Raw genomic sequence first — 72089 nt, forward strand, 5'->3', positions numbered from 1 at the left:
GGGTATTTTTAGTAGAGACAGGGTTTCATCATGTTGGCCAGGCTGGTCTTGAACTCCTGACCTCAAGTGATCTGCCTACCTCGGCCTCCCAAAGTGCTGGGATTACAGGCATTAGCCACCCCATTCAGCCTTTCATATTTTTATAGTCACAGTTTTATTTATTTATGCTCTGATCTTTATTATTTATTTATTTTTACTAATTTTGGCATTGGCTTGTTCCTGCTTTTCTATTTCCTTGTGGCACATCATTAGGTTGTTTATTTGGAGTCTTTCTATTTTTTTAAATGTAGGCATTTGTGGCTATTAGTGTCTCTCTTAGTATTGCTTTTGCTGTATTCCATATGTTTTGGAAATTAAGTTGCTTTATTATATTGTGCCTCCATTTTCATTTGTTCCAAAAGATTAAAATGTTTTTTTCTTAGTTTATTAATTGACCCATTGGTTGTTTAGAAGCATGTCTTCTAATTTCCATGTATTTGTACAGTTTCCAGTGTTCCTCTGGTTATTGATTTCTAGTTTTGGCCTTCATGGTCGTAAAAGATACTTGATATGATTTCACCATGTTTGAATTTGTTGAGATTTGTTTTGTGTCCTAACATATGGTCTATCCTGGAGAATGTGCCATGTGTTGATGAGAAAAATGTGTATTTTTCAGCAGTTCACGAAATGTTCTGTAAATATTTGTTAGGTCCATTTGATTTAGAGTATAGTTTAACTCCAATGTTTCTTTGTTAGTTTTCAGTCTGGATGGTCTGTCCATTGCTCAAAGTGCAATGTTGATATCTCCTACTATCATTGTATTGCAATCTCTCTCTCCCTTTAGATCTATTAATGTTTGCTTTATATATTTGGGTACTCTAGTGTTGGGTGTATAGATATAATTGTTGTATTCTCTTGATGAATTGATTTCTTTGTTACTGTATAATGACCATATTTGTCTCTTTTTACAGTTTTTATTAAAGTGTATTGTGTCTGATATAAGTATAGCTACTTTTGTTCTTTTTTGGTTTTCATTGGCATGGAATTTCTTTTTACATTTGTTTACTTTCAGGCTATGTGCGTCTTTATAGATAAAGTGAATTTCTTGTAGGTAGCATACAGTTTTTTTTAAAATATGTTCTGCCCTTCTATGTTTTTAATTGGAGAATTTAGTTCATTTACGTTCAATTATTGATAGGCAATGCCTTACTCTTGCCATTTTGTTATTTGTTTTCTAGCCATTGTGTAACCCCTCTCTTCCTTTTTTTTCATCCTTTGTGGTTATGTGATTTTTCTCTGGTGGTATGTTTTAATTCATTGCTTTTTATGTTTAGTGTATCTATTATAAATTTTTGCTATGTGGTTACCATGAGGTTTACAAAAAACATCCTACAGTTATAACAAGTATTTAAAAGTGACCAACTTATTTTAATCATAGAAATATAAAAGAAAAAAGAAATTTCCCTCAAATTCATTGCTTTTTATATTTAGTGTACCTGTTATAAATTTTTGGTATGTGGTTACCATGAAGCTTACAAAACACATCCTAACATTGTAGCAAGTATTTAAAAATGACCAACTTGTTTTGATCATAGAAGTGAGAAAGAAACAAACCCCCCAAAAGCATTAACTCCCTTCTTCTCACACATTTTGAATTTTTGATGTCACAATTTATATTTTCATATTGCCTGTTAGCAAATTTTCTTAGTTATTATTTCTAACATTTTGTCTTTTAGTCTTCTTACTAATGATGTAAGTCAATTAGACACTGTAATTACACTATAAATACAACAATCACATTTGTGTTATTTTCTTCTAGTTGGAAATACTTCCTTTAGCATTTCTTGTAGAACAGGTCGATAGTGATAAACTCCCCCAGCTTTTATTTGTATGGAGAAGTCTTAATCTCTCCTTCCTTTCTGAAGGATAGCTGTTTTGGGTACAGAGTTATGGGTTGCAACTTTTTTTAACCTTTAGAGTTCTGAATGTATTATCCCACTGCTTCCCGACTTCTAATGTTTCTGCTGAGAAGTTTGCTGCCTGGCATTTTGGATTTCCTTTATATGTTACTTGGTTCTTTCCTCTCAATACTTGCAAGATCTTTCTTTTGTCTTTGACCTTTGAGAGTTTGATTACAATACAGCTTTAGGTATTCTTTTATGGGTTGAATCAGTTTGGTGACCTTTGACCTTCCTATACCTGGATATTTGTATCTTTCTCCACATTTGAAAAGTTTTATTACTATTTCTTTGAGTAAATTTTCTACCCTTTTGTCTTTTTCACTTTCCTTTTTAACTCTAATAGCCTGCATATTTGCTCTTTTGTTGTTGTTCCATAGATCCCATAAGCTTTGTTCACTTTTTCATTCTTTTTTATCCTCTGATATTGTATTTTCAAATAATCTGTTTTCAAGATGACTGATTCATTTTTCTGTTTGATCAATTCTGCTGTTGATGATGCTCATTTCACTTTTCATTTTATTCATTGTATTTTTTAGCTCCAGAATTTCTATCTGATTTTTAAATTGTCTTAATCTGTTAATTTTCTTTGATCAATTTGTAAACTGCTTCTCTGTGTTTTCCTGGAATTCACTGATCATCCTTAAAACAACTGTTTTGAATTTATTGTCTGAGAGATCACACGTCTCCATCACTGTAGGTCAGTCTCTGGTACTTTATTTTGTTTTTTTGGTGAGGGGAATATGACCTCACCAAATGATGCTTAAGGAAGTGTGACAATGTCTGCTTACTGAGGGATTAGGTATTTATTTCAGTCTTCACAGTCTGGCTTTGTTTGTGCCTGTTCTTCAGAGGTCCTTCCAGGGATTCTAAGCTAACTGACTGTTGTATTCCTTGAGCTTGTGACCATTGCACCTACCTCAGCACTAGAGGAGACTTCAAGTGTTCAAACTCCTGCAAGTCTCACTAGGCCTCTGAGATTGATGCAGGTTTTTAGCCCAGATAGGCCTGGGGAAGACCCAAGGAAGGTACTGAAGGTGTGTGGGAACACTAGCTGGGGTCCCGAGTCCAGAAGACTATCTTGGTGACACTCGTGAGCATGCCTCCCAGAGCCTGGGTTCTGGAGTTGAGAATGGGTTCTGTCTGGATCTGCTATGGATTAGAGACTAGAATGTCCATCTCATTGGCCCAAACAGATATGCATGTCCCAGCATGTCTTTGCACAAATAGGGTAGTTCTTTATCTGCAGTGAGAAGGGCCAGAGCTAAGACTGTCTCCACTTGGGATATGCTGTTGGGTGAAGCCTGGAGAGCTCATTCATCTCTTTTGCACAGACTGTTAAACATCTGCCAGCAGGTTTCTGCACAGATGTAATAGTGCCAAATTCCAGCAATAGGGGTCAGAGCTGAGACTGGGCCCCTACAGGATCTTCTGTGGGATGAAGGTTGGTGAGCCCAAATGGGAAGCTTAGCCTCTCGAGCTGGGAGATATGGGGAAGATTTCCCTCTGAATCCTCATGTGAGCAGTTCTGAGCTGAGACCTCAGCAGAGAAAAGCTGGAGCAGCACCACAGGGCAATTTTCAGGTCCACTGCCAAGACCAATGTCAGTGGGCAGAGAGTCTTTCTAACAATGCACTAGTGTGTGCTATTTCTTCTGGACCCCTTGGCAGCTGGTTTTGGTTGTAGGCTCATGGCCAAATGGGACTGTAGCCAAACCCCTTGAGGGACTGAGCTGTTTCTGGGCTTGCACCCAAAAGCAAGCTCAGTAGAGCAGATCAGCCACTTGGGTGTTACCTAGGTCTTTGACTCCACTGGGGTTTCACAAATTCCTACCTGAATCCTGAGGCTCCTGCAGAAAGAGTTTGACTGTAGTTGGGTGCAGAATTATTGTTGTGGTAGAGGGATATGAGTGCATGACCTTCTATTCTGCCATCTTGGTGACATAAAAGTTTAAATCTAAGAAATCCAAGTCCGAGAATCTTAAAGGACATCACTCTCTGGGACATAGTGCAAGTGTGTCTTCTTTACACATTAGGCACTTTGGTATTTTAGTTTTCCTTAGGAGAAAAGAGAAAAGACAATCAACTTATTTTCTTTTTTCACATAACTTTCCCACAAATCTGGCTTTGGGAAACTGAACAATGGATGCAGCTCTGATTACAGGAGCCATCACCTCGGAGCATTCTGGGTCTATAGAGGAAATACAGAGTAATTCAGGCATTCTTTCTAGGCCATTTTGGCTTCTGGCTTTCAGGACATGTCATCAGGATGACTGAGAAATAAAATTTTTTTGCCTGTAATCCCAGCGCTTTGGGAGGCGGATCACGAGGTCAGGAGATTGAGACCATCCTGGCTAACACGGTGAAACCCTGTCTCTACTAAAAACCCAAAAAAAATTAGCCAGGTGTAGTTGGGGGCGCCTGTAGTCTCAGCTGCTTGGGAGGCTGAGGCAGGAGAATGGCATGAAACTGGGAGGCGGAGCTTGCAGTGAGCTGAGATTGCGCCGCTGCACTCCAGCCTGGGCAACTAAGTGAGACTCTGTCTCCAAAAAAAAAAACAAAAAAAAACCTTTTTTGAAGAAATAATTTCCATCCAGATATTCACTAAGAGAACGAATGGTTTATTGATTATTTTAAATGAACTGACATTTCCATGTATACTTTCCTATATACATATTTTATATATATAAAATATATACACAAGTATATAAATATAAATATAAAAATTATATATAAATATAAAAATTATATATGTATATATGTATGCATATATAATATATATGTATAAATAATGTGTATAAGTATATAAAGCTGAAATGATGTGTGTGTGGGTATGACACGCATTTTCTTTCTGGTTTTTCTCTGTTCTTTTAGCTTCGGTGCAAATGGAGAAAGCATAAGTAAAAAATAAAAATTATTGAGAGAGACAGGAATTATTGACTTCTTTCTTACCCTTAGTGTTGACAAAATGTATACAGTTTTAGACAGGTCAAAATATTTATAACAGAGTATTTAGTTTGGGAATCTTTTATGCCAATTCAAAATCTGGGTGATTTCTATTCAATAGACGACAATGTATTTTTGGATCTAGCTACCAATTCAGATTGTACAGTAAGCTTTGCCAAAGAAGGCCTTCTCCTTAGTTCCATCTTCTCAAGAGCTATGGTAGTATAATTTCAAGAATAAAGGACCATTTTGGAAGAATTTATGTTGCATGACATGGAAAATTATCAGAAGATCCTCTGGGGAAGGCTGGCAGTTTTATTCTTCAGCCTTTTCTTATTGTCATTATTGACATTAAACTTTTCTGAGTACAGGTACATGCCCATATGTACTCATGCATACACATTTGTATCAGCATAGGAACTTCTGCAAAGAAACTTGAAACAATAAGGAACATTATTAAGACTAAACTATTACTTAAGAAGGATTAAATTCTAGAGAAAATGAAAGTTTTCAAAAGGAGGGACAGGTACAAGTTAGGAATGCCAGATTTATCAAATAAAAATATAGGTTTCTCAGTTAAATTTGAATTACAGATAAATAAATATATAAAAAATATTGCATGGGATATACTTATGCTTAAAAGTTATTCATTGTGTATCTGAAACTCACATTTAATGGGAAACTTGAATTTTATCTGGAAATTGTTGTACAAGTAGTCATGCTTCCTGGATCATTTTGTCTTGAGGGGCAAAGTACAACTGGCCACTCTGAGAAGTCAGATTCTGGATCCAGAAATCATGTGACAGTCTCAGTTGAAGTCAAGAAAATCCTACCTCCAGCGTGGGGAGGTTTGTGGGTAAGGCCCAGTATCCTGGGGTTTTTTAGTGTGAAGAAATTACTCTGGATTGTTTTGAGAGGCAAATAAGTCAGTAGGTTAGGAGAAGAAAAATAGAAACTGGTTCTTGGAAATGACAATTTTACAAGGGAAAGAAAAAAACAACAACAATAAATACTAGAGAATTTTGAGTGATAACCTGAAGTGAAAGAATGAAGCAGAAATAGTGAAAATGCCCAGGCTAGTTTTTACTCAATCTTCTTCTCTACCTTCCATCCTATTTGATCTCCAGGAGAATCAAAGGGGGAGATCGGGTAAGACTAAATTTCTTAAAACTTTGCAATAAGAGTGTCTGTGAGACAGTCAAGAGTCTCTTTTTAAAAAAAATTTCTTGATTTATTTTATTTTCAATCATATATATTTCTACTTAATACCTATGCATGCTCACAAAGTGATACGTGGTATAAATTTGGCTTTTAGCTTGGTGACTTAAGATGGTAATAACTAAATATTAGTGAAAAATATAATATGCATTTTAAAGGGAATATAGGCCAATACCTTGACCATTTTTATTTTTCAGTGCATTTCCTTGTTCTCTTACTCTGGACCCTGAAAACATAATCCTTAGCATTTAATGTAAATTTTCTTTTGATGTTGATCTTCATCAACTCTTAGTTTAAATGCCAGACAATTCATACACCACAGAATCTTGTTGTAATCCATGAGGGTAATCAGCATTTCATATTCTCCTTCATGTGGTTGCTGTTAGTAAACCTCCAAATTCTGTTCTCAATTACCACAAATATGCTAAATGCATGCATAGCAGAAACTTGCTAATTTGTAACTTAAAAGACTGGAAAACAATGAGCTTAAATTAATTAAGTGTCTGGTATTTTTAAAAATTACAAAACAACCAAACATTAACTAGGCTGAGAAAGAGCAATTATTGTACTCTATATGAACAGATTATATGAAGGGATAACGGCTTACATGAGACTTCTGAGTTAGCTCACAACTATATGTGTTTATGGAGCTATGTATTTAAATGCCAGTTGCAACATGCCAAGGCCAATTTGCAGAAAATTAATTTACCTAAGAACCAATTTACTGAATGACCAGTTCACTGCATTACAGAAGCATTTCTTAGAGTTGTAGTTTTTCCTGTGTCCCTGCTCTTGCCTTTGCCTTTACCACATTATCTGCACGTGGATCTTTTCCTTTAAATACAGTTTGCTCAATTCTCTATTTATGGGGCTTATGTTCATTCTTGCCTTTGGTAGCAAAATGGTTGAAGTGAACTTTTAGGTTAAATTATTAATTTGAGCCTTTGAGAAACTGAGAAATGCTAAACAGAGAACTAGAAAAGAACACTGGACTGAGAAGGAGGCCTAGAATCTGGCTTTTTAATTAGGGAGCTGTGTGATCTTGAATAAGCAACTTATCTTCTATAGGCTTAGGTTTCCTCATCTAAACATGTTATCGAATATCTCAATTGAAATGCATCTCTGGGAAAGGAAGGAGTTAAAGTGCATGGTGCATGTAACTGAGCAGAGCTCGTGGTCCCCTTTACCGATGGAGAAGTGTGCTAGGCCACCTCAACTGTTACTCACGTAAATATTGCCTATTGTGTGTATCCTGATGGACAGAGGGTTAGGAAAATGGTCCTCAGGTCCCCTTCAGCCCTGATATTCTATGATTTCATAATCTTTTAACATACGAGAACTACCATTTCTGGGGGTAGGGTTTCTGTGTTTATGATTTGAGTGAGTTTCCACTCCATAGTTCTCCAGGAGACTTACAGCACAGATTTAGATAAGGTGCTTCAGCTAAATGGGATATAAAAGTAAGATACTTATAACACCTTTAGTAATAAACTCTTTGATGCCAAAATAAAATTATTTAACGTATATGTGTATACTCCTAATACATTCATCCATTCATTCATTTATTTATCAAATATTTATTGCATACCTACTATATACTTACATAGTAGATCTGGAGCTTGAGGGATAACATTTTTCACAAAATGCTCACAGACTTTTAAAAAGATAGTCATGCGATCATGTAAGCAAATATAATACAGTGTGAGAATTTTTTTGTCAGTTATACACAATGAAATTTTTATTTGGTATGCCAAATCTCGGAATGCTGACACCTGATAGTCCCTTTATGGCATTTGTTAACCATAGATCACCATGCTGCTGCCCAGTGGAATTGCTCTGGCCACAGCTAGCTTGATCTGCCAATGCATAGCATAGCTACAAGTCAGTGTTCTGTGGGGTGTGGTGGTAGGAAAGAACACCTCAATAGAGATTCATGGTACCTCATTGCCTTGGTAAAATCTCTTCTAAATGGTTTGAATTCAACATATAGAGGAAGTCAGACAGTTGATAATTGGAACAGAAGCTGGAAGATATTGTGGGATAGCAATGACAGGACCTGAGAAAAGGGCTTTATATATTCTCTTTTCTGAGGAGAATAGTGAGATAAACCATGAAAGCTGCCTGGGGTCCTGAATGCTATTCTATTTCCTGAACCATGCTCCATTTTCCTGGTGCCTGGCTGGGGGTGTACTCTGATATTTGTCTGGGGCCCCTCTTCCTCACTTATTCTTCTATCCTTACAACATACGCCCACTTACCTGTAACCTGAGTGAGTTTCTGATTTTGGCAATGTGAAGTGCTGAACACAGAGGTACTATGAGATGATGAAAGAGGGAGTCCTGACTGCATCGTAGAGAACATGGTTCACCTGAGACTTGAAGGGCACATAGCGTGGGCCACGGAGAGAACAGAGAACCAGTTGTGCAAGTGCAGGGGAGCAAGAGAGAATAAGCCAAGTTCAGGGAAGAATCAGTACTGCACAGAGGAGCTATGTGTAGGGATAAGATATGATCAGATCATGAAGATTTTGCATTTTGTACCACAGATAGGCAGGAGCAACTGTAAGAATTCTCAAACAAGTACCTTGGCAGCAATATGAAAGGTTTATTAGATAAGATTACATTTGGAGGTAAAAGATAAGTGAGTGAGTCTTTAGGGCCTTAACTAGGTGTAGGTGAGCTCTAAGGGCCTTAACTAGGGTAGAAGCAGTGTGCATGTGTAAATTACAAAAGAGATTGTAAGGCAGTAGGATGAACAAGGTTTGGCAACTGATTGCGTGTGAGCAAAGACTCAGGGATGATTCCCAGAGTTTCTGGTGTGGATGAAGGAGCAGATGAAGGTAACAGTTCTTGAGTGAGAGAACATGGGAAAGAAACAAATTTGAAGATAGTTCCTTTGGAATTGTGGCACAAAGATGTGTGACTGCGTTTTTATTATGAGGTTTAAACTAATAATGGAAGAACCTGTATGAAGCAAGGTAATATAGAAATTATTCTAGGTTCTGAATGAATCTGACATTGCTCTACTTTTCCTTAATTACAATTCTCTAATTTTTGGGCTCTCACAGCTTAAATTTACAGTAGCTGAGAATTCCTTGACAGATGCCTCCTTAAGTTATGTTATTTGCCTTCAGGGTTACTCTAGGAGACAGCCGGTTGGGGCACACCCATTTTAAGCTATATCTCCCTAATGAATGTCATCAGACACTGTGCAAGGATGGACAATGGTTGGGGGTTGGGGGCAGGGGAGCTCTCAAACCAAAATGCCAGAATACAAAAACCTCTTTTTGTTTTTTATTTCCTCTGGTTGCTTTTTCACTGCCTCTAAAGGTAAGAATGGCCTTTGTTTTACATCTTGTGTGGAGTCTATCTCAGGGGAAGTTGAGCTGGATTCTGAAGCAAAGGGTGGCTTACACAGGATAACTTTTAGGCTTCCAGTCTTGTCCTCTCAGCTTCCTTTGATCCCTCAGTAGTTTCAAGGTTCCCTTAGTGTTTCTTTTACTATACAATGGTGAAGTTGTTTACCACTAGAAGGAGTTCATCGGGTGAAATTTACCCAGGGCTCCCTTAAAACTGATGCTGCATGCATGCATGAATTGCTTCCAGGGTTACTCACTCCTTTAGCTTTTGCTAAGGAATCTGTCAGTCAAATGAGTTGCTGCTGACAGCAACTTTTTAAGACTCTTTTCTCTTAACCATAACACATTAAACACTTTGAAAACAGATAAGCAAACGTTTTCTCACAGTCTGTTATGTATTTTTCCTTGCTGCCCACTTCAATATAATGAAATTCATGTTTTACAAAAAGAATTCCGGTAAAATGGATCAGATTTCATTCTTCACCATTTTGTCCATATGTGTTTGGATTCCCATAACTCAATGACATATAGGGTTAGTGTGATAGTAAGTTTCCATTTTAAAGATTCAAAGTCCTATGATCCACTGCTCAACTTAAGTTTCCCTGGTAAAAATGTGATGTTTCTGTTTGCATCTATTCTCTTTTGTTTTGGTCATCTTCTCCATTAGCATGAGTCTAGCATTTTGAAACCAAGATAGCCATTAGTAATGTTTTTTAGGGGAGTACCCTCACTGTGATTGCAATACCCAACAAGCTATGTGGAAATGGGCTTTATGATGATGAATTACTGTTGCAAAAAGAACTCAGTGGCACTGATAAATATTAAAGAGCTACTCTTGCCCCCATGGAAATCATTTTATTTATTTGCTTCTAAAACCTATTCTCTGTACATCTCTTCCCTTTTATTTCTGTGCTGATTTACATGACAACAAAGTCTCTGGTCCTCAGGAGCTTGTCTGCTCCTGCTGCTATTCTCTCCTTGGAGTCCTCACCCTCTCTTTGCTGAGGAGATGAGTGACAATGAAGTGAGGAGTAAATGGCTACTGGAGCAGATGAACTCTGAGAAACAAAGATCCCCTTCTCATGCAAATTTCCATAGTGATTTAACATCAAGGAAGAAAAGAAACCAGGGCACAAGGTATCAAGAGAACTGGATGGTATTTGAGGTTGTTCCATGAAGCCTTGACATCTTTTTAAGAGTGCCATCTATCAAAGCATCTCCTTCCCTTTCATATACAGTGAAAACACATTTCCAATTTGAAGAGAAACATGGAGGCACATAAAATCTAACCCCAGTCCCAGGGCCTGGGTGTGCACTCACACCGCCAGGCCCTTCAATGTCTCATTTAACTGGGTCGCTCATTCCTAACCGATGAGAATGTCTCCCTGCATGCTTACTTATTGCCTAAACTATCCACTCTGCCTGGGAGGCCTCCTCCTTTTCTTTTCTGACTTAAACTTTCTCTATCTTTCAAAGATTAATTCAAGCCCCTTCTATTATCCTTAGAGTCTTTCCCTACAGATCTTTCTTCAGAATTTCCATTGTACCAGTTCCTGCCTATAAGCTGAGTTTTCTCCAAAATTTGTTGAGAAAAGTAATCATGTATTATACTGCATTTCTTTTTATCTATACCTTTTGATATAATAGCAGACATATAATACATATTTGTTAGATAGACTAGCTGTAATTTAAGAATTATGAAACTTAGAAGGGTAAGTTTATTTTAGATATGCATCTATCCATGATTGTTTTTCCTTTAAATTAAAAACCCATGGCAGCTTGCCTTAAAGATAAAGCAAGCTACATGGCCTGCTTTTGATTAATTGACTCTTCAGGGATGCCATCAACCACAGAAAGGTCAATTAATGCATTTCAGATAAAATAATTTTTAACTCAGAGGCTTGATACTTACATTTGGTGAGAATATTATTGATAATAATAATATTTTAAATAGTAAATACTTAGTGCTTACCTCATTACGAGTCCAAACATTTTAAGTATGTGTACTCTCATTTAATCCTCACAAACAACCATATGAAGTAGGTAATATTGTTATGACCATTTTATACATAAGGAACCTGAGTGTTAAGTAACCTGCCTGCAGTTGTAGAATTTGGACCTCGGCAGTCTGGCTCTCGGGATCTGTTCTCTGAGCTATGATTATTCTGCCTGTTATACTGCCATTGGGTTCTCACTCTGCCTTCCTACCTTTTGTTGTATAGAGTGTCCTTCACTTTCCAAACTTCAGCACTAGACATTCTGAGAATTTTTCTGGCAAGCCTTTTAAGTGAGATCTTACTACTGACTATGCAAAACTCAGAAGAAGATTTAATTTGGATAGAGAGGTTCACTCTAAGTGAATATTGTAATATATTATAGTCAAAGTTAGAACTAAGATTGCTGGAACATTTTAAAACAAGTGTAAGTGTGGTGCTTGTGAAAACATGAATGAAGGCCAGTAGGTCAGGTAGTTGTTTAGAATTCCTTTTAATCACGGTTTCTATTAGTTATTTGTTAAAATTAAATTGTTAAATGGATGAATGAAGATAAAATAATGCACGTGTTCTAAAGTTAAAAGAAGGAATATATATAAAACTGCCAGGAAAATATATAATATAAAGAAAACGATCCCTGGACTTCTTGACTGGGCGCGGTGGCTCAAGCCTGTAATCCCAGCACTTGGGGAGGCCGAGACGGGAGGATCATGAGGTCAGGAGATGGAGACCATCCTGGCTATCACGGTGAAACCCCGTCTCTACTAAAAATACAAAAAATTAGCCGGGCGCGGTGGCGGGCGCCTGTAGTCCCAGCTACTCGGGAGGCTGAGGTAGGAGAATGGCGTGAACCCGGGAGGCGGAGCTTGCAGTGAGCTGAGATCCAGCCACTGCACTCCAGCCTGGGCGGCAGAGCGAGACTCCGTCTCAAAAAAAAAAAAAAAAGAAAATATATAATATAAAGAAAAGAAAACGATCCCTGGACTTCTTTTCTTGCTATAAGGAACAGGATTCCCATCAGAAAGGGAAAAGACTCCTTGTCACTGTGAGACTAATTTATGAAGCCAAACTTGTGTTCTGGGACTGAATTGCTATTGATGTTGGTTACTCTTTAAATAACTCAAAGGGCAAGTATGTGGGGTGTGTGTGTGTGTGTGTGTGTGTGTGTGTGTGTGTGTTCATGCTTCTTTGGGAAGGATATTAGGACCACTGAGACAAGAGATGTATTTTCTGAGGTAATATATCGTGAAGTTAAGGTTACAAATCCCTCCCATCATCAAGAGGAATGGTAAGAATTAGAAGTGAGAGAAAAATTTGATTCTGTGCAAAAAAGTGATTCCAAGAGCACTCCTTGCAAGGTTGGGGCATGGGGGGTGAATTTCAGAGGTTTCTTCCAGCTGTGCAGCAGAGACGTGAACCTGGTCACTCACAAATCAACCCTTGTTGGAGCAGAAATAGAAGAAAATGAAGTTTTATATATCAATAAATAACGTCATCCTCATAAAGTAAGAAACTTGTTTTCCTAAATCACAGTAAGAGAAAAAGAAACAAAGAACAACCAACACAAGCCTGGAGATTATTCATCTGTCACCCATCTACTGGGAATCTGTTGTCTGCCAGGTGTTGTACTAATCATCAGTGATAGAAAAAGAAAAATTTCACTGTCTGTCCTTCAAAACCTCATAATCTGGGGGTGGAGGGGGCAGGATTAGAGAAAAATTAAAAATTAGTTTTAGAAATTACAATGCAACATAAAAAGTGGTATGTCTATGTTGCCCAAGGATTAAAGAGCAGTGGTGAAGAATGGTTTTTCCACAGCAGGTAACACAGGGAAGACAGGACCTGTCTGAGCAGAAGCATGAAGAGGAACACTCCCCCAGTGGGAATGGGACGCAGAAAGGCATGACAGCGTGACAGAGCAGGGTTTTGTTGGGGAACTGCAAATGGGGACACACAGAATGTGGTAAGGCTGTCTCATTTTGTTATGGCCTATATTTAGAATGTTTGGTGCTTTAGATTACTTAATCTTTAAAACTTCCCTCTGAGAATGTGCTCTCAACTGCTATGGATGACAGATTGGCTTTGGTGAAAGGTAGGTGTGGGCATTTCCAGGATCCATGCCAAATGCAGGGGTGCCTGTGGTCTGCTTGTCTATGTTGTGGACTCTATGGCATGAATGAGAATGCATGTGGCTGCTCCAACAGCGATAGCCTTTTGGAGGAGCTGATGTGCTGTTCCTCAGTTGTTTATTGCTCTTTCACCTTTCTGTGAACTCACTTCATATGCCTTCTTCCCTTTCTCTACATGAGAAAGTCTTATTTATAAACATTAAAGACTACTATGTGGAAAAGTTTCTCACCTGGTCTGTGCATATCCACTTTGCTTGTGCATGCTGGAGAAACACATATAAAAGCTTTTTCTTTTTCCCCTTTATAGTGTAAAGTGGTTGTCTGGATTTATTTCAGTTATTTGAATTAGTCATGAGTCAAGACAACATCTGACTTGCAGAAACCATACTCATCATGGTTGGTAATGATTGCATCAGTATGAAGTGTATGTGTGTGTGTGTGTGTGTATGTTGAAGGAGCACATAAGAGAGTGAACTTTCTGCTCACAAGTAGAAAATGACCCAAAGGAAAACATTCTGAAATTTAAATCTGCAGTTTTTCTCCCCCTGAAAGCAGCTGTGTTCCCTCAAAGCATTATCCTGTACAGAATGCTCCACAGGGTGCGTGGTACCCTGCTGTTAGTACAGTAACCGCAGACACATTGTCTGTAGTGTTAAGAGGGAAATAATATGGTCATAGCCACTGATTTAATCTTTCTATTGGCATCTGAATATAGGCAGTTGTTTTAAGATAGTAATTAGCTGAACCCTGGGGGAATTTCTTTTCAAAATACATGCTAGTTCTTACGTGTCTCATTATTTTGCTTAGGTAGGCTGTCTTGTTCAACTAAATAAAGACACATGGAAGTGAACTGGTTTCTTTAGGATTCCTACTTTAATTTGGTAGAAATAGAGACTGCTGGTAATGCCTACAGTCTGTACCAAAGTCAAAGATATGATGTAACACTATAGGGATATTTATTTGGCTTCTGGGGTTTATTTTTTCATATAGAAAACTAGAGATTTTGACAGATTTTTATATTATGATGTGCTCACACCTGAGGGGCTGGACTCCAGGGATATATTTGCTTGCTGGCAAAAGCAGAAAGGACTGATATGAGGATTTTGAAGTCAGTGACTTCCAATTTTGATCCTACAGCAAAATATATATTGAATTGATTTGTTCATTGCACAGTGTCTGTAATGAGATGAGGTTTCAGCCTTAAGATTCCCATTGCACTCTCAGATAGACAGCCAAAATATTCTGTTGGGGTTGTTATGCCATCTCTTCAAAGAGCATGGAGATGGGGCTAGGCCTAGAACTCTGTGGAAATAGCAAAACTCAGCCTTAACTCTAGTTTCTTCTTACTATGAAAACTTAGTACAAACATAACTAATTGGATCAATCATGAAAATTATGTACATTTCTTTGTGAATACAATATATATCTCTAAGTGTCCTGAACTTTCTCACTTTTTTGAATCATAATGGTTTTCTACCTTAATATATGCTTTATACTTTTCAATTAACTTATAAGGAAAAGAATTAAGGAAAATAAAAAGGTAAAAGATACAGTAAATTGGAAACACTCTTTGTTCACACAGTTTGTGGTGAGATTCATATCGTAATGAGATAGGCTATCCTTGGGCTACTTAGGAGTTTGCCTCACACACTGTGGACACACTTTACTGGTGAACTAGATTACCACATGGATGATGTTACTCATTGAATAAGAGGTTCAAATTAATTGATTATATTATTTGGCCTTTGTATTCATGTGAAACTGCCAATCCTCGGCTTCCCTACCCCAAATAAATTGTAAACGGAAACCTTTGCCACCTAGGCTCAACTTCCTTCAGTGCTGGAGATAATATTGACCAAGTCTGGCAAGAGATCTCTTCACTGATCTCCTAACTGAACTGTCAATTAATCAGTGTTGTCTGTAAAACATATTGATGATGGTCCAGAGAACATGCAAGCTTCCTGCAAGCTGACTCTTCTTTGATACTATTGTGCATCTTTTCCCTGTAAATTTTTATGTTATGTACTTATTTTTTAAAAAATCAGTTGTTTTAGTCACAGTTAAAGTCCTTGGGGAGCAGATTCATTTATCTTTTGTATTTTGTTTGTTTGTTTCTGATCTTGGTTATTTCCTTTCTTCTGCTTGATTTGGGTTTGGTTTGTTCTTGTTTCTCCAGTTCCTTGAGGTGTGACCTTATATTGTCTACTTGTGTTCTTCATCCAAATACAAGAAGCACCAAGAACAACTTGGAAATTCCCTGCAAAAACATCTTCGCCTGGGCACGTTGTCATCAAGTTATCCAAAATTAAGACAGGGAAAGAATTTTAAGAGCTGTGAGACAGAAGTAACAGGTAACCTATAAAAGAAAACCTAAGGTCAGTTTTTCTAAGAAAAGTAACTATATTGTGTTATAAAGACTACAAAATCAAGGTGTCAAGAATTAAATTAGATGCAAGGTATAAAAAAATTACTCTTTTGTAGGTCCAAATGAACTTTATGACATTCCCATCTTTCAAAATCATGAGTGGCTGAAATTTGGCAATTTTATATGGAACTCACTATTATATATGGGAATATAATAAGTGATGTATGCTCAGAGGAAATCCTTTGACACTGTATCAAAGATCTGGTCATGAGATGCATATTTAGCCATTGCAAGTTATAATAAAATGTTGAAAACATGTCTCATATTTATGGATCACCAATTTATTTTATTTTTTTCTTATTAACCAACCAATTGCGATTTATAATCTTGTTGATAAAAAGAGGGCTTCTACAGTGCAAAGTCTCTGGTGGGGTTTAGAATTTATATTCCTACCCTAAAATTGGGATATCTTTTGCTGGGATGACTTAGGTGCCTTTATACAACAGCATTCAGCCACCTCTATGTGTTGAAAGACAGTCTGAGAACTAGAAAGGAATCCTAGTTCCTGAGTCACACACTCCAGCTTTCTATCATTGTAAGAATCAGTCATTGGCTAAAATCTGGTAACTCCCACCTTTTTTGTTGACTACTTCTTTGTGGTGCTTGTGACTTTTTTTGTTCCTTCCAAGTTGCTGGTTGTTGCTCAATTTATTTTTAAAAATAATTTCACATTTTATTACAGAAATGTGCAATATACCTGAGTATATTGCATGATGCTGAGGTTTGGGGTATGATTGATCTCATCACCTAGATACTGAGAATAGTACCCGACAGTTTTCAACTCTTTCCTCTCACCCTTCTCTTTCCCCTGATAGTCCCCATTGTCTACTTTTGCCATCTTTATGTCTTTGAGTACCCATTGTCTGCTTCCACTTATAAGTGAGAACATGTGATATTTGGTTTTCTGTTCCTGTGTTAATTCACTTAGGATAATGGGTTCCAGCTGAATTCATGCTGCTTCAAAGAAAGATTTCGTTCTTTTTTAATGGCTGCATAGTATTCCATGGTGTATAGGCACAAAATTTTTTAAAAATCCAGTCCACAACTGATGGTCACCTAGGTTGATTCCGTATCCTTGCTTTAGTGAATAGTGCTGTGATGAACATACAAGTGCATATGCCTTTTTGGTAGAATAATTTATTTTCTTTTGGATATATGTATAGTAATAGGATTACTGTGTTGAATGGTAGTTCTGTTTTAAGTTTTTTGAGGAATCTCCCAACTGTATTCTGCAGTGGTTGAACTAATTTACACGCCCACCAACAGTGTGTAAGCATTCCCTTTTCTCTGCATTCTCACCAGCATTTGTTTGTTTGTTTTTACTTTTCAATAATAGCTATTCTGACTGATATGAGATACTATCACATTTTGGTTTTGATTCACATTTCTCTGATGATTAATGATGTTAAATATTTTTTCATATGTTTCTTGGCCACTTGTAGGTCTTTTGAGAAGACTTTGTTTATGTCTTTTGTCTATTTTTTTAAATGGGTTTTTAATTGTTCAATTATTTAAGGTCCTTATATATTCTGAATATTAGATCTTTATCAGATGCATAGGTTGATAATATTTTCTTCTATTCCATAGGTTGTCTTTTACTCTGTTGAGAGTTTCTTTTGCTGTGCAAAAATTCTTTAGTCTAATCAGGTCCCACTTACCAATTTTTGTTTTTGTTGCAATTGCTTTTGAGGACTTAGTCATAAACTTTTTTCCTAGGCCAATGACCAGGATGGTATTTCCTAGGTTTTCTTCAATGACTCTCATATTTTGAGGTCTTACATTTAAATCTTTAATTCGTCTTGAGCTAATTTTTGTATACGATGAAAGACAGGGGTCTAGTTTCATTCTTCTACATATAGTTAGGTAGCTATCTCGGCACTATTTACTGAATAGGGAATCCTTTCCTCATGGCTTGGTTTTGTTGACTGTGTCAAATATCAGATGGCCATAGGTGTGTGGCTTTATTTCTGAGTTCTCTATTCTGTTCCATTGGTCGATGCATCTGTTTTTCTACCAGTACCATGCTGTTTTGGTTACTGTAGCCTTACAGTATGATTTGAAGCTGGATAATGTGATGTTTCTGGCTTTGCTGTTTTTGTTTAGGATTGCTTTGTCTAGTCAGGCTCTTTTTTGGTTGCATATAAATTTTAGAATTTTTTTTCTAGTGAAAAATGGCATTAGTGGCTTAATAGGAATAGTGTTGAATCTATAGATTGCTTTGGGCAGTATGGCCATGATTTTTCCAACCCATGAGCAAGGAATATTTTTCCACTTGTTTGTGTCATTTATGATTTCTTTCAGCAGTGTTCTGTATTTCTCCTTGTAGAGATCTTTCACCTTCATGGTTAGCTGTATTTCTAGGAATTTTATTGTGGCTATTGTAAGTGGGATTGTGTTCTTGATTTGACTTTCAGCTTGAACATTATTGGTGTATAGAACTGCTGTTAATTTTTATACATTGTTTTTGTATTCTGAAACTTTAGTGAAGTTGTATAACAGTTCTGTGAGCCTTTTGGTGGAATTTTTAGGATTTTCTAGGTATAGAATCATATCACCAGTAAAGAGAGATACTTTGAATTCTTCTTTTCCTATTCATATACATTTTATTTCTTTCTCCATTGAGTGCTCTGGTAAGGACTTTTCAGTGTTATGTCAAATGGGAGTGTTGAGAATGAACTTCCTTGTCTTGTTCCAGATCTCAAGGGGAATGCTTCCACTTTTTGCCCATTCAGTTTAATGTTGGGCTGTAGTTTTGTCATAAGTAGATCTTATTATTTTGAGATATGCTCCTTTTATGCCTAGTTTCTTGAGGATTTTTATCATGAAGGGATGTTGAATCTTATCAAAAGCTTTTCCTGCATCTGTTGAGATGATTATATGGTTTTTGTTTTTAATTCTTTTTCTGTGGTGAATCACATTTATTGATTTGCAAATGTTGAACCAATCTTGCATCCCAGGAATGAAGTCTACCTGACTATTGTGAATTAACTTTTTGATGTGCTGCTGGATTCACTTTGCTGGTATTTTGTTGAAGATTTTTGTGTCTATGTTCATCAGGGATATTGGCTGGTAGTTTTTTTGATCATCCCATCTTTGCCAGGTTTTGGTGTGTGAGTGATGTTGGTTTTGTGGATTGAGTTAGGGAGAAGTCCCTCTTCCTTGATTTTCTTGAATAGTCTCAATAAAACTTGTACCAACTCTTCTTTATATGTCTCATATAATTTAGCTGTGACTCCATCTCGTTCATGGCTTTTTTGGTTGGTAGATTTTTTATTTAATTTAATTAATTTATTTATTTATTTTGAGATAGAGTCTAGCTCTGTAGCCCAGGCTGGAGTTCAGTGGCATGATCTTGGCTCACTGGCAACCTCTGCCTCCAGGGTCCCGGTTCAAGCAATTCTCCTGCCTCCGCCTCCCGAGAGGCTGAGATTAAAGGCATGTGCCACCATGCCCAGCTAATTTTTTATATTTTTAGTAGAGATGGAGTCTCACCATGTTGGCCAGGCTGGTCTTGAACTCCTGACCTTGTGATCTGCCCACCTCGGCCTCCCAAAATGCTGGGATTACAGGCGTGAGCCACCATACTCGGCCAGTAGATTTTTTATTACTGATTCAGTTTGAAACTTGATATTAATCTGTTTAGGGCTTCAAGTTATTCCTGATTGAATGTTAGGAGATGGAGATTGTGTGTTCCAAGGAATTTATTCATTTTTCTGTCGATTGTTTACTTTGTGTGCATAGAAGTTTTAAAAATTATCTCTGAGTATTTTTATATTTCTGTGGGATTGGTTTTAATGTCACCTTTGTCATTTCTGATTGTGCTTATTTGGATCTTCCCTTTTCTTCTTTGTAATCTTACCTGGGAGTCTATTAATCTTGTTAATTCTTTAACAAAATAAACTCTTGTTTTTTAAAATTATTTGTATTAATTTTTGCATTTCAATTAACCAGTTCTCATCTACTTTTAGTTATTTTTTTCTTCTACTAGCTTTGGGATTAGTTTGTTCTTGCTTTTCTAGTTCCTATAGGTGTGATATTAGATTATTAATTTGAAATCTTTCTGACTTTTTGAGCTATATGTTCGGTGGGATAAACATTCCTCTTAACGCTGCTTTTGCTATCTTTTACAGATTCTGGTATGTTGTGTCTCTCTTTTATTGCTTTCAAATAATTTTTGATTTCTGTGTTACTTTTGTTGTTTACCCAAAACAACAAAAGTTGTTGATGAGTCATTCAGGAGACAGTTGTTTAATTTCCATGTAATTGTATGGTCTTGATAGATCTTCTTGGTATTGATTTCTATTTTTATTCCTTTGTGGTCTGGGATTATGGTTGATATGATTTTGATTTTTTTGAAGTTATTGAGACTTGCCTGGTGGTTGAGCTAGTGGTCAGTCTTGGAGTATGTTCTGTGTACAGATGAGAAAAATGTATATTCTGTGATTAAAAGGTAGAGTATTCTGTGGATGTCTGTTAGATCCAATCAGTCAAGTGCTAAATTTAAATCCAAAATGTCTTTGTTGGTTTTATGCCTCTGTGATCTGTCTAATGTTGTCAGTGAAATATTGAAATTTCCCAGTAGTATTATGAGGCTAAGCCTTTTCATAGGTCTAGAAGAAATTATTTTATGAATTTCAGTGCTCCACTGTTGGGTGTGTATATATTTGGGATAGTTAAGTCTTCTTGTTGAATTGAACCATTTATCATTATGTAATGTTCTCCTTTGTCCTTTTTCATTCTTGTTGGTTTAAAGTCTGTTTTGTCTTTTATAAGAATAGTGACTCCTGATGTTTTTTAGGCTTCCATTTATGTGATAAATCTTTCTCCAACCCTTTACTTTGAGCCTATGGGTGTCGTGATGTGTGAGATGAGTTTATGAAAGACAGCAGTTGAATGGATCTTGTTTTCTTAATTCAACTTGCCACTCTGTGCCTTTTCAGCGGGGTGTTTAGATAATTTATATTCAAGGTTAATATTGATAAGTGAAGTCTTAATCCTATCATGAAGTTGTTTTCCGGTTGCTTTGTAGTTCCTATTGTCTGGTTACGTTATAGGGTCCGTGGACTAGCATGTTTTGGTGGTAGTAAGTATTGTTCTGTTGTGTCTGTGTTTAGAATTCCCATAGGGATCTCTTGTAAGGTGGTCTGGTGGTCTAGTGGTTGGTCTAGTGGTTACCCCAAGAGTGGTAACTATTTCCCTTAGCACTTGTTTCCCTGAAAAAGATTTTGTTTCTCCTTCACTTATGGAGCTTAGTTTGGTGGCATATAAAATTCTTGGTTGGAATTTCTTACCTTTAAGAATACTGAAAATATGCCTCCAATCTCTCTTGGATTGTAAGGTTTCTGCTGAGAAGTCTTCCTGCTAGCCTGATGAGGTTCCCTTTGTATGTGATCTGACTTTTTCTCTAGGTTCCTTTAAGATTTTTTTTCTTTAGCATTGAGTCTGAACAGTTCTGGTGAATCTACATCTTGGTGATGTTGGTTTTGAATAATATTTTCCAGGTATCCTCTACATTTCTTATATCTGGATGCCTACCTCTCTAGTAAGATAAGGAAAATGTTCTTGAATTATTCTCTCAAATATGTCCTCTAGGTTGTTTTCTTTTTCTCTTCTCTCTCAGGAATGCCAGTATTTCATAATTTTGGTTGCTTTACATAATCCTGTATTTCTTGAAGACTTTGGACATGTCTTAAATTCCTTTTTGAAAAGATTTTGTCTGTTGTGGTTAATTCAAAAGACTGGTCTTGAAGCTCTGAAATTCTTTCTTCTGCTTGGTCTAATCTATTGATAAAACTTTCCTTTGTATTTTAAAATTTCTTAGGTGATTTTTTTCCATTCCAAAATCTCTGATTTATTTTGAAGATGTTTATTTCTTCCTTCATTTCCTGGATTGCCTTAGAAGTTTCTTTATGTTAATTTTCAACCTTATCTTGGATCTCACTGAGCTTCCTTGCATCCATGATTTGAATTCTTTATCTGTCATTTCGGAGTTTCCATCTTGGTTAGGGACCAGTGCTGGAGAGCTACCGTGGTCCTTTGCAGTATCACGTCATCAGTATTTTTCATGGTACTAGAATTCTTGCCCAGGTTCCTTCTCACCTGAAGACACTGCTACTTTTTAATTTTTGAATTATTCTCCTTTGGGTAGGATTATTTTTTTCTTTGTTTCCCTATAATTATTTGTTATTATTTATTTTTATATTTATTATTATTATCAATATTATCATTATTATTATTATTTTTCTTTTCCCCCTTTCCCTTTCCCCCACTCTTTAGAGGATATGACTGTAGACTTCTGCTGGCAGGTTTTATATTGGACTGTGCAATTTGACCTACAATCAATAGATAGTGCTATGGGTGAGAGCTGACTGTGGCTAAACACATGGCTGGGTATATACTTAATGCTTGTGTACTGGGAGAAGCTCTCTGTTGCCTCAGGCAATAGGCTTATTTGTGGAGTTCACAGTGGTCTGAGCTCCCTGCTTAGCCCCAGTGGGATAAGGGGGAAGATGTGTAGAGTTGGACTATACAGGTCCACCTACAGGGCCCTGGTTGCAGGTACAAACACCAGGCCTGAGGACGAATCCAATGGGCAGCCACCAAGAGCCCAGAATTGTTCCTTGGCATGGAGCTGGAAAACCTCTTTGGCCCCAAGTTCTCTGCATGAGGAACAGGGGGTGGCCTAAATGACGAATCCAGGTGAGTGGGTACTCCAAATGCTTGAAGATCTACCTGACTGTGGAGTAAAGAGGGTCTTATTGCACCACAATCTATACCCAGGTAGTGGGGGTTAGCTCAGGCTGTTGAACCAGGTGAGCACATGCTTCTAATTCCTGGAGATCTGTCTGGGTATAGAGTGCCCCCTATGCAGAGGATCTCTGCACAGGATGGGTAGGGTGACTCAGGCTGCTAGTCTATGTGAATGGGTGCTCTGAATGCCTGAAGATCTGTCTGGGAGTGGAGCAAAGAGGGCCCCATTGCACCAAAATCTATGTCCATGAAGGGTTAGTTAGCTCAAGCTGCTGTTCCAGGCAAGTGGGTGCTCCAAATGCCTGAGGTTCTGCCTGGGGTGGAGCAGAGAGGATTTCTCTATACCACGATCTCAGGGGAGCAGGCTGAGGCACTCAACAATGACACATGCAAACCAGTTCCAGGTTGCTAACCTGGCCCTGGCTGCCAGTCGTGTCATCCAGAAGAGACTGTAGTTGTAGTAGCTCTCTTCCTGCCCCAGACCTGTGATGGAGGAGAATACAATTCCACTGCCTATTGCTGAGCCACTTTCCACAGTTCTGGATGTGGAGATCTCTAATCTGCTTCAGAGCAGGTGCTCCAGTCTCCCGCCCAAGACTGAAATGCCTGTGTAGCCACGGTGCGGGGTTGACTTTATTTGCACCTGGATTATAAATGGTGTCCTTCTCTTGGTCCTGGTCTAGGCAAATGTCTGCAGCTTTTCCTAGTGTCTTCACCTCACAGCATCTTCAAGCCTCTCCCCAGGTAAGCTCCAGGGCTTGGGAGAAACAAAGTGCTTTCCCTCAGCCTGGATTGCTTGGATCCTCAGTGGAAAGGTGAGTCACAGAGGAGAACTCTCTGCCTCTCTGATGTACTGGGGCTTCACTCACCTCTATCAGTCACACACTGTAATTGGGTCTCTTTTCCCATGTTCTCCTTCCCAGGATCTGGGTGTCCTTCCTGATTCCAGTGTATTCCTATTTTTCTTCTTGACATAAAGCTCATAGAGTTGGTCTTTATGCACTGTCTTGCTATTTCCAAGGGGTTGAAGCATGCTAAAAGCCTCTAATCTGCCGTCTTGAAACAAGAAGAAACAACAGAAAAACTGACGTTCAATTTCAAAATGGGAGCGGTTCTAGATTCTGTGGAGGCTAAAGCTTATACAGTTTAGATATATGTCCTTCCCCCTCAAACCCCTTTCCTCTAAGTTATATATTTAAAAGTTAGGAATAAAGTAATTATTTAGAATAAAAAAGAAACTACAAAAATTACTAACTTATAAAAACTGACAAATCACCGTAATCATCACAAATGCATGAATATGACATAATATTTTATTAATTATCTGACATACATACACACACACACACACACACACACACACACACACTGTTTCTTACATTTTTTGGCCTGCATATGCTTCAAATGAAAATAACTTTTGTTATGTTTGCAACAGAAAGAATGAAAGGATAACTCAATACTTCCTCTAGCATGGCTGATTATATATATGAAAAGTACATATATGTGTTTTTTTTATATATGTGTGTGTGTATATATATATCTGAAAGAGGTTTTTCTAAACTACCAATAATGTTTATTGATAGTTTAGAAAATATGTGTGTTACCAAAAGATTTGAAAAAATTGTTTTATCTAAACAATTCATTATTTGTTATTTGTCATCAGTTTTCAAGATCACTGTAAAACTGGGAGAAATACTGTCATAGGTTTGTGCATACAAAAAAATGGAGAATTTTTAAAAGATAAATTTAGAGATGACAAAAAAGTACTCTTGGCTAGGCATAGTGGCTCATGCCTGTGATTCTAGCACTTTGGGAAGCCGAGATGGGAGATTTGCTTGAGTCTAGGAGTTCAAGACCAGCCTGGACATCACAGTGCGGCCCAATTTCTGCAACAACAACAAAAGCCTGGCATGATATGGCATCTGCCTGTGGTCCCAGCTTCTTAGGAGGCCTAGGTGAGAGAATTGGTTGAGCCTGGGAGGTCAAGGCTGCAGTGAGTCCTGACTACAGCAGTGCACTGCAGCCTGAGTGTGGTCCTTTATTATTTTTATTAAATAAATAAATACAAGAAAGCACTCTTCATACCAGGAGTCTTTTTTTCCTCACTTGATTTAATCAGACATTCCTAATCTAAGGGTCTTTCCAAGTTTCTTCTGATGTCATAATAATTTTACTTTATATTGATAAAAATTCCAGAGACCTATGATCACAGGAACATATTGTTAGGCTTCCTGCTATATCTTAAGAAGGGACCTGTGCAGGTGAGGGGTCCCTGGATGTCATAAGATTCAAGGTAAACCCTAACAAACCTACTTCTGGATCTTTGTCACTTTTCTGTGATTTCCATGTAAGAAATCACTGTAAATTTGCTCTTCCCCTCCTGACTGACATCTTCCGCAAAACATTTTGGGCCTACAATGGCCTTAGAGACTCTCTAAATGCTGGACCTTGTTCACTCTGTGGGCTTAACCAAAAATTTCAGACTCTTCATCTAAAATTGGTCTTTGATGTCCAGTTTTCATGTTGAGTATACACGCAGACACATTATGGATTTGACCCATTAACCCTGCTTTTTGTTGCAGAGACCATTGTAGATTTGGTCTCTTCCCCTACATTTCCTGAGCAACAGCCCTCCCTTCCAGTTTTCCCTAACCAACTGTAGTCAGTGTAAAAGCCTGGGTTACCCTCATGCAACAGTGTCCATTGGCCAGCGAAGGCCAGTTTGAGCTTAGCTTACAAAACTACGTACATTTTGATTTGAGCTGTTGGCCAAGTTAACTGGGGTTAGCATTAAAGCAGGGTTTATCTCTTACACGTGGCTCTGTCCCCACTTTTCTCCCTTTTGCCTATATTTTTTCATTCTGGGATTTCAACATACCACTCAGCTGAGAACCTGCATATGATTATAACAGGAAGTTTGAAAAACAAAGAACACTCAAGTACATTCTGGAAGAAAAGTATGTGATGAAAGTGTATCTATACTGAAAAGAAAAGATGCTTTAAAAAGAACAAATAACATGTACTGGGAACTTTTTTAACTGAAGAAATATGTCTTTCTATTCCCTTGAATTAAATGGTACTACATGGCATTACTGACATATTTATCTGTTAACAGGTTAATGGGAATAAATACTTCTTCCACCCGAATGTGGCTGATCATCGTACATCTGGTTTGAGATTATTTAGTGTGAGTGAACAAAGGAAATATCTCAGAAAACTGTCAGAAACTGTGCCAGTAAGAATTCCAGACACTGAAACATGATAAATGGATGCTTTGTTTATTTTAGTTATTGGATGGGATGTTGGATGGCTAAGTCTTCATGTTGTGTGAAGGTTTCTGTTTTACATTTCTTTGGGTTTTGATCTCCTCTTTTAGTCTAGTTTCCCAATACGACAGACCTCAGGTTGTTCATAGTCTAATATCATTCCTGATATTACTTGCATACCTTTTACTGCTGTTAGGTAATTGGATTATTTGACACAGATGGTAGAAACAATATTCCTGCAAGATAAATTACATGTTGTAATTTCAGCCAGCTAGGGATGGGCCAGTAAAGGGTAAGTTACTGTATGTTGTGTTTCACACATGTTACCTGGTGTTCCCAGCATTCCAGAAGCTTGACTGAGTCTTACATTCTAGTACATGCTCACTGGTGTTCAGAAATTGGAAGCAATTCTCTGAAATTGCACTGTAGGAACATGGAAAATATGGGATGTTGTTTTTGTCTGTTTTCTGCAGCTCTAACTGAATGTGTGAGGTGGAGTAATTGATAATGAACAGATATTCATTGGCTCATAGTCCTGAATTCAGGGAAGTCTGAGATAGAGGGGCTAGCATGTGGTGAGGCCTTGTGGTGGCATCCTATGGAAAAGACCAAAGAGTAAGAGAGAAGATGAGAGAGGGCAAGAGAGTGAATAGAGGACAAAAGTTGCCCATTTATAATGAACACACTCTTGCCATGATGACATTAATCTGTTGATGAGAATGGAACCCTCATGGCCCAATCCCATCTCATTAGGCCTCACCTTCCAATACTGTTGCACTGGGGTTTAAGTTTCCAACACCTGCTTTTTGGGGGATATATTCAAACTATAAAAGATGCTAAGGAGTGAAAAAATTAGCATTAGTATGAATAGAAAGTTTCTACATATAAATTGCAACTTGAAACGGCAATGTGATAGCCACTTTTCTCCTAATGAAATATGAACAAAAATATTTGCTTAATTTTAAAAATATATCACTTTTCAAATATAGGGTTGTTAATTTTGAAAAGACAGGTTTTAAAATTTCTATTCTCTATCATTTGTATCAGGCCTCCAAAGATCCTTCTTTAAAGATTCATGCCTTTTCTTAAGAAGCTTATGAATCTATGATTTAAAAAATTCAGAACCTTGTATTAGCTTTTTGATTTGACAGATTTTTTTTGCCCTTTCTTCATATTTTTAAAAGCAGTAACCCCAAATACCAAATACATGTGTTTATGGCATGCAGGTCTTTCCGATGAGCCCATAAAAATTGAGGCCCTGTATTTCCTTGTGAATTGATGATTTATTACCATAGTGGAATAGTTCTTTTCATTGGCATAGAGTATTTTTTTCAAGGTGTATTTGATCATGATTGATGAGTCTCACAGAATCCTAAACCTCCAAAATAGTAAGTATGTGATTTATCCTTACCAAGTGTTAATTATATAAAAAACTTAATAAACCTTAATTTGTAATACTTTTCTAGAATTATACTCTAAGAAACTTTTCTATTAAATACAGATAAAGTGAAAAATAATATCTTTTATTTTATGTTATTTATAACTTTAAATGATTTTAAAACAAAACAATAATTATCAAAAGTAATTACTGTATGATACATGTGTGTAGAAAATTACTTATATGCAATTATCCATTAAATAAAACCATATTCAAGAATACATTTTCAATGTGGCTATAGTAAATTTTGTAGATTACTGTCTCTCAAATGGTAAAAATTTTTAGTATATTACTTAATTTTAATTTTTATGATAAAAAATAGTGATTCCCAGTGGAACCTTTTTTGGCTTATTTTTTACTTAAACTAAAACACCATTTTCACAGGTGTAATAACGAAGAAAAGACAAAAGTATCAAGCAAATTCAAATAATTATATCCAACAAAGTTTACTTTCTGTATTTATTTTGTCATGGATATTTCTTCATGGAAATGTTTTCGTTTTTGAAATGAGGTAAATAAAGAGTGCTATGTCCTGAGAATTTTCACTATGCTGCTAAGGTACAAAATATTTGGCTGTCTTTCACCTACTAGCCAGATATGTAAAATAATAATATATTACAATCTATTTAGTTTTTATTATATCTATGCAATTGGCCTCAAATTAGTGACATAGAGTCATAACCATATTAATTCACATTCTAATGCTGTCATTCTTTGGATGGTTTGTTGTACTGTATATGTTGTCCAATTGATAAAAAATGTTCTCTATAAAAATGACAAATATATTAATATAGAATTATGCTTAGGATTTCTTAAAACTTTGTTCAATTTGAATTATGATCCATCTGGAAAGAAATATTTTTCAGGATTTCCAGGTTTGGTCCTTGGTGATTCTCCTGTCTAATGACAGAAGTCAAATTGTATGCTATATTTGGGTGAAAAATATTAAGCTATTAAAATTAAAAGAAGAAAGAATGGAACAGATTTGAAAGGAGCATTAAAACATGAAGAAAGCATTTTCTAAAATCCCTAGTGGGGGTATTTACATTTTGGCAGTAATTACTAATAAAACTAACATCTGAGAAGTTGAAATTCAAATGAATACTAATCAGTGCATATTTTTTGAGTTCCTATTTTAAGTCCATTGTTGATTTGAATATTGTGGAAATAAAAAAAGTGGTAAATGTTACTATATCCACTTTCTAGGAATTTGATATCCATTTAGTGAGACAAAAGTAATCCATATAAAACAGCATAATCCACCTTTCGTGGGATATATAAGAAAAACACATTTTATTGTTCACTATTATTGCAGAAACCTAATCTTTCAAAACAGCAGAACTTATCAATGCAAAAACAAGTGATTACTTGAGGAGATGCATCATGATACAATGGAAAGAATCTGGAATTTGAAATCCAAAGACCAGCTGCTTTCGACTCCTTTTATGCTCTTACATTTTTACAGCTCACATTTATTTCTCCAGCTGTTGCCACCGCACTCAACTGGGGCAGGTGTAACCTGACAGATCTTCACTCTGGCTGAATTGAGTATCTGTCACCATGAGGCTTCTTAGCTGCCTCCAAGTTGAAGACCTTAGTAACCCACTCATCTCATCTGGTGTATGCGTAGCCCTGAAAGTGTGAAAAGTTAACACTGAGTTCTGAACCTTGGATTAATGGGGGACAAAAGCTGGCAAATAAATAATTCCCTCTTCTGTTCCTTGAATAGATAATTCTGAGATGTCTTCTCCACATTCATTAGATATTATCCAGTGGGATAAGATCCTAGTTGTTATCAGTGAATACAGCTTGATCATAAATCCTTGGACTGGCTTATCCTTCTTCTGTTTTCTTTATTCCAAGTCCCCTATTCCTGCTTCTTAGGATCAATACTCAAAATGAACTACTTGCACACAAACGTTTTTCTTAGGTTCTGTTTTTTTGCGGGGAAACACAGATTAAGACACTGTTTTTGACATTTAATAGGTATGCGAATGTGGAAAAGAAGACACTTCAAGTCAAGATGTACCCTAGATTGCTTGGGATCAAACTCAGGCTTTGTCAATGATTAAGTGTATGACCTTAGACAAATTACTTTAATTCTTTGTATCTTGGTTTCCACACTTCCAAAATGGGTAGAAAGCTAGTACCTACATTATAGGTTGTTGTGAGGACTACATACAATATAAAGTAGTACCTGACTCATGTTAGTGAGGCTAAAATTATTTCATTCATGCAAAGCACTTATGACAATGCTGGCATACTACTGGCTTAAGAGAGTGCACATTTATTATCTTACAGTATGGAGGTCAAGGTGTTGATAGGGCTGTCTTCCTTCTGGAGGCTCTAGGATGAACTCACTTCCTTGCTTCTGCCAGCTTCTAGTATTGCCCACATATTTGCTCTGGGGATCCTTCCCTGCAACACTGAATTCTGCCTCTCTTGTTACACCTCCTTCTCTGACTCTTGATTCTTTTGCCTCCCTCTTATTGGGCCCACCTGGATAATCTTCCCATCTCAAGAAATATATTTAATTTCCAAAGTCTTCTTTGCCATGTGAGGCAATATATTTACAGGTTCCAGGAATTATGATATAGACATATTTGGGGAGCCATTGTTCTGTGTGAAACAAAGTGTTCAACAAAGTTGGCTTGATAAATGTCTCTAAGTCCCAGTTACATCATCTGTGAAAACCAGAATAATTACAATCAGAATGACATGGCTATGGTAAGATAAAACAAGAACCGTCTATATATAGTATTTAGATTTGTATCATTACAAAATCATGCTTTAGAATTGGGCCTTCAATAATGCCTCTTAATTCTATACTATAATCATGGACAGCTCTAATAATACTTAATGTTAAGCCCTATGTTCTGGTCATTTGTAGTTTCCCAGATGTTCATGATACTCAATGCCAGCCCTTACTGTGCTGTATTTTAACTGATTACTTCTCTTTCTCCCTTAGAACAGGACATGAGGAGCCATGTCCTGTTTATCCATGTGTGTCTCATGTGCACATGAAAAAGTAATGCTTCCTAATTTCTGTTTACTGATGGCGTTGCTGACAATACATATGCACATGAGAGAAGGCTAAGCACATAGAAGAATACTTAAAGGATAGTTATTAACTCAGATATTATTCAATCTGTAACTACTGAAAGGGTCAGTCATGAATCTTTTTGCATATAAACCCCTACACAGCAAAGATGTGACAATCAGTATCTTATTGCAATTGTTTTAAATGTTTTCGTGGTAATATTTTGGATCAATATGTCACAAGAAGTATTTTTTTAAAAGTATGTGAACTACAAATAACCCTTAAATGCTGTTGGTAGAGCAATTAGAAACAACCCAAGGTCGACTTTTCCCTCAGATGAGAAAACAGATACAGAGCTGATGATCTCAGAATTTTATTGTGTGAGCGTTGAAAAAAATACAAGTCCTTTGAAGCCAGTTATTGGGTAACATGCAAATGCAAGCAAATATCACGGTTGCACTCTTTATCTTTGTAGCAAAAATATGCAACTGTATAGGCAAATTAGGTGGTGCTCTTGGCAGTTTGGAATTTTGCCCAGAGTGCCTCGGGTGACATGAGGTTTTGATTGTGCCCTGAAACTACCTGCCAGAATACTAGCAGTTTCCAATCCTAATTTTGTAATGAAATCGGGTGTGAAAGTGAAGACTGCTGTAATGGATGCAGTACTATCAAATTTATATTTGACATTAATTGTTGTTTCTGGTTACAGTAGTGACTTTCCCAATTTTCCTGCTCCTTGTCTGTAGGAAGGAAGCCATCACAGCACTGTGATATCAGGCCAAGGCTCTCTTTCCCAAAGCTCAAATGGCATCTGTTGTAGGACACTGCAATATTTTGTGTGGGTCACAAATTCCAATTCAAGCCTTACATATCTCACAGCTGGTTTGAAAGTAGTGAGTTATCAAAATATATTTTTCATAATCAGTTATTAATCAAACTCCTTGTTCTACCCTTTCCCCTCCTGTCACTACCGCACTTCAGTAGTCTAAAAAAGGGTCTTCATTGTACATTAGTGGTGGTGTTGCTCAGTGGAATTGTGTTTATTATGGGAAAAGTGTTTTTGTTTACAATTATTCAAGATATGTTCAGCTTTACAAAATCATTGAAACTTTAAGACACACTACTTAGGATTTAAGATGGTAAAACCAATTCAGTAATTGGTCTTCTGTAATGTTCAGTTTCTAAAATTCAAAATTTACATATGAGCTGCTGTGATGGTTAATTTTCTTCTGTCAATTTGGGGAGGTTATGGTACCTAGTTGTTTGGTTAAACACCAGTCTAGGTGTCACTTTAAGGGTAGTTTTTAGATGTGATTTACATTTAAATCAGTGAACATTGAGTACAGTAGAACACACTCCATGATGTAGGTGGGCCTTGTATAATCAGGTCAAGGCCTTAAGAGATAAAACAGATTCCTCTGAGAAGGATGGAATTCTAACTTCAGACTACCTTAAAACTGAAGACTGCAACATCAACTTTTCCCTGTGTCTCCAGCTCTGGCCTGACTTGCAGATTTCGGACTTGCCAGACTTCACTCACCTGAGTCCATTCCTTAAAATAAATTTCTCTCTCTCTCTCTCTTTTGTTTCCCTGGGAACTCTGAATAATATAACAACCCACAGACTAAGAGAATCCACCAAGCAGGGTAAGGCAGAAAAGGCAGAACAGGGCAGTCTTTTTTTTTTTTTTTTTTTGAGATGGAGTCTCACTCTGTCGCCCAGGCTGGAGTGCAGGGGCGCGATCTCGGCTCACTGCAAGCTCCGCCTCCCGGGTTCACACTATTCTCCTGCCTCGACCTCCCGAGTAGCTGGGACTACAGGTGCCCGCCACCATGCCCAGCTAATTTTTTGTATTTTTAGTAGAGACGGGATTTCACCGTGTTAGCCCGGATGGTCTCGATCTCTTGATCTCGTGGTCTGCCCGGCTCAATGTCCCAAAGTTCTGGGATTACAGGCATGAGCCACCACACCTGGCCAAATTTCTACTTGTTAGTTTAATATTTTGGCTGGATAATGCATACAGGTTAAAAATTTTTGAATGTACACAAAAAAAGTAATGGGAATTGAATATCAGAGAGTTAAATATTATAATATCTGGCAATAAGATGACCTTCCAAGATACTACTGTGAAATGCTGTAAGTGTGCTACTGTATATCTCTAGTGGAGAAATTAAGTATTAGATTAGTTTTTTCCCAAAACAATTCTTATTCATTTCAACTAGAGGGGTAAAGAACACACACATTCATTTATTCAATTGTGTGTATAAATGTAAAGAGAATAATTTTATGAGTATTGGACTATAGTTTATTAATTCAGGTTTAGTGAGAAAAATTTTGTACAAAAGAGATTTTGTTTTTAGATAATGGAGAATAAGAAGTAAATAAATGCTTTTGGATGTGTGAGATATAAAAACAATACTGTAGCAAACAGTTAAGTGAGTGAATTTTGGAGCTAGGTTTGGATCCCAGCTATGCTACTTGACAGTATTGAACATGACAAATTTACTTAACCTTCTCATCTACAAAGCAAGGATAAGTACAGTAAGTAATACTAGAGGATCTTGAATATTAAATGGATCACCATGTGTGAAGACCATAGAATATTGGCTAGCACATAGTAAATGCTCAGTAAAATAATGGTTCTCCTTACATCTTTGTACAGCTTTTAACACAAAATTAAAAAAAAAATTTCAAAGGCTGGAAACAGGTTATTTTAATTTAGTCTGAATATTTTTAAAATGTATAGCTAACGCTGACAGTCCTGACATACTCTGTGAAAGTCATATTTGTGTTACATTGTCTAGAACTAGAAATGGAAGTGTCAAATTGTATGGCATAAAGTGTCATAAGGCTTTAAATCTGATTTTTTTAATTGTTGAAATTTTATAATTCTGTTTTGGAATCCTAATCCATGTTGTTTAAATTGTTTATGAAATGCTAAATAGGCACAGCTGCTATAAGGAAGACTGAAATAAAAATAAAGAAGATCCATTACGATTCTCAAAATGCATTGGAACTCAGAGACATTAAAAATAAATTTGTTTAGGCACGGTGTGGTGGCTTACATGTTAATCACAACACTTTGGGAGGCTAAGATGGAAGAACTACTTGAAGCCAGGAGTTCGTGACCAGCCTGGGCAACATAGCGAGACCCCAGCTCTACAAAAAATTGAGGCAACAATTAGCTAGGTGTGGTGGTGCAGCTGTAGTCCTAACCATTTGAGAAGCTGAGGCAAGAGGATTGTTTGAGCCCAGGAGGTCAAAGCTTCAGTGAGCTACGATTGTGCCACTGCGCTACTGCCTGGGTGACAGAGTGAAACCCTGTCTCAAAAAATAAAAACAATAAAGAAATCTGTTTGGAGATAGAAACATAATCTAGGTGTTAATATATTTCTCTCTTTATACTCAACACACACTATATTTATGAACCTTCATTCATCCTTTCATATCAGAATCCTCATGTGTGGAGAATGCATGTTTGTTTCTGTGCATTTTTACAGAAATTACTGCATGCAAATGAGAGTGAGTAATGTTATGTTCTGTTTTCATTTCTTACTAAGGACCTATAAAGCCAGAATACCCTAATGTAAATTACATCACCAATAGTACAATTAAAAAGTATATTTTGCCCCATGATGACCACTTACTGGTCTGACGATTTCACTTCATCTTTCTTCTTGACCATCTCTTGAATGGACCCAGTGTTGATGCCAGAATAATTTTCTTTGGCCAGATCATCTATGCATGTATAATTCTTCATATAGGACTTCCTGCCATCTGTTTCAGATTTTATTTCCCATGTATGCTTTCTTGTTCTGTCATCTGTATTAGTTTGGAACTAATTCTTGAGTAAGAAGTAATGTTCTTTCCTGAATCTGTTCTGAATTGCCAGGGGGTTGGGTATTTGAAAAACTTCTCATGTTAAAAAAAAAAAAGAAAATAGTGAGCACTCTGAGTATTAGTTAAAATTATTCTACTTTGAATATTTAATGCTGAATTATCTTTCAGATTTATGTTCACTTGGTCTTAGACAGTGTTTACCAACATTGACCTAATTTGAAAGTCAATGTCTCTTTAAGAATATACAGGAGAATTACATGTTTGCAACATTTCATAGCCATGGTGAGTTCACAGAGGGAAATTTGGAACTTACACTCAGATGTTTCATAAAGAACCATTTTATATCTGTTAATGGGGAAAAAAAAGCTGATAACCAAGGTTTTCTTCACCTTCCCTCTAAAAGAAAAACAGCATATTGTGGTATCTTCTTATAAGCAGAGACCAGTAATAGATGACTGGTAGTTTCTTCACCTTTGCCTGTGGCATTTTTATCAAGAAATGAGACCAACCTTAGTGATTAGCCATGAGCATGAAGGGTAACTGGGCATTAGCAAGTCTATACTTCTTATTGAGTTATAGGTTAGCGCACTAGTTATGGAAGTTTCCAGATCAGTTTTTTGCAGTCTCTTCAGCCTCAGGAGACTTTTGGGGAAGTTTTACAGGATAATAGGAAGTTTATGGCTTGAAGACTTGATGGATGTCTTTGCCTGCCTGAGTAAATTGGGAAATAATGAAAGCCAAGGACAGCATGTCCTTTGCAATTACCAGAAGCACCGATTGCTGCATGTACTGGGATTTTCAGAAAGAGAGAGGAGGGAGAAGGATGCGAGCACATCCTTAGTCTTCTCTCTCTGAAAGGATGCCTCGGGCTTTTGAGTAGAAGACTACACTTCCTTAGAGTAATTAATTAAAATTTTACATCCTAATTTCAAAAAGAAAATTAAACATAACTTACATTCAAGGACATGTTAATTTTTTGCTAAAGTTGAACTGTAATAAAAATTTTTATTAGCTATCGTCAGGTTTTTGGGGAATTTTCTGAACACATTCAAAATGTTCTACAATGTTTAAGACACCTGGATAAGAAGGAAACCTGAACAGTTAGTTTGGGCTGTTTATGAGCCCCTGAACAGCAGAGAGTGATGCCCTGCTGGTGAACTCAGGGCAACAATCTGATTGTCCCATGCAGGCATAGCTTCTGTAACCTAAAATCATGGCCATTTTGGAAGCAGAACCAGTTTAGAAACAAAGGGATTCAGCCACCTCTGTTTCAATAAACCATATTGCGATATCTGAAGTGTCATTTTTTTCTAGTTAACAGTGTATATTTTTAAGAAAACACATTCATAAAGAGCATATATGACACCAAGCAGTGTGGTCTTGATCATGTAACCTATTTTCTAGTAGAAAAAATAAGTTCTTGTATAATGTAACAATTTCTCAGTAGTAAAGCCATCAACTCTAAGAAATGTTTAATTATTTCTGCATTAATTTGAATGAAGTGTGCCACATTATAACCTATTTCTATACTCTTGACTGCTCCATCATTGAAAAACATTTTTTTAAAAGGAGTGTTTCCTCCCTGTGCATATTCTACTTAGCATATTAAACATCCTTTTTGTCACACCTCCGCTGTTATAGGATGCTTTCTTTGTTACACAAAAGAGATTGAATGCTAAAATGATAAAAACTGCTTTGTGTAATTCCACAAAAAAAATTATCTATTTATGTTTGGCTTAGGCGTCTTTAGAACAAATCAATAAGACATGCTACATATGTACTTATTTCAGAAAATAAAACAGCCTTAATATTGTCCTCTCTATTTATTCTCTTTCCTGTACAATTTCAATGTTTCTAAGTTTCATAAACTGGGAGGCGTAAACAGTTAAGTGTCTGCCTACGGGGTTGTAGTCTTATTGGAACTCTCATAGCTAATGTATATAGAAGGGCTCCTAAGTACTTATCTGCTGCTAACGGTTGTGAACCAGAGGAGTGTTATAACAAGATTTGTATATATATGAGTACGTGTGTGTATGTGTATATATATATCAGATACATATATGATATATATTATATTTATTTTTTCAGCTTTGCTGAAGTTACTAATGCCATTTGTAATGTGATGAAGGGAGAATATACTATGCGCTGCTTTCCATAATGGCTAAGATAAATGACTATTACTTATAGTCCTCAAATGCAAACCATCCCAATCTGAAAGCAGCTCTGCAGAAGAGGAATGCACACCTCATTTTGGGGCAAAGAATTATGCAGAATGTGTCCAAGACACCTGCAGAAAATTAAAGACTTTACTTCTCTGTATGTGAAATTCTCATGAGGTAATTACCCTCAGTGTCAGACATAATACTGCTCCCATTAGATGGAACACATCGAGGGAAAATTGAATAGACTTTTTGTCGGGAGTGCTCCTGAGGATTAATAGGGCTGTCTACAGCAGTAATTGGAAGGTTTCCCTCCACTTTGCATGCAACCATCCTCACTTGTGTCTTTCAGGTTTATTATTAGGCCATTGCCATTCTATTTACCATGGAGGCTCAAGCGTCTTCCTTGTTAACGTCTCCTGCCAGCACCTTTGTTTCTTTGGAATGGGCTGCTGCCTTTAACCACTTCCCCTTTTGTACTGGCCTTGCCTTGCCTCCCTTTATGTCTCTGCCTGGTCTCAGTGCCAAGAGCTGGCAGGAAAGCAGCTCCTTTTCCACGCATCGCAAAGATGAAAGTGACCAAATAGGGCTTGATCAGCTAAAGCATCTCACTTTGTTCGAGGCCTCTTTCATCCTTCAGGGAACTTCCTCAGCAGGGCTGGAGCTGAAAGCTAATCTTTCTGACTGTGTTTTGGCATCTGTAACACCAATATCCAGTTTATAGATCTATACAGCGAGTGGTCTCTTTGTTTGGATTTTTAGTATGCCTCTAATTATTGCATATGATTTCTGAGGGAAAAGGAGATTCAGAAATCTGCATCATATTATTTTCTTTGCTTCTCCAGCATATGGGGCCATGTTAAAAAGATTCATACTTGTCATGCATTATATTATATTATTCAGTGATAGTATTCTGGCTTAGGTTAAACTGAAAGTAGACATAAAAGGACCGGATATAGAATGAGGTTGCTGTATGTTAGAATAACTGATTCAGGTGTGAGGTGAAGGGTGTGTGTATGTGTGTTGTCAGGAGGACACAGAGAGATTGGGATGAGGAATGAGGAAGGGGAATATTTATGTGGGCTAACGATTTGAGATTTTCCTTTTTAGATATTGCATTTGAAGCTAGAGATTTTAGTTTATTAACTTTGCCTTTCAATGCATTTTTGCTGGCTCTTGTATTAAATGAAAAATACAAGAATAAAAAGTTTTCTGCCAATGAAAAAACCCAGTATGATGAATTGTGCTGAAATAAATCAATGAAAATAAAGAGACACCATTTGTGTCCTGTCTCTCTTTATTCTTAGGGGTCAGTTTAATGACTCAGTATTTGAAACTACTCTGAATTTATTTTGAGTTGACTTTTGAGAACTTAGAAATATTAGTTTACCATGGCTGAAATATCAGTTTAAATATATTTTAGGTTAACTTTAAATACACTACCTTTTCTATTTAGAAGAACTTAAAGAAAAAAAATTCTGGTCAATTCTTATTGTCTTCTATTTGTGTGTTTTTATTCTTCTTAGTACATAATGAAGTCCTTAAGGGCACTATCTGATCTCACTTCTGGATAGCTCCTGCTTTCTTAGCACAGCCAACTTTCAATAAATATCTGTTAAATAGAACCCTCCAGGGTAATTTGTTTTGTGATACTAAGGGTAAAAAATAAAATATAAATAATGGCTAAGAAAAATTTTTGTTTTAAATATTGATCATGCAATTTTTTTAAAGTTTAGTAAAATTATCATCTCTTAGTATATAATACTGTTCTTGTAGCTAATTTCATTCATATGTGAAATAACAGAAATAATTAGTACATGATTATATGTAATTATATAATATTTAATTGATTATAACAAAATTATAAAATATATGTTCACTATATATAATATATACACATATAAACTATCTTTTATATATGGAATATATAATTATACATTATGATTAATTATAATACAATTATAACATTTAAAATATATGAATATATACAATTATAAAAAATGAATTGCAAAATATGATAAAATTAGTATAATGTAAAAATATATAAGCACATAAATTTAATATTTAATTTATATATGTATATAAAATCAATACAGTTATGCTCCAGTTAAAGAGAGCAAAACAAGGGCATTTAAGTTTAGAAACTGGTAAGAAATCTTCATTGTAATCAAAGGATTAAATAGAGAAAATTCTTGCTATGTGTTTTAATATAATTTAATATTTTCAATTTAGACACAGAATTACAATGTGCATAATACAATGCTTCATACATACTAGCTGCTTAATAAAAATAGCAGCTCCTACCACTGTCTTCTTTAAGTTGAGTCTGGTCTCACTCTGTTTCCCAGTCTGGAGTGTAGCTCACTGTAACCTTGAACTCCTGAGCTCAAGGGATCCACCTGCCCCAGCCTTCCAAGTAGCCGGGATTACAGGTATGAGTCATGGTCCCTGGCCAACCACTATCCTTGTTACTATGTTTAAGCCTCTGTGGTGGAGAGGATCCTACAGTAGATTATTTAAAAAAAAAAAATCCACTTTTATTTTAGATTCACGGGGTACATGTGCAAGTTTGTTAAATGGGTATATTGCATGATGCTGTGGTTTGGGGGTATGATTGATACTGTCACGCAGATAGTATAGTATGCAATAGTTTTTCAACCACTCCTTCCCTTTCCTCTCTAGTAGTCTCCAGTGTCTAGTGTTGCCATTTCTATGTCCATGAGTACCCAGTGTTTAGATCCCACTTGTAAGTGAGAACATGAGGTGCTTGGTTTTCTGTTCCTGCATTAATTCGCTTAGGATAATGGACTCCAGCTGCAGTCATGCTTCTGCAAAGGGCATGATCTCATTCTCTTTATGGCTGTGCAGTATTCCATGATGTATATGTACCACATTTTCTTCATCCAATCCCCTATAGATGGGCACCTTGGGTTGATTCCATGTCTTTGATGTTGCAACACTAGACTTTAACTTATGTTCAGAATATGTCCTGGCTCAGTGCTGTACTATCTCTGTGAGCTTAATTGTTTTTTTTTACTTCTGAAATTAAAAATTTCTACCTCTAAGGGTATGTGAAATCATTTGAAAATTGTAATATGTTGTATAAATGGAGAGTGTTATTATTTTGAGAATGTTATTTTCTGCCTCATTTCTAGAACTGTATCTGTAGTGTAAACCAGTTGCCTATGGAGCACATCCTACTCGTCTACCTATTCTAAGATTCTGCTAATCTGTGGCCGATAGACTTTTGACCAGAATATACCGTGACATCATGTGAAATGTCAGTTGTAAAATTTATGGTACTGATTCAGACAAAGTTATGTTCCTCAAAGCACCTACATTTGTGAAATTTCATCCTGTCAACTAAATGCTGGTAGAGCATTGCCAGATTGACAGCAATCCAAGGTAAAACCCCTCTTTGTTATACTGGATGTAATGACATTTAGCAGCTGGCCTTGGCCTGGAGCCTTCTGTTCCTACCTGGATAGGGCCACTGCAGGCCATGAATGGGCTGTTCAGTCTCCAGACCCTCTTGCTTTTTGGCTCCCTAGCAGATTTTAAGCAAAAGCCTAATTAGTAGTGGTGACACCTGTCCACCAAGGAATGATGGAAGGCCATCATCTCATGGCTCAATGATCACCAAATGTCTAGTAGGTTGTGAAAATATTTGGTCATGACTCATTCACCACTTGGACAAAGTTCAAAGTGAGGAAAACTCAAATGTAAAAGACCTTATATCCATTTCTAGTTTCATCAAATGTCCAGCTACCCTCTCTGAATAAAATGCATACTACCACCCAAAAAAAGTAAAGCTTTAACTCTCTGGAATTTGGGTCTTTTGGATGATTTTTTGGTTATTGTACACACTCACATAAAGAATTGTTCTTTTATTATAACACATCTCTATGTATGTGTTTATTACATGACAGCAGTAAAAGATTAGTAAATTTTCAAGTGCATTTATGTTAGAATGTTATTTTCTTCTCTATTTTTCACACAAATGAAAATGATTTATGAAAACACAGGGTAAACTTTTTCCATCATGAGTACTTGCAATCTGAAGTTAGTTATTTTTATTTGCTTTCTTTTAAGGAAAATAGCTGTTTTTTCCCTCTATCTGTGTTTTTTGGAATCTTTAACGTATTACATTTTTGGAGGCAACATAAATTGGCATGGAGAAAGCAGTGTGTCAATTTTTTTTAACACTTTGTTCAATAATTTCTTATCCTTTTCCACCTACTCCTCTGCTTTTTGCCTATTTAGAGTCCCTTTTTTTTTTTTTTGGTAATTTTTGCCCTCATAATAGTTTTATTAGATTTTTTCTTTTCTTTCTAGCTCAGTGATTATTTGCTACTTCCCTACCTTATATTGAGGTATTTTTAAAAATCAACTTCATAATGTTCAAATGATCAAAGTCATTGGTTAATTTTTTTCATCAAAGATTTCCTATTTTTAAGGCATATGATATTTTCCTTAAAGAGATTTGGAAAATACACTATATATACAAAGGAGTATGTAAAATGCATACATGTACTGTAAAATTACAACAAATTAACACCCATGTGCCCACCATCTAGCCTAAGAAATAAAGCATGATAGCAGTGTATCCCTCTGAGATCACATTCCTTTCCCTTTCTGTATTTTGTGTCCAACCACATGTATATACCCTAAAAATAGGTTTAATTTATTGGTATTGAATTTTATGATAATCAAATAATAACATGATATATGTATTCTATATCTTGCATATTTTGGTTAATACTATTTGCGATTCATTTTTATTGATTTATAAAGTACTGTGTCATTCCTTTTCATCACTTTAGATAATTTCAATATATTAATATACTGTAAGTTATTTCCTCACTTCTCATATCACACATAACTGTATGAAAACAGTTAAAACACAACACACTTTGTTGAGCATACACATATAATACAACACACTTTGTTGAGCATTTGTTTTGGTAAACGTTTGTGATTGTTGTTGTTCAGAACAATGTTGCTATGCATTTTCTTATATAAATCTTGTAATATATAAATATAAAATCTTTTAGTAGTAGAATTACAAGGCTACAGCATACACACATGTTCAACTTTATGTGACAAATAGTTTTCAAAGGGGTTGCACCAATTTACATGTACATTGGCAGTGACTAAGAGTTTTTCTTGTCCCATATTTTTACCAAAACTGACATTGACTTACTTTAAAATTTTGCATGAAATTGGATCTCATTGAGGTTTGAAATTGTATTTCCTAATTACTGATGAGGATGCATGTTTTAACAAGTTTATGGTTCATTTGGCTTTCCTCTTTTGTTTAATGCTCTTTTATATTTATTTCAATTTTTACTTGAGGCTATGTGTCTTTTTCTTACTGATTAAAAAGAACATATGTATCCTAAATACTAATCCTTGTTATTTATAGATAGTGCAAATATTTTCATTCAGGTGGTAGCTTGTCTTTTTATTCTTTTCATGGTATATTTTAAGAAACAGAAGTTCTTAATTTTAATGTAGCTAAATATATCAATCTTTTTCTTTATCTTCATATCGTTTGTGTCTAATTAACGAATCTTTTCTTACCTGAAGTTCATTAAGATACTATTCTATTTGACAAATTAGTTGTTTGTAGATTTTTCTTTATAAAAAGAAAGTACTTCATGCATCTAGAATTTAAGGTTACTGTAGAGTGTGAGGTAAAATTCATATCTTCTTTTTTTCATGTGAGTAATAACTCTCCCAACATTTTTATTGAGCAGTTAATTCTTTCCTTACCAATCTGCAATGTCAACTTTGTTAAGGCTCATTTATATATGCTTGGCTTTATCTCTATTATTTCTAAGCCTATCCACTCATATTATTTCTATATCCTTATACCTCTTATCTGTTCTATTTATGATATAATAAGTCTTAATATTTTACAAGGCATGACATCTGACCTTTTTATATTTTAGGCATGTTTCTGCTGTTTTTAAGCCTTACGAGTGCCATGTGGAGTTTAGAATTACCTTCTTATATTCCATAGAGAAGCCCTATTCAGATTTTGCTGGAATTGCATTTAATGTATAGGTTGATTTGACAGAATGTGCATTTAAGTGATTCTTGTTGTTCCTATACGAAAGCTTTATATACCTTTCCAAATAGAGAAGATTTTCAAAAATATCTTTCAAATAAGATTTATAATTTTCTTGACACATATTTTTGGTTAGATTTAGTCTTTTACATTTCTTTTGTGACCTTAAAATGATACCTTCATACATATTTTTTTAATTGGAAATACTATACACCAACCAACAAAGAAAAAGTCCACAAAACATAAAGTTTAGCTTTTTGTTTGAAAAGCTTCAGTTTATTAGTTGAAATACAAACAACCATGTAGCTATCTACCAGGTTAAAAAATAGAATATTGGTAGCTTTCTAGAAGTCCTGTTTATGTGTTTTCCTAGCTGGTGTTTCCTTCCAGCTACCACTCTCTCTCTCTCTGTCTTCTCCTTCATAGTTAAACATATGAAAAGCATTGCCTAAATCTGCTACTCTACTTTGTTTCTTCACTAATTTCTCAACCTTCTGCAGTATGGCTTCTGCCCCCACCCCAGCTGTTGTCACCATAATTGGCAATGACAGTAAATCTATGGAACACATTTTAGGTTATATATATATTTTTCTCAGTAGGATATATTGACCATTCTTTTCTTTATGAAACCTTCTCTTTGCACTCTCATGCTCAAACACTCAACACATTGTATCTAATCAACTTAAGCCACACCTTCTTAAACTTCTGTTGTTGTCGTTGTTTTGCAAAATTCTCATGCTCTACCTAGTGGATTCCATTTTGGGCCCTTCCTATCTCACTCTAAATATGCAACCTGGGGAATCTCATCCACTCCAATTTTAGTAATCATTATCAGTAGACTGAAGAGTCATCCTTATCTCCAGTCTCCTGGCCTCAGGTGGGCCTATCCAGCTGCATGTTCTACACCTCCCCTGGATGATCCTCAGGTACTAGACAGTCAGTATGTTCTACACTGAACTCATCATTTTTTTCTCCCTAACCCATTACCACTCCATGGTCCCAATCAGAGCAAATGCCACCACTTTTATTTCATTTCATTTCATTTCATTTCATTTCATTTCATTTCATTTCATTTCATTTCATTTCATTTCATTTCATTTCCACTAACATCACCATAGATCAGCCTCCATCATCTCCTCCCTGAATTTCTTTTTTTTTTTTTTTTTTTGAGACGGAGTCTCGCTCTGTCACCCAGGCTGGAGTGCAGTGGTGCAATCTCGGCTCACTGCAAGCTCTGCCTCCCGAGTTCACACCATTCTCCTGCCTCAGCCCCCCCAGCAGCTGAGACTACAGGCACCCGCCACCACGCCCGGCTAATTTTTTGTATTTTTAGTAGAGACGGGGTTTCACCGTGTTAGCCAGGATGGTCTCGATCTCCTGACCTTGTGATCTGCCCGCCTCGGCCTCCCAAAGTGCTGGGATTACAGGCATGAGCCACCGTGCCCGGCCTACTCCCTGAATTTCTATACCAACTTCCTACGTGGTCTCAGTACCTCCAGTCTACTTTTCTTCTGTGCAGCCAGAGTAGTCTTTATACAGAAAAGCATTATTTTCCCATTTTTTATTTAAAACATATAATTTCTCCCTGTTTATCTCAATTAAAAAAACACAAAGAGTGATGAAACTTTTTACATGGCCAACATGGCCATGTGTGATCTGGCATTGTCACCTCTTTCCATTCTCTATTTCCTCTTTATAAAATTTCCTACCATGTTCATCAGGTCTGACCATAGTATATATCCCCTCCCATGGTAGGCTTTCCAGGAGACAGTCCCCTTCTCCACTACATCGTCATATCATGTTGCTTCCCTAACATGCTACGTTTCCTTTATCCTAGAACCCTGTGGTTATTAGAAGTTTACTTGTCTGAATCTCCTCTTCATTTAGCTCTGTGAGTGGGGTTACAATGTTTTTAACAAAAATAGTAACACTATAGTTTAGACTACTTTAAAAAATGAAATGTCATTCTATAGGAAATTCATTGATAATAATCTATATCACATCAGTGTTTTGTATTAGGTTGCATTGCTTGATTATATATCATCATATAGTATACTTTATCTGGGGAGAGAAACTCTTATAGTCTGGTATTTTTTCTTTATTTATAAATTCAAATATGAGTTCAAAATTTGCACTTAGCAAACCTTTCCTGGAAATAGATCAATGTCAATTTGTTTATTTTTGTCTACCAAGTGTCTAGCATGGGTACTTATTAAATAAGTGTTGAGTGAGTGAATGAATGAGATAATATAAGAGAGGAAAACAAAATAATTGTGTTAATATTTATCTGGGGAAATTATGTGGATTACTATATATTTATACAAATCAAATATACAGCAATAACTTGGTTATTACTGACCTCCTTTTCAAAATAGCGACTTAGCGAAAGTCTCACTTTTGAAATAAGTTATTTTATTTAAGAATAGACATTTTTCACTTTTTGTGATCAAGCTGTCCCTTTTTTCTTGTAATAATATTTGTATAAAATTTCTCCATCATGCTAGGCATACATCACCTCTGCCTCTACCTACCTCTGTTTGACAGGGATTACTACTGAGGCAACTGTAAATATTATCTAGATCCGTGGCAGACAAACCTTATCTGCAAAGGATCAGATAGTAAATATTTTTAGTTTTGCAGGCCCCGGTGTCTCTTTGCCACTACTCAATTTTGCTGTGGGAAAGCAGCCAAAGACAATATGTAAATAAGTGGGTGTGGTTGTGTTCCAATAAAATTTGTTTACAAAAGCTAGCTGCAGGATACGTAGGCCCATGGACGATAGTTTGCCAATGCCAGCTGCAAAGGAAATATTAAAGGGAGGTGAAAGTTTTGAGAGCAAACCTAAATTAGAGCTCTGCTGTATATTTCCAGTCATTATTCTTCTTTTATAAAGAGCAGGTAAATGTGAACAGTAAGGCGTACATCAGTGGGAAGGAGGGAAGGCAATTGTGCCTATAATTCCCATTCAGCGCTGGCGATCTCACCAAACATGGCTTTGCATTTCCAACCTCCAAGGCGATGCCCTTGACGTTCAGTTTGAAAAGAAACTGGGTTAGAAAAATAGCTTCTCTGAAATAATGGTTTCAATATTTATTTTACATGAGCAAGATATGTTTGAGATAAATTTGGGCTACTTCCAAGGTAACTCTAGGGACTTCTGTGGTATATCTGTAAGTGTTTACAAGACAAAGTTTGCAAATTACTTAAAACCAGGAATAGTTTGGTAACTGAATGCTTCCTCATTGAGAGGGTAATAGATTTCCCCAAGAAAAAACAAGCACACTAAGAACAGTCTGACCACTTCAACAGAATGTTAATAAGTTCCAGCATGTGTGGCATGTGGATGTGGCAAAGAAAGAAGCTGTTTTTCTACCATATGTGTCTACCCATGTGCTATATGTAAATGTGTCAATACTGTGCCATCAGCACTATAATCTTGTTTGGGAAGAAATGTCAATAATAATTCTTAAACTAAATTCACATTTTAAGTTGCAACATATTTTCAAAAAACCCTACCCCATGATGTTTATTTCTTGATACAACCAGAATTTAATTTTTTTTTTTTCAAGTTCTATGCTTGGCAACCTGGCAGGGCATTTCTCCAGCTTCTATCCATTGCCTTACTCTACCCGTTTGGGTTCCATGACAGCCTATAAAAAGAAACTGTTCTACTTCAAAAAATATTCTATAATTCTTCTTCAGGGGAACTATTAGATTGGTGCAAAAGTAATTGCAGTTTTGCCATTACTTTCAACCAACCTACTACATCAGCATCTGAGAGTTATGTATACTGAAGACTTCAAAACAGTGAGAAAAAAATTAAAACAGTGGCTTTTAAATTTTTAGGGTATATAAAAATCACCAGGTGAGCTTGTGCAGATGCTTGGGACTTGCCTCTAGAAATTATGATTGTATAACTCTCAAGAGGTGCCCAGGAATCTTCATCTTTTATTCATCACTGCAGTTAATTCCAAGGCAGTTGTTTCACAAGGCAGTTGGACTTCACTTTGAGAAGCACTGCTCTTAAAGCTTACTTCAATTGTGCCTTATGGGTCTGCAGCAGATAGCTCATTGCAATAGATGTTGTGTTTCACCTTTGGGTTGCCTCCAAAGTGTTCTCTGGTGTATGAAACATTTTATGATTTAAATTGCGGACTTCATTCAGCAAGGCCCCACTGGCTTACACATTCAACAATAATACCATGGAAGCTACAATAAAGAGGCAGATGCTTGGCTCCTGCTGTTCATGTGGTAGAAATGATCATATTCAGCAGCAAAATCCAGAGTGAGGCTGGATGAAACTCAATCAGTCAAGTCAGTTTCCAGAACTATAATCCATTCCTAAGAATGAAGAACGATAGTATGCAAGTCATTAAAATCATTACATCAGTCAAGTATTTGAAGAAGGGATTTATGTTTCTGTCTTTGTTTTATATATAGCCAGACCACTTAATCCTATAATTTTATCCACTGATTGCCAAGAAGACACTCTAAGAATGAATTAAAATGACATTTTGTGAGTTCCGCACTTGAAATCCTTAAGCAAATTTGGTGATAATATCTGAATTACTAATAAGCAATCTGGAGACATATACTATTGTTTTGTGGTTGAAGAGCTGTCATTATTTTTCCTGAATGCTTTATTCTTTGAATAATTGTTTAATAAATATTTAGAAGAAATGTAGCTCACCAAGTTGTAGTGTCAGATGCCTTCCTCCCTGCCTTCCTTCCTTCCTCTCTTCCTACCTTTTCCTTTCCCTTTCTCCTTCTCCTCTTCTTCTCCCCACTCACATTTCTTCTTTTAAATGTACACATTTAAGAAACAGCTTTGTTGAATTTTGTAATGGCATGGGCTAGTGATGTTCTTCTAATTTTCATCTTATTGTTGACTAAGATAATTTTAAGCAATGATTTTAATTGCTTAATGACCAATTTCTCCATTTTTTTCAAGAGTAGGGTCATACTGATTACAGTTCAACATACATAGAAAGTTGAAATAATACCAAAACCTTCGCTTATTTCCAAGTAATGGTGGGTAAGCACAGACATTTGTGTCTTCTATGGAAGAGTATGTTAATTTAAAGTAATATATTTTGAAACAGAGTTTTGCATTTTGAAACAGAGGTTTGTTTAAACCATCATTTCTGAGGATGAATATAGCATGTGCCAGAGAAGTCCCTTCCAGAGCTTTACATTTAGTTTAAATGATGCCTGACCCTCTTGTGAATAACTGCTCTTAAAAATAAATTGTTGATGCTGCTGAGGAGAATACACTCTTTCAGAGCTCTGGCCAGCTCCGTAACTTACATCTGATCCACCTTACAACAGGATCTCTGTTTGTTACACTTACAATATTGGTCATTTACTTTTCTTTTTAGTTTCTTATTAATATTTTAAAATATTTAATTATATTTTGCATGGAAAATAATATGGTAATTTTATTTTTCCAGCACAGACATAGCTTGAGCTAATTTAGATGCAAACCATAAAAGCATCTGTCAATTTTTCTTTCTTCATAAGAATCTCCACATTTCTTTCTGACACTGAGGAGCCCAACACACATGATTCTCAGAACCTGCTTTGTGACTCCCACACACCTGCAAGTTTTGATGAACAGCCTAACTATGACTTTAAAGTTCTTCTATAATTTAGTGTCACAGAGATATCAGGAAGAAGATAACGTTTAGATGAAGAAAACAGCCTGTAGAGAAATTGTCAGAGTCATATTGTCAGAGTCACCTTGTTAATATTATATTGACTTAATGAAATTAACATTAACCCCTAGCATGAGGTACAGCAAAGAATATTAAACTAGGAACCAGAGATCTGACAGTGTCATTTAGTGATCCAAGGAAAGTCACCTATTCTCTCTGAACTTCATATTTCCTAACTGTAACTTGGGATAATAAAATAGATTCTTTTGAGGATCATATGAGATAATCTTTTAAAAGTATGTTATGAACTATGAAGTACTAAATAATGTTGAACTTGTATCTATTAGGTTAAGAATGACGTAAGTGGAAAGCTTAGTCTAAAAATGACTGAATTCCAATGAGTTACTAGCTTACTAGCTTATTATTAGCAAGAAGTTTATAAAAAACAAGTTTGTATCATTAGAAAATGGTATTTTCTCAAGTGAGATATTTTCTCAAATGAGAAATTTGACATGTATTAATTAACTGGAAATTGTTGAAAGCTTGGTTTACTGAGAGATACACAGCAGGTAAATATGCTCCTTCTATGAAACTATATTTGTAGTTCGTATTTGCTGGGATAAGGTCAATGATGAGAAACAGTAATGCCTGGGCTATGTTAAAGAAAGATTATTCAGTAAGATTAAAAATATGAATTTTATCAGGATATTATGTATGGCAACTTTAGAAGTCGTGAAATTCCACTGTGCCTTTATTTATTTCCTTCCATTCCTAAATACTTGCAATCAAAAAGCAAGTAGTGTTTCAGCACATAATTCACTGAGTACCACCAGGACCATTAGGGCTAAGTTTTTTTATTGTGAGGTTTATAAAAGAGCTTCTAGAACTGGAAGAATAAAAATGGAAGAAGAAACAATGGTAATACTATGGGGAAGAAGCCAGAGGCTTTTTTTTTTTTTCTCTTCATCCCATGACAGATGGTATACTGTATACCTATGTCAATTTCAACAAGACTGTGTCATGAAATATGGACTCTGACAAGGATTGGGGGTTAGCACCATGACATTGAAAGCAGGATTCGCTGTTGAGAATTTGGACTGGGAGCTGCTGGGGTAAAAATGTTCTCTAAATCCTCAGGAACCATGGGCATTACATCAAATGGATTTTTTCAGACAATTCTGTTTCTGTATTCCTTCTGTAGATTCAATGTTTGCTTTATTTTGAGGTTTCATTGAATCTCCTTATATAGTATCATTGGAAACAAGAGTACAGTGTTGGCTACCCAACAAATTATGTTTTCTGGATGACTTGTGTAAGAACAGTACTAACTGAATTGAGATAAACTAAAAGGGTGATCAGGGCTTTTACGTTACATGGTGCAATTCTACAGGAAAGATTCAAGTAATTAATTATCCTTTCTTTAGTTCTAAATAATTTAAGGTAATTTTATATGATTTTAAAGGTTACATAAAATTGAGCCAATTAGAATACAATAAAAATGTTTGCAAAAGAAGGAAGTTAAACAAATGCAGAAAATGATATAAAATAAAGAGAGTGTAGGCATGGGGCAGAAAGAATTCTGTCGAAAGTTAATCAGTTGCTCTGCTTGAGTGCTAAATGTGTCTCTACAGTTTCTATTGGCCATTAAGAAAAGTATAATTCTCACAAAGCAAGTGTTTAGAAATACTAATACCTATGATTTTCTTTTAAGGATATATTTTAAAAAGAAAAGTACTCATTTTCAAGTATCCATTAAATAAATCATAAAAATTGCTTGAGGGAATTATAATGTCAGGCTTACAATATAGCAACAATGGAAGCACTCTTCTTCCTTACTTTTTTTTTCTAAAATAAAAGACTAGAACTCTAGTCTTCAAAATAATCTCTTTTTTTTTTTTTTTTTTTTTTTTGCAACTTAGAAATCATCGCATTCACCATGTGAGGCTGTGATGCTGAGGGAGTGATCAAGCACTCCAAATCAGAAAACTAAAATCCTATCCACGTGTTAATTCTTGGCTTTATTCTCATCATTTCTTACTAGTGAGCACCTTTTTTTTGTGTGTGGTTATAAAATAAGAATAAAAATTAATTAGTATTCACAATTCAGGAAATTTGTTGAAGTTATTCAATAAAGCTTCATAGCTTTTTATAATACCTTCTAATGAGGGATGATACAAAGTTTTTTTTAAAAACAAGTTTAATATTCGCTTGAACAGTTTTGTCTGCCTGATATTCCATACATTCATTTATGACTCTTTGCAATGAAAGGCTGCTTGACATCTGTTTCAAATCACATTTTCCCTAATTTTTATGTATGCCCTCTTTTTCCATCATCTGCATTAAAATTCAAAAGCAGACATGATCTATTCCATACCGGTTTCTTCTTCTGTATTGCAGATCTATAAAACTTATCATTACTGCCTTGTTTTGAAGGTTTCTTTTGTAAGCATGGTCTTCTTGGCATTTCTTTCTTTCACCTTTGACCTGAAATCAGGCATAGTTTTGGGTCCTTCTTTTGGCAGGTTAATGGCTAAAGCATCTTTTTGTAAAGGAGAAGAGCTAATCAAGTTGGCAATGCGAGAGAGGTCTGTGTATTCTCACTTCTCAGATTTGCAACACCTTCTCATCATTCTCTCAGTGCCTTTTCTTATTTTTGTGGAGTTTTTAAAAGTATTCCCCTACATGGTGAAGACATCTGGACATTCTGAATATGTGTCTGGTTGTACGTTGTGTATGTTGTTCTTTTAAAAAGAGATGAATTCCAACTCTTCTGCTCTTGTTCATTCTCATAGGTTTGGTAAAATTCTTGCTTTGAATGGAGTAATTCTTTCTCAACAAGGTAAACCTTGAGGAAATTTTTTTGGAAACATCTGTGTGACATCTCTTCTATTCTGGAAAGCAGCCTGCTCATGCAGTGCTGAGGGATTCATTTAATTAAGAGGGACAGAAGTCTGCTTTGACTTGCCTAAGGGTACAGCTCTGAATTCTCCGGTCTTCTCATAAGAACTCTGGTCTTTGCAGCATCTCACTTAGAGATAGAAGATAGAGTTTTACACTTTCTGGGAATATTCTGCTAATTTGTATGAGTAGGTTTTGAGATAACAATGAAAAACTGAGTCCTTTCCTTTGCTCCTTTCCTTTCCTTTCTTTTTTTTTCTTTCTCTCTCTGTATCCCCTCCCTCCTTCCCTCCTCCCTCCCTCCCTCCCTCCCTCCTTTCTTCCTTTCTTTCTTTCCTTCTTTTTCTTTCTTTCTTTCTTTCTTTCTTTCTTTCTTTCTTTCCTTCCTTCCTTCCTTCCTTCCTTCCTTCCTTCCTTCCTTCTTTCTTTCTTTCTTCCTTCCTTCCTTCCTTCCTTCCTTCCTTCCTTCCTTCCTTCCTTCCTTCCTTCCTTCCTTCCTTCCTTTCTTTCTCTTTCTTCCTTTCTTTCTTTCTCTTTCTTCCTTTCTTTTTTTCTCTTTCTCCTTCCCTCCTTCCTTCCTTCCTTCCTTCCTTCCTTTCTTTCTTTCTTTCTTTCTTTCTTTCTTTCTTTCTTTCTTTCTTTCTTTCTTTCTTTCTTTCTTTCTTTCTTTCTTTCTCTCTCTTTCTTTCTTTCTTTCTTTCTTTCTTTCTTTCTTTCTTTCTTTCTTTCTTTCTTTCTTTCTTTCTTTTCTTTCTTTCTTTCTTTCTTTCTTTCTTTCTTTCTTTCTTTCTTTCTTTCTTTCTTTCTTTCTTTCTTTCTTTCTTTCTTTCTTTCTTTCTTTCTTTCTTTCTTTCTTTCTTTCTTTCTTTCTTTCTTTCTTTCTTTCTTTCTTTCTTTCTTTCTTTCTTTCTTTCTTTCTTTCTTTTCTTTCTAGACAGGGTCTGCTTTTGTCACCCAGGCTGAAATGCAGTGATTGCAGTGATGATTATAGCTCACTGCAGGCTCAAACTCCTGGACTCAAATGATCCACCAGTCTCAGCCACCCGAGTAGCTGAGACTACAGGCACATTCACCATATCCAGCTTATTTTTACATATTTTGTAGATATGAGGTTTTACTATGTTTCCCAGGCTTGTCTCAAACTCCTGGCTTAAAGCAATCCTCCTGCCTCAGCCCCGCAAAGTGCTGAGATTATAGAGTAAGCCACAATGCCTGGCTGACTTTGTGATTTCTATACTCCATTAGGGCTAGTAAATGTAACTGATTAATAATTAAGACCAACTAATTTTGGCCAGTATACATATATTATTCATATACTTACAAAGATGAATAATACATTATTCATACCTCTGAATTTATAACCTAATAACAGAGAGCTAATTGACCAATTTGAAAAAATAATATGAATTAACTGTATTCATGTTGATCTTTAAAAAGACCTAAGTAAAATGAAGAAAACTATTTTACTGTCTTCACATAATAATCTTTTACTTCTGTTAGCTTTGTTTTCAAGTTCTGTGGTTTGTAACATGCTTTGTGGAGGAGGCTTACCAAATGTTTTGTAGTATCTTTGTTCTCTCCATTTGTTCAAACAACTGAAAATTCCTTTGTGTTTGTAGGATAAGTGATTTTTAATTCTTGGGCTTAATCTTAGTGCAAGTGTGTAGATAAATTTAAAATATTTTGATTTGGTTTCTCATGTTGTCTTCAGCTACTATAGTTATCTAGCGACAATTTCTCCTGTTCTTGACTGTTTATCGGCATGACTTTTAACTGGCATAACAGTTAATAACAGTGGTATTGATGATATGAAATGTTTTTTTGATTGACTGGAGCCTTAATCTATGATCTTTGGGATCGGAAGATGCATTATATCAGGTCTGTATATTAGTGAGGAGTCACACTATTGGTTGTAAATGTCACCATCTCCTGCTCTTGGTCTACTCTTACATGTTTTTCTATTGAACTTTTTAAGGAAGAATATGATTAGAACTTATATGTAATTTTAAATATGCAATTGCTCTTGTAATATATTCTCTAAACCTCTACATATAGTCTTGGTTATCTTGCTAACTGGTAGGAAATATCAGGAATATAGGAAATCATGTAGGTGATAATTGGTGAAGTATTAAGAGGTGATCAGCATAAAGATCAGCAGGAGTTGGAAAACTACAGCCTTTGAGCCAAATCTGGCTCACCATCAATTTTTGTAAATATAGTTTTATTGTAACACAACCACATTCATTTGTTTATTCCTATGGCTTATTTGTGTTATGAGGGCAGAGTTGAGTTGTTTCAACAAAGACCATATATCATGTAAATCCTAAAATAGTTACTGTCTGGTCTTTGCAGAGAGAGTTAGCTGATCCCTGGTCTTGAGATTGCTCAGTATATCACTATGTAATTTCCCAATGCAATGGTAAAGGCAGAGTTTAATTTTTTTTCTCTTACCACTTCTGACCACTTAACTGTCTTGAGTAAACTAGGACATAAGAAAATCTCCCAATGTGGTTTACAAAGTCACTTATTTCATTTAAATGAATATATTTGATTTAATTAAAAAACAGTTTTTAGTGACAGAGTCTTGCTGTGTTGCCCAGGCCAGAGAATAGTGATATAGTCATAGCTAACTACAGCCTCGAACTCCCGGACTCAAGTGATCCTCCTGCCTCAGCCACCTGAGTAGCTATAGGATTACAGGTGTGTGCCACCACTCCTGGCTAACTAAAGAACAAAACTTGTTTTTAGAGATGGTGTTTCACTATATTGCCCAGCTGATCTTGGACTCCTGGCCTCAAGTGTTCTTCCCAACTTAGCCTCCCAAAGCACTGAGATTGTAGGTGTGAGGCACCATATCTGGCCCTACATGAATATATATTAAACTCATTATGGCCTGCTGTGAAAAGATGGCCATCTCTTGATTGATTTGGTATTTTGATACTCTTAGTAGGTAATGATATAATGATGTAATTAAATCATTCATTTTAATGACTTCCCCAGGAATGGAAGTAAAATCAGTAGAGCACCTCCTATGATTAGTCTCTATGCTAGTTTCCCGCATCCAGGTGGCAGCTTAATTCCAGAAAGTATATGAGTAACCTAGAGAACAATGTTACCCATGCTCCAAAAGAAACATTTAGCTTCTTATATTCTCTCTTGTCCAAATCTCATTTTACTGATAGGAACATTAAGTTCATTATGGCTAAATTGCTTGATTAAGCAAGAAATTGTTAGGCTGTTTATGGTGGCTCATGCCCGTAATCCCAACACTTTGGGAGGCTGAGGTGGGTGGATCACAAGATCAGGAGTTCGAGACCATCCTGGCCAACATGGTGAAACCCTGTCTCTACTAAAAATACAAAAATTAGCCACGCATGGTGGCTGGGGCCTGTAGTCCCAGCTACTTGGGAGGCTGAGAGAGAAGAATCGCTTGAACCTGGAAGGCGGAGGTTGCGGTGAGCTGAGATTGTGCCACTGCATTCCAGCCTAGGCGACAGATTGAGACTCCATCTCAAAAAAAAAGTAAAAAAACTAGAAATTGTTGTAAGGGGTAAAGCTAGTATTTGATTGTAGGTCTTCAGGGTTCCAAAGCCATTGCTTCTTACACAACACTCTACTGCCTAGTGTACTATATCGAGACTCAGTGACTTCAGAAACATCTGCTTGAGAGTTGTGGACTTTTTTTTTTTTTCAAAATACCACCAGGATCTTTCTCAAAAGTTATCAACTACTTGCAGAATCTTATTAACTAAACAGGTATAAAGGAATTAAGTAGGTCTGATGCAATCTCATCTGTGTAAGGGGAAAGTGAGATACTAAAATCATATGCATTTCAAAAAAGCAACGGTTTTACAGAAAAAGGCTGCCTGGAGCTAAAAACAATCTCAACTGTGTCTGCCATGCATCCTATTTCTTTAGCAAAAGTGGGAAAATGTTCATTTCCCTCCCAAGTTCTTCTGTCTAGGCCACTCTTTCTTATAAAGCTAATAATATACAATGACAAAGGCAGTAGTAGATAATAACGTGAAAGCAAGGTATGATATTATTAGTAAGCTAGAAGAACAGTCGAGAAGTTTTCGAGTTTATTATAGGCCCTATTGTAATGCTGAATAGACTCCTTAGCCTGCCATATCCTTTGATGTTGGTTCTTTTGGGTTCCTTACAATGGCCAACTCCTGCTAGTGTAATTACTTTTATTCCACTCCTTGAAACTAACTTCATTTATGAAAATATTGACAGCCACACAAGAACCTCAGATCTGTAATGATATTTGGAATATTTTAGTTATTTTGGTACAAGTCATTGGATCTTATTTCAATTTTCAGTTGAAAATGAAATAAACATCTCTAAGAATAGTGAAATTTTCAGGGATGACATTTCTGTGGAGTGTCTCTTTTGTCATCTTTTTTCCTTATATAGCTTTATATAGCTTTAACTTGGCTCACTGATTTATACCCAGAGGCAATTATAAACTGTTTTATAAATATTTGAATGGAATTTAATTTGAATATACGTACAGCTTGAGTATTGAAATGGATAAATCTATTGAATTATGATCTGAAACTATTTTAAGTTCTATTTTTGAATATAGATGTCAAATAATCATGACCACAAGAAATACAATTATTAATTTCTTTTTAATGGTAATATAAAGCATATTAGATGAAAAGAAATAAAACATTGAGGAACAGATGCTTTGTTTACTGATTTATATAGGTATAAACAATTCTAACCTATTTATGGGTTCAGTGAAATCCAGTAGCTATAATGTAAGAAAAAATAAGAGAATTGATTGTTTTGGCTCAACTCTTTAGGTAGTACTAAGTATAAGATTGCATTGGGGGGTACAAACTGTAGAGAATGTGGATAAACAGAGTTGAAAAAATATGTATTCCATATATTCTACATGTAAAATTGTAACCATATAATAACAGAAAACCTATGTGGTAATATTAGCTTGATTTGAATTACTGAACATGCATATAAGCTCTTTCTTCCAAAATTTTAAATAAGAGCATGCAATTGTAAAGGTTATTTTAGGAGTGTAGAGTACACTGCAAACCAACCTAATGATCAAATAGTATCAAAACATAAGGAACAATTTTAATTAGAAGACTAGTAGAAAATAATATTATACAAAATTGGACCTTAAATGGATGTTAGGGAAAAAATTAATAAATAATTTAGCTTAAATAAAGTACTTTTTCTAAATGTAGGAATCATGACAGTCTTATCTGAATATGATTAGCCTATTAGGAAAACACTGTGATGTCATTAAGAAAATTAACATATTCCAGGTGCATAATTCTACTGGCACAATACTATTGTGGAATGTGTTTATTCATCTGAAACCAAGAGAAATATAATTTAACTCAGATGTGCAAAATAAAGTTCTGTTCAAAACTGCTAGTGGTGCTTTCACCTACTAGCACCAAGAAACAAAACCTGAGCTTTTAACAATGTGTTTTAGCAAATCACAAATCTATTTTGCAGAAGCAGTGTTTTCAACTCCAAATTCCATCAAAGTAGTGAATGAGGACTAAAATATATTTTGGGACATTAATTTGATTTTTTTTTGCAGAGGAATAAACATATTTCAAGTTTATAAAGTGAGTTAATGAACTTATGTTCACACTTATACATATTATTTATTAGTAATAAATTTTTTGGAGTGCTTGCTATATGTCATGCTCTGTCTTAGTATATACTGATATGTAAATACCTACCAAATTACAATACCTTGTATATTACATTTGCTTGGAAAAATAAAAATTTTGTTTGTGAATTAAAACTAAAAATTAAAAACAGTTTTATCCTCCCAATTATTTGGTTAAGTTTTATTTAATTCATAAATCAGTTATTTGAAGTATTTTGGAAGAGACACAAATATTGTAATTTGAGGTGTACTAATTTTTTTTAAAAAATGGAGGAAACAGTATTGTTATTCTTAAAATAGCAATAGCATAAAATTAAGAAGATGTATATCTTGCTTTAAGCTGAAATTGTTCGTGAGGACCTCAAAATAGTTTCAGCCTTTTAAGTCTGTTCAATTTAACAACTGAATTAATGTTTTTTTCATTCAAAATGCTTTTTAAAATTCTCTTTTATCTTATTTTCTCAATTTCTCACAATAAAGAAGAATTGACATTAACAGAAGAATTCTGTGTTTCTAATCGTATAGGAAAGTAACGTTTTTCTATAGCACAAATTTTCCCCTAGTAAAGTATTCATGGGAGTGCTAGGTTTGAATATGCCTGATATTTTACTATATGTACTGTTTGCTAAATCAAGCCTATTTTTAATTATTTTAAGTTACTTTTATCTGTTTTGGTCTAACAGTGATTGGCAATTGGAAAGAAAGGAAAAATATCCAGTTGGAATGCAGTTTTCACTAGATTCAGTTGGAAAAAGTTTCCCTTTTGAAAACATAGGTGCCTCTTAAATTAGTATCTTTGCATCACAAGGTATTGATACATCATAATGAAGCCTAAATAATGATTCAGAACTATAGTCTGGGATACTTCCAAACTTCTCTCATCTTAAAATTCACAATTAAATCTATGAAATCCTGTTTCTCTTTCTCCTTGCATTTTCAGGGTAAAATAAATATTCTACTAAATGTCAGCCAAACCTTGATATTCAAATCCACCTCCCCCTTCTATTTCTTAAATAATAAAAATAAAGAAGGTAAATGTGAGTTAGTCCCTACTATGGTTTCAATGTCCCCTCCAAAATGTTGAAATTAATGTAATTGTGTCAGTATTGTCAACCTAAATAACAAACAGAGAGCGAGACCCTATAAAAGAAAATGATGTTTATTTAGGAATAAACATTGCAGAGGGAATACATATGCATATTCAGGGAGGTAAAAGGAAGATAAAAATTTTAAAGAAAACACAAAGAATTGCATAATTATTTTGAGATAATTATCCTTGGCTACAAGCATCAATAACAAGGGTGGTGCCAGCTTGAATTTGCTCAGGCAGTTGCTGGGCAGATGTCCTCATAGAAGTATTTTTGTGTATGTGCAAGGTTTTGATGGCCTTTGTGCAGGGTTATATTTTTGCAGTCTTTAGTGGTAGCTCTTGTTATCAGGTATTCATGCATGAGAACCCCTCCTTTAGACCTCCCCTAGCTCTATTTGTCAGAGTTTTGAACATAAGTGACTCCATTTTGATTTTGACAATTTGCACATTTCCCTCTTTTGATTAAGATCTTCTCTGAAAGCAATGCTGATCAATTATCTCTTACCGAAGTTTCTGTTGTCCCTTTATGTCAGGATATATCTGTCCTAGTCTCGTGTGGTCTCACATTGGAGGGAAGTGATTGGTGACTAAGAGTCATTATCAAAAACACTTTTAGCCACATTTGAAGAACAAGGGAGGGTTGAAGGAAGTGACTTTCAGGCTAGGTCTACTTGGAGTTAATTTTAAGTTTAATCTGTTTGTTTCATAGGCTTTGTCCTTAATTTTAAAGTGTTGAAGGAGTGTGTTTTTTTGGGAATTGTATTTTTGTACAAATTTAAGAAGTAACAGGTATAAAGTTTTAAAAGGAAAATATAAAGTAAAATAATAATCTCAGTTTGTATAATAGTTTTGAGCCATGACCCTGGGCTTGCAGGCAACTAATCCAATAATTTAAATGACCTTGGGGAATTAGGTGAGACTTACTATAAACATATGGCCTTTACAAAAAGTTGTGTATATGGGTCTCATCTTTCCCAGAGGAATTTAGCCAGGTATAGTACATAGTATTAGCAACAGTACAGACATTTTCTTATTTAACTAATCAGAAATTTTACTAATAAGTAAGTGTGTCATCTAGCATCCAATGATTGGGTTGAGTTAAAGGATTCGATCCAATTGTGTTAAATATGTTTTCATTCTTAGGTTGACTAAAGGATCACTTAGGTTAGGTTTTGCCAAATTTCCAGCAGAAACTACTGATTATAAAATTTCAGTGATATTATTACATTGTTAAGTTAAAAAGGAAACTTTGAACCCAGCCATTCTATGTACATATTTAAATATAATATTTTAGCTGAGGCCTTCATAATGTAACCAATAGTTTACATTGTATATTGTTATAAAGGGAGCAGATTATTATTAAATTTATACAAATAACCATGTTGTTATAAAAATGGGAATACATATGAATAATTTTTGAATTTGGGAGATACTAAGTAGGGAGAAAAAGTGTTTTTATCTTTGTTTACAAAAGTATACTTTACCAAATTATTGTAAACTACAGACATTTTGAGAGAGAAAAATATTTTTAAATCTGGGAAACAAAATATTTAAAGAACCAACAATGTTTTAAATAAAAGTCATGAAAACATACTTAATCTGTCATTTAATCTCAAGTAATTACATTTTGTTTTGTTTGATCTTGGTAAAACTAATAATTGAGATCAACAAAACAAAATTTAACATTAGGGCTTGTTTACTCAAATTGTATTTTTTAAATCATTAGTTAATAAATAGTCTGAAAATCTTTTGAATTATATATACATGTATGTGTATAAATTTTGAATCTTCAGTTGAAATAGAATTTGAACATGTTTGTTTAAAAGCCTCCACACCTATTTAGAAAAATACAAAGCTCAAAAAGTTTATTTATTTTTTGTTTTTTAATTATTTATTTTATTTATTTTTTATTTTTTGAGACAGAATTTCGCTCTTATTGCCCAGGCTGGAGTGCAATGGTGCGATCTTGGCTCACTGCAACCTACACCTCCCGGCTTCAAGCGATTCTCCTGCCTCAGCCTCCCAAGTAGCTGAGATTACAGACATGCATCACCAAACCCGGCTAATTTTGTACTTTTTGTGGAGATGTGGTTTCTTCTCATTGGTCAGGCTGGTCTTGAACTCCCGACCTCAGATGATCTGCCCACCTCGGCCTCCCACAAAGCTTTTTTTTTTTTTTTTTTTTTTTAAAGGAAATATATCATAAAGACTGAGAGCTAAGAAAACGGAGGGCACAAATGCAAGTAGATTAAAATAAGAAGTCTTTTATTCATTTATGTTGACTCCAATGACCAGAGTATTAATGTTGAACCCAGGGAAGTCACTGAAGATGTCAAGTGGCATTTTATGAGATAAATCTGCTTAACTATTAAAGCAGTCATTTTTAAGTAGTTGAATTCTTGGTCCATAACTGAATTAACAAAAACACAGCTAGAAATTTCAATTCAAAATTAAGTCATTACTACCATTTTTTCTATTTTGCTAAAAGAGTTAATAAGCAAATATAAATGAAAAGGTAAGGAAAATGATTTAACTCTTAAGTGGAAAAAAGACAGAATATTATGATTCTTATTTACTAAAGCAATTCCTTCAGAGGAACTTTCTTGAATGGCTTCCATTTATAAGTCTACTTTTGTATATAATATAATCTAATTTTATAAATAACATTGTAAATAATATTTTTGTGATTCTAAATTTTTAGTTATTTAATCAGTTTAGCTTTTGCTTTTTTTTTTTTCCTCCGAGATGGAGTCTTGCTCTGTCACCCAGGCTGGAGTGCAGTGGCATGATCTTGGTTCACTGCAACCTCCGCCTCCCAAGTTTAAGCAATTCTCCCATCTTAGCCTCCGGAGTATCTGGGATTACAGGCCATGACACCACGCCCAGTTAATTTTTTTTTTTTTTGTATTTTTGTAGAGACAAGGTTTCACTATGTTGGCCAGGCTGGTCTTGAACTCTTCACCTCTTGATTCACCTGCCTCGGCCTCCCAGTGAGCTGGGATTACAGGCGTGAGCCACCGTGCCTGGTCAGTTTAGCTTTTTCTGACATTTTATTTATTTTATTTTCTTCCTTTTGCAACTCAATATTCTATGATTTCTAAACAGCATATTAAACAGGAGTCTTTTACCAGTACGTTCTTTATATTTTCATTCTAAAGAAGAGACTTCGTTCTTAAAATTTCCCAATGTCCTGATCCTAAAGAAATTATAAAACTGATGAGTTATTCATTACCTGGAAAGACATATGCTTTCTAGACTTGTCCTCCAAAATGGGGCAACACCACGTCCTACCTTTTGGAAAAATTGGTGGTTTAAGTGAATTGACATATATATTTTTTTGTTTTTTTGGTACACTCTCAGATGTTTTTGAAAAAGAGAAACTAGCTGGGCCTGGTGGCTCACGCCTGTAATCCCAGCCCTCTGGGAGGTCGAGGTGGGTGGATCACGTGGTCAGGAGTTCGAGACCAGCCTGGCCAACATGGTGAAACCACATCTCTACTAAAAATGCAAATATTAGCAAGGCATGGTAGTGCGTGCCTATAATCCCAGGTACTTAGGAGGTTGAGGCAGGAGAATCACTTGAACCTGGGAGGCGGAGATTGCAGCGAGCCAAGATCGTGCCATTGCACTCCAGCCTGGGCTACAGAGTGAGACTCTGTCTCAAAAAAAAAAAAAAAAAAAGAAAAAAAAAAGAGAAAGAAAAAGAGAAACCTTATTATTAGAATGGTTTACAGAGGATACAAATAAGAAATAGAAGATAATGTTTTAATATAAAGCTACAACTTGTATAGAGTTAGAGACCTAAACTTATTTTTTCCTATTAAGATACATCAACTTCTATATTTTGTTCTATTTATAATACTAGCTAGATTATATTCCGTCCAGAAATACCCAGCTAATTTTTGTATTTTTAGTAGAGATAGGGTTTCATGATGTTGGCCAGACTGGTCTCAAACTCTTGACCTCAAGTGATAACACCCACCTCAGTCTCCCAAAGTGCTGGGATTATAGGCATGAGCCACCACGTCCAACCATGAGTCCTTTTAAAATAAATTCTTATATTTCCTATGATTTATTTAAAATACATCATTGAATAATACAAATAACTCCAATGAATTCAGTTTGTTTTCGTAACTAATGACTATTAACATCATTGCCAAATGACGAAACTGAGGCTCAGAGGAGCCACATGATTTTTTTGATCAACCAGCAGAAAGATTGTTAATTGCAGAGCAGAAACAAAACGGGAATTTGAATATTTTTCCTATTGTGTTCTCACATCAACTAGACTATAGGATTTTAATATGTGTATACTTTGACCTCCAAAGATGCCTGTATCTCAATTCTGGGAACCTTTGAATATATTAGGTGACATGGCAAAGGTGAATTAATGTAGCAAATGAAATTAAGGTTGCTAATCAATTGAACTTAAAATAGGGAGAGTATTCTGGTTTACCTAGATGTACCCAATATAATTACAAGCCTGTCCTTAAATGTGGAAGGAGGAAGCAGAAGAGTCAGAGTCAGAGTGATTGATTGCATGTGAGAAGGACTCCACTGGCCATTGCTGGCTTTGAATATGGACAAACAGGGCAATGAGCCAAGAAATGCAGTGGCCCTCCAAAAGCAGGAGAAGCCAAGAAAACAGATGCTCCCCAGAGCCTCAGGAAGAATGCAGTCCTGCATACACTTGATGTTAGCCCAGAGAGGCCTATTTCAGACCTCTGACCTCCAGCAGTGTAAGATACTAAATCTATGTTTCTTTAGGGCACTAAGTGTGTGGCAATTTGTTATAGCAGCAATAGGAAACTAATACAAGTTAGAAACAGAGATATAACATTTTAAATTGTAAGTGGAAGTGACTGATTTTTATGTTTCAGGAATAAAGGATCTTGGTAAAGAAAAGCTAAGAATATAAAGGACATACGTAGATTCTTTCCTTTGGGATTCACCAATGAGTTTGTTTTCTCTCTCAGAAGTTCTTTCAGATCAGTGTACATCATCCACAGGGAAGATCTGTATCCACAATTGGAAATCAGCACCATTTTTGTGCAAGCTCCTCGAAGATTCCTGTAGAAGCAGTGTGGTGTGATTTGTTAAATAAATATTAAGGTTTCCACTCTATTTCTATCAGCTCATGGTTTTGCCTTAAGGACTTTGTTTCTTTTTCTTTTTAATCTGTGAAATGGGAGTAATGCTGCTCATGCCCTAGATAAGACTGGGATTTTTCTCTTTGAAGACTTAATGTGGTAAAAGCATTCCTTTTCATGTTTATTTTCTACAACTAAAGAGGGCTAGTCTAAAAGAAATTCCTGATGCTTTGATCTTGTTCATTGACAAACTGGTTTTCAAGGCCTACATTGTTTTCTTTTTCTTTGTTTTTGTTCACAAAATTAAATTTGCTTTACTTGGAATTATTTGGGTTCACTGCTATTTTCACGACAGCTGAAGAACTGTGGTTGTGACCTCCCAATTTCACTGTGGCTTTAATAGCTTCCATTCTTTGTTTCCTGGGTCCGTCTCAGCAGTAATGCCGAAAGCAGTTTTAAGACCAGGCAGATTTGATTTCTTGGAAGGATTCCTGGGAACATTGTCACATGAACTTTACCAAAGTCTGTATCTGATAAACAAGGATCTTATTCAGACTCAGGCAAGAGGGTGAGTAAGCTGGCACAGCTGGAAAACAGGCCAACATCGTACAATACGGTGTCTAGTTATTAGCCCTTCGCACTGGCTGATTAGTTTTCTTCCAGGAGTCATGCCAAATGTATCACTAGACTGAGGGTTAACCACCCAGTGGTGCTTAGATTTGGAGCTTTTTGTCTTTAAAGTAATATGTCTAACTTTTAAAATTGAGCCTAAATTTCAGTCAAAGATATCTGCCTTTCTTTTATATCTGACAGGAGAGACAAAAACCTTAAAATCGGTAGAGACTCATTACTCTCACGTTAATGGTTAGATTTACAACTGATAGTAATCTCAGTAACAGTTGGCTCATGGACATATAATATTACACATTTTAAAAATCTAAATTTGTTGATGGTTAGGAAATTATACTACTTAAGACGTCAATAATTTACTTTATTTAAATGCCTTTCAAAGGTATGTTGGAGAATTTTAGTTAATGCCAATGTTGAATACTAAACTATTTTGCCGACATTTGTCCCTGGTTCCTGTAATTTCCCTAGTTATAGGAGTGTCTTTGTTATTAATGGTGGACACCTGGGACCACAGTTGAGTTTATGCTAACAAAGTGATTCATGGTGGACCCCAGATAGTTTCATATGAGGGCTGGCATGGCTGTGCTAAGACTGACCAATCATGTGAGTAAAAGGTTTTCACCTTTCTTTTTCTTTTCTTTTTTTTTTTTTTTTTTTAGAGACAGGGTCTCACTCTGTCACCCAGGCTGGTATGCAGTGGCACCATCATAGTTCACTGCCACCTTGAAGTTCTGGGCTTAAGTGACGTTCATATTTCAGCCTCCTGAATAGCTAAAACTATAAGCATGCACCACCATATCAGGCTAATATATTTATTTATTTATTTATTTTTTAGGACAGACAGGGTCTCACCATGTTGCCCAGAGTGGTCTCAAACTCCCGACCTCAAGTAATCCTCCTACCTTGACCTTCCAAATTGTTAGGATTACAGGCATGAACCACAATATCGAGCCTAAGGATTTGACTCTGAACCAAGTGCTGGAGGCCTGATATCCTTACCTCTGAGGAGTGCAGGGAAGCAGAGCTGGAGTTTGAGTTCAATCTTATGGCCAGTTATTCCATCAGTTATGCTTACATAATGGAACTTCAATAAAACTCTGGACATCTGAAGCTTGAATCAGCTTCCTCGTTGGTGATATGCATGGTTGTACCAGTAGGATGACATCTCCTGAAGACACTGAAGCTTTACATTTGCCATCCTCCTTCCCCTAAGCATTACTTCCTTTGCCTGGTCCTGATTTGTATCCATTAGAAGACAAATGTAATCATAAGTATAGTGTTTCCCTGAGTTCTGTGAGCCATACCAGCAAATTATTGAATCTAAAGGCTGTAGTTGGAATCTCCAGATCTATATTCAGTTGGTCAGAAATAAAGGTACCTTGGGAACCCTAGACCTTGTGGTCAGTGTCTGAAGTGAGAGACTTGTAGAGGACTGTGCCATTAACCTGTAAAATTTGACTTAACTCCAAAAATTTAGTATCATAATTGCATTGTAGCTGATTAGCACTTTCATACATAGAAATCTGTATCTATCCATCTATCTATCTATCTATCTATCTATATCTGAATCATAGAGTTCATTTTACTATTTTAATTTATAATTTTTATGCATATTTTTATCCTGTTACATAATATACTGAAGTAACATATTTTAAAATCATTTTCATATCAATGAATTTCAAATATTTCTTCAGTGATAAGCCATATGAAAAAGAATTATCTTAGTCTTTGGATTAAATGAAAATTGTTTGTTCTTTGATTATCATCCAAATGCTCGCTTCCATTCAGTATAAAATTTGACTAAGAAGGCTGGGATGATTGCCTGATAATCCTAATAAAACACTGATATACATAGTATTGCTAGGTTAAGCAACCTACCTGATTATATTTTAGTTCAAATCTATATCTTGGACTCAGGCATGCACAACCAAGCTGGGCTAATTTTTTGTATTTTAGTAGAGACAGGGTTTCACTATGTTGACCAGGCTGGTCGTGAACTCCTGAGCTCAGGCAATATGCCAGTCTCTGCCTCCCAAAATGCTAGGATTATAGGCATAAGTACCATGCCTGGCTCTAGCTAAATTTAAATGAGATTTTACTACTTTGAGAGGTCGAGGTGGGTGGATTGTTTGAGGTCAGGAGTTCAAGACCAGCCTGACCAACATGGTGAAACCCTGTCTCTACTAAAAACTATGAAAAAAAAAAAATAATAGCTGAGTGTGGTGGCATGCACCTGTAGTCCCAGCTACTCAGGAGCCTGAGGCAGGAGAATCACTTTAACTCAGGAGCTAGAGATTGCAGTGAGCTGAGATCACACCACCGTACTCCAGCCTGGGCAATAGAGCAAGACTCCGTCTCAAAAAAAAATAAATAAATAAAAAAATAAATTAATTAAATAAAAAAATTGGGATTTTACAATTCTGAGATTCTTACCAGAACATTTTCCTATTGAAGATTCCTAAATGTTAATTGCCTAGATAAAATTATTTCATGTCTATTTATGTTTTCTTTCACTTGCCAGTTTAAAATTACTGAGGATCCAAATTCTGTTTTTGCTCTTCTGTCACCCCAAATTCCTTTTTGAATTACTATAATCTACTAGTTTTGACTTACAAACCCACAAACATACACAAAAATATACTGAAGAGAAACTGGTTTTCAGGTAAGACAAACATATCTAGTTGCCCTTGCTTCTCTACAAAAGCTTAACGTGAAATTTATGACAGAAAAACTTGAAAGTAAAAGCCATACTATATTTCAATAATTATATAATAAATTATGTGTAAGAATATGGGTCAATGTTATGTACATTCTCAAATTTTGTGCTTTCATATGAGTTGGGGCTTCTTTTCAATGTGAATACAGTAGTCATGTGTGATAGTGATTATTATAACTATTTGACTAATGAATTCATTTTTTTAAATAGTATATTTAGTTAGAATTTGGGTAATTGCTCAGTGTTGGCATTGAGAAATTCGGCCATTAAATGGACATTTAGAATAAATCACCAATTTTATCTAATGTGTGTCAAGAATATCTGAAGATATTTTGTGATTATTAAGCTGGGATTGGCACATGTAAACTGAAGTGAATAATTAAGATAATTACCTGAATAATTTAAGAAAAGTATTTTTTATTATATTGTCTATTTTTTTTTCCATCTTTTTTACCTGTTTGGCCCAATTATTCTGAATAATATTTTTATTTATTTATGTATTATCAATCCTTATATATATATAAATATTTTTTATATTAAATGGTACTGCATTTAACTATTAGTATGAAAAGAAATGAATTAATATTATCTTAAAGCTATAAATCAAATAGAAAGTGCTTTAGAAATATTGTACTTAAGCTTCCTTCTCTATATGTTCAATAGTAAAACTTTAGGAGGGGATTAAAGTGTTAAAACAGAATAAGTAGGAGGTTATTAGCGTAAGTTTGTCTTTGTACTTACAGCCCCTTACATAAGCACACTAAAAGATAGTTTGGAGGCATTTTCTATAACTGATTACAAAAACAAAACAAAACAAAAATTCTTAATCAATCACAAACATCCAGCCAGCTGACTGATCACATAACAAGGGACCTCCCATTGGTCCGTACTCAAATGAGGCAAATACCTAGCTTTTACCAGGAAAGTAGTTTCTTTACTTTACTTCCATTTTCAACCTCTAAAAATCTGCTGCTCATGCTGTTGGAATGCAGCTCTTCCTGTTCTGACTGCTACCTGATTCATGAATCCTTTAATACTCACTGTTAAATTTATTTTGACTAAAGCTTTTCTTTTAAAAATGTAAGATGTATTTCTTATTTCTGCTCCCTTCAACTTTCCTTTCATGTTAATAAAAACCAAGTAACTGTGTCCTGGTGGTGTGGGCGGGGTGTGTTCATGGAACCTAGAAGACTTGCTCACTGCCTTGAAGTTAGGTAGCTCAGTCATTTGTGCTAGCAAAACTTATTAGAGTGTTGAAAGAAAAAATTTGTTTATAGTATCTTTTCCTCCTCCCTCCAATTCTTGATTTTGGTCCCCTGAAAATGAAAAATCTTGGCTTTTTAAGCTGACATTGCAACCCTTTTAATACTTTAAACATTCCATGTCCACGATGTTTATATGTAGCTACAAAGAAACATTCATTTTTTCCCTCGTAACAAAATTATGTCTTTGTATCTTGAAATACGTCTTTCAAGAAACAAACAAACAAAAAACCCAAGGAGATATAACTACACAAAAATAACACAATTGTCTCCTAGTTACTGACCCCAAAGAAATGGGGATATATAAAATGCTTGACAAAATTTAAAATAATTGTTATAAAGGTGCTAAGTGAACTTCAGAAAATACAGAGAGACAATTCAATGAAATCATGAAAACAATACATGACAGAAACTAGAAATTTAACAGAGAGATGGAAATTATATAAAAAGCAAATAGAAATTCTGAACTGAAACATACAATGAATGAAATGAAAAGTGCATTAGCGAGCATCAACAGTAGAACTGATCAAGCGGAAGAATCTGTAAACTCAAAGACAGATTATTTGAAAGTATCTAGTCAGAGGAGAAAAAATAAAAAAATGAAAAGAAGAAAGCTTACAAAATTTATGGGTTGGCATCAAAAGAGCAAATGTTTGAGTTATAGACATTTGGGAAGGAGAAGAGAAAGACAATGAAGTATTTTTATTATTACAAAAAATTGTAAAAATCTTTCCAAATTGGAGAAAGATATGCATATCCAGGTATTGCAGGCTCAAAGATCTCCAATCAGATTCAATCCAAACAAGACTACAGCAAGAGAAATTATAAGCAAACTCTTAAAAATCAAAGACAAAGAGCGGATCCTGTAACCAGCAAGAGAAATGAAACAAATAGCATATAATAGAGTTCCAATATTGGCAGATTTCTCAGCAAGGACCTTGTAAGAAGAGAGAGGCCAGGAGAGAGGGATGATATATTCAAAGTGCTGAAGGGAAAAAATGGTGACAATAATACTGTATGTGGCAAAGCTATCCTTCAGAAATAGAGAGGAGATATAAACTTTCAGACAAACCAAAACTGAATGAATTCATCAGCACCAAATTCACCTTACAAGGAATGCCAAGGGAGTTCTTCAAGCTTAAAAAAATGATGCTACTTTGTAACACAAAAACATGAACATACAAAACTTACTGGTCAAAGTAAGTACACGTTCGTATTGAAAATAGTTTCATGTTTTAACACTGGCGTGTAAATCATTTATATCTTTATTATGATAAAAGATAAAATTATTAAAATAATCATAGCTACAATAATTTTTTAAGGGACACACAATACAAAAATGTCAATTGTGACACACAAAAAATAAAATGTGTGTGGAGAGTTTGGAGTAAAATCATAGGTTAAGTTGTTATCAGCTTAAAATAGCCTATTATAATTATAAGCTGCTTTTTGTAAGTCTCATGGTAATCACAAAGCAAAATCCTATAGTAGATACACACAAGCTAAAAATTAAGGTATCATACTGCCATAGAAAGCATACCACTGGAGAAAATAATTTAGTCAAAAAGGAAGACAGCAAGAGAGGAAGAAAGGAACAAAGAATCTACAAAATAATCAGAAAACAATGAACAAATGACAGTAGCAAGTCTTTATCAATAATTATCTTGAATGTAGATGGATTAAACTCTCCAATCAAAAGACAGAGAGTGGCTGAATGAATAAAACAAACAGACAAACAAACAACAAAAACAAGACCCAACTATATATTGCCCATGAGAGGCTCACTTCACCCATAAGGGCACAGATAAACTGAAAATGAAAGCATGGAAAAATATATCCCATGCAAATGGAAACCAAAAGAGAGAAGTAGTAGCTATATTTATATCAAATAAAATAGACTTTAAGTCAAAAAGTGTAAAATGAGACTAAGAAGGTACAAATATAATGATAAAGGGGTCAATTCAGCAAGAAGATATAACAGTTATAAATATATAAGCACCTCATATTATAGCACTTAAATATATCAAGCAAATAGTAATATATATGAAGAAAGAGATAGACTGTAATACAATAGTAGTATTTGACTTCAGTACTCCACTTCTAGCGATGGAGATAATTCAGACAGAAAATCAGTAAGGAAACACCAGATTTAAACTATATGTTAGATCAACTGGACCTATCAGACATAAGAACATTCCATCCAACAGCAGCAGAATACACATTCTTCTCATGTACACACAGAACGTTCTCCAGGATAGACAATATGTCAGGCCACAAAACAAGACTAAACAAATTTAAGAATATTGAAATCATATCAGGTATCTTTTTTGACCACATTGGGAAATGTGGGGATAAGTAAAAACATCTATTTTTCTAATGTTGAAATTGGTTTCTGACAATGAAAAGGATAGAATCCTCTACATTCAACAAATTGTGGGATTAAAGAAAAGCAAAACTTTGATGTGGTTGTTAACTCTAATTAACATCTAGGGGAAGAAGGAAGGATATGGTTGGAAAGAGACACATTGGAGGGAGAACTTTTGTGTAATGGTAATGTACTGTTTCTTGACCTAAATGGTAGTTACAAAGGTGATGAGGCTTTAGTTATTTATGACATCATATATTTAAATATTGTTTACTTTTGTCTTCATGTCTTAGTCTTTCTTAATTTAGGAAAGAAAGCAAAATTGTAATCTTAATAAAGGATATAAAACAAGAACCAGCCAAATTGAGAGATGCTGATGGTCCTGGATCAGAAGACTTAGTATCATTAAAATAACAATCCTTTTAAATTAATTTATATATTTATAGCAATTCCATGGAGAATATCAATGGTTTCAAATATCAAATAAAACTATTGATAAACAAGAAACATTTTTCTAAAGAAAAAAATGTCCTTGAATATTCAAGAAACAAATGAGAAAGGATATTAAATGGACACTTGCCTTGCCCGATACTGAAACTTACTACCAAAACATTGTTATGAAATCAGCATGGCACAGGTACAGGAATAGAAAAGCAGATTAGTTTAACACCTATGAGTCTAGACATAAAACCAGGATACAAAGATTGTTAAAATAATCAAAATATGGTATTACAAGTAGTAGAAAAAGAATAGTTTATTCAATAAATGTGCTGACATAGTTGGTTATCCATCTGGAAAAGACTTTAACAAAGTTAGGATTTCAGATGATTGAAATTGAATCTAACAAAATAATAAATTGTATAACTGTTACCCCAACTTATAGGAAACCATTTTAAGCAAGATAGAAAACTCTGAGGCATAAAAAATAAGTATATTTGAGAATAAAAAGTAAAAGAGTAAAAAATTTGAATTATAAGACAATAAGCAAAGTTAAAAGACAGACTATTGTTTACAAAAAAATGAATTATCTATGACAGTCTGATAATTAATATTTGTAATATATAAATAACTGTTGTAAATTGAAAAGATAAAAATCATAATTTTTAAAAAGATGCAATATGTGTATGCAATTTAGAGAAAGAAAATTCAAAGATCAAAAAAGTACAAAAATGTCATTCTTCTTCTTAGTAAGAAGAGAAGTTTAATTAAACCATCAATGTGATACTGTTTACTTTCAATCTGATTGACAAAATTTAAAAGAATGTTAACATCCCAGAATGTGGAGAAATGGGCTTTCTCATTAATTTTGGGGTACAAGCATGATTTACTGAATACTGTTTTGAGAAGTAAACTTCTCAAGATGACATAAATTACAATGACACAGGGTTTTTGTGCTCACAATCTGACTTTGGGAATCTATCTTCTAAATAAAAATAAAAGTATTAGGCTGATAATACTGTATGATGAGACTGTTCAGTGTTATTTGCAGTACATAAAAACTGGAACTAACTTAGATGTCAATAGGGAAATGATGTAGAACTACTATAAAACAAACAATAATTTATGAATTAGACCTGTATCTTCCAACCTGGAAGGTATCTTTTTTGCCTTGTTTTATGTTATCGGAAGGGTGCAGTTTTCAGAGTTATGTGCACTTATGCTTGTATATGTTTGATCATTATCAGGTGTGAGAGGATAAAGATAGTGTTTGCACCTGAGCACGATGAAAATTGAAGTTGGAGTGGTAGATGATTAACAACAGCAATGTAAAAGACAATTTTTTAAATGCTTGAAATACTGATATATGTTTCTAGATTTGAGAAGTAGTTAGATTACTGTATTTTTGTTTTTATCAGTATGTTTTGGATCATGTAGACTTGCAACTAACTTTTTTTTAAAGACAATTTTTTTTTGCAGCAGTTTTGGGCAAAAATAAAGTTGAGAGGAAGGTACAGCTATTTTCCATATACCCCCCGTCTCTACACTTGCATAGCCTTTTCCATTATCAAAATCTGCTATCAGAACAGTACATTTGTTTCAATTAATGAAACTACATCATCATTATGACCAAAGTCCTTAATTTACATTAAGATTCATTCTTGATGTTGTACATTCTATGGGTTTAGACAAATGTATAATGATATGTATTCATCGTT

The sequence above is a fragment of the Macaca nemestrina genome, chromosome 3 (assembly GCF_043159975.1).
Source record: "Macaca nemestrina isolate mMacNem1 chromosome 3, mMacNem.hap1, whole genome shotgun sequence".
Taxonomy (NCBI): Eukaryota; Metazoa; Chordata; class Mammalia; order Primates; family Cercopithecidae; genus Macaca; species Macaca nemestrina.